Here is a 70,397-nt window from a genome sequence, read left to right as displayed (position 1 = left end):
TAGAAATTACAGGCAATATTTTTAAGGACAGCTAGTATCTGTTAGGAAATAATTTAATATAAGGAAGAAATTAAAGCCTACAAACACAGAAGCCCTTCCTGAGACAAGCACACGTTTTTTTGCACCAAAAAAAAAAAAAAAAAAAAAAAATCACTTTTATAAAATATTTCCCAGTTTGAGCAATGTTATATTTTGACAGTTGTAATTATAATGGCCTGCAACCTTTGACTTTCCCTTCATGGAGCCTTTGCTGTTAATGCAGAACTGATTTAGGGACTGGGGTCCCTAACAGCAGCTGACTCTTATTAGGGCTTGCCTCCAGCAGTGGGAGAGTGAGGTGAACAGCCAGGTAGCCCAAGACAAGACGTAGGAAACTCCTTGACCCATGGCTAGAGCATGAAGGAGGAGGATTACTCAGGGCAGCTTGATGGACATGGGAATGCAGACATTGTCTTGGCTTTCCAAAGTGCAACGGATGCAGGAACCATGGGCGTTAGAAGACAGGCATTAAGGTAGTGGCTTGTGTCCCCCGGCTTTGGAGCCTCCTGAGATCAGTTTGGTCCTTGCTGCTGGGTAAGGTCATGGTCACGAGGGCCCTGCCTCACCCACTTCACTGTTCTCACAGCAACACATGGCAGCAGGGAATGACAGAGAAAACGAGCCTCCTGCAGTACGTAATTTACCTTTCCTCCTCCTTTGTTTTGAGCCCCACTTCTATGGACTGTGAGCTTCCTTAGGGTAGCGTGGGAGTTTCCATGTTGGGCAGAGGAAGGAAGGTGACTGAGTACGGACAGTAGGTGGCTGCCCTCTTTGCAAGTGGGGTTTGTCCTGAGGTATTAACACTGAGCTCTGCCACTGACCATCGCTAGGAGCAGGGGAGCACTCTAGCCTCAGGGTCTGGTTCATGCCCATCCCTACATATAACCTGGATGCTGACATTTTCTCACTGGGGTGCAGAAAAAGGAGGTTTCCGTACCCTCCTGGGCCGAAGCATTTCAGACTTTAATGACTCAAGTCTGTGGAACAGAAGCAATAAAGATGTGGGAGAGAAGGAGGGGAAGCAAACTCTCTCTCAAAGGTACCAAAGTGTGTAACACCTCGTAAAGCAGTGGGAACTGGAGCTCAGAAAGTTATTGGAATCAAGACTTTCATCTCCTGTCAATAAAGCGTTATCAGCACCGAGCCCAATTTTCGGCTCTTAATTCCAGATGTGCGCACTGGAACTTCGTGCCTCTTCTCATGCTGAAACCTGCAGCTAAGTTCAGGCCCCGGGGCAAATGGAAGGCAAACTAGAAAACAGACAAGTTCCTTCCACTTGTGTCCAAATATGGGAGTGTTAGAGTATGCGCAAGATTTAATCCCCATTTTCCTGGGTTCCAGTCAGGAGGAAAGGCTGTGACCTTGCAATGTTCCCTTATTGAGACTGAAGTACACAGATGAAATAATAGGAAAGGCCACAGCTTCTCTGAGGTCTAAAAAAGAGGAGCTATTCAATATCTGGGATAATCTGAAGCCTTTCACTTGGAAAAAATACTCGGACAAAAGTATCTGGCTTCATCTTTTCTCCAAAATGACCATAGTATGGACAGAAATGAAAGCATACAAAAGTATAATATTGTGCCATGATGCAGAAGAGGTGAAGGCAACAACATACAGTCTATATTGCCTTTTATTCATCCCATCATCTGCTAGTGGAAACACAGCCATGCCACCTAGAAGTGTGCCTTTGCTCTTCCCTGCAAATCTCAGCCTTGCTCCTCAGTGCTGAGAAGCCAAATGTCACAAACCTTCACGAGTGAATAGAAACCTTTATACCAGAAGGTGAACATGGTCACCACAGGAATACAGGTGGGGACAGACACAGAGAATGGTCCATTGCTGATCAGTCAGAGTGCTGCAGTTGATATCTGATCCCCATTGCCTATGAAAGCAGGTGATTCACTGAACTTTATTCACCCACATTTGACCATACTGTTCCATGAGAGTGAGCTGAGAGAAGGGCACAGCAGCAAGAAGGGCACCTCACCTGGCTCATGTCCTGCCCTGCTTTAAGGTCTTGAGAGACAATGGAGTAAGCTGGAAGTCACACAATGATAGAGTTCACTGGCGAAAATTAGAATTTGACTCTTGTTTTTTTTTTTTTTTTTTTTTTTTTTTTCATTTTTACAAAATGTCCCCACTGCCTGTGCCTTAGGAGAACTTGGGGCATACTTTGGCTCTCCATTGAGATCTGTGCTTTGAGATCTGTGTTTGAAGTTGCAACAAAAGCAGACAAAATCACAGCAGGCAAGGGATAAGAGTTGCACCAGGCAGTTCTGGCAGCCACTATACACAGTAAAATAATTAAATATGGTGGGTTTTGGTGTAGATGAAAGAGCAGTGCTCTTTTTTTAATCTCATATATATATTTCCCAGGGAACAATCAGAGAACAGGCAGCCCTTTCAGTGGCAGACAGCCACCCTTTTTAGAACCAAGAGTGCAAGGAGCTGAAGATATTCCCATAGAACATCCATGGTAAATTCTTTGGGAATCAGGGAATACAGAAGAAAAGAGGCACAGGGGGAAAGGATAAGGAAAAGGACAGAGAAATCTCTTGTGTGTTGCAGTAAGTCTTCATGTTCAAAGCGAAAGCAATAGAAACACTAAACATTTTATAGTGCAGCTTCATTTGTTTAGGCTTCCCTATTGAGCATTAAATTTTATGGCACTTTAAAGAGCTCTTGATAGTTTTGTAAAGCCCTGCATTAAACGCACACATACACACAGACATGTACACGCGCATGCGCGTGCGCGCACACCGAGCTGTAACAGCCTCCACATCTTGTAGTGGCCCAGTCCATTCCAATTTTACACCGTGAACTTAATTAATGCAAAGCATCAGAAAACACCTTGCTGGGAGAGAAGTGTTTGATGGTGAAAAGGAGAGAGGGGCAGAAGGAGAGGCTTCAGCAGGAGGCAGACGAGGGTGAGGGATCCCACTCCAGCCCTGCCTCCTGGCCAGTCTCAGGGGGGCCAGGTCCCATCAGTGAAGCAGCCAGCCCTGTGCGTGGTGTCCACAGGAGATAACGTTCTCTGCAGATGCCACCATGTGGGATGCAGCCTGTAGTCAGTTCTCCTTACCAGAACAAATGCCTGTGCTGGTTTGCAGGGAGTTGGGCGGAAGGTGCAGTGGCACAAGGTAAGGGGCACATGTAGGGCACCAAGCCAGGAGCATGCTGTGTTGACAGGCTGCCAGATGGATGAGCACATTATCTGGGCACTGAGGAGGCTCCGGGGAGCTGGCCTGGCTTCCCCTGCACGCAGATGTAATTGGATTTGGTGGAAGGTACTGGCACCTTTCCAAAGGCTTCCTTTTCATGTGCCCTGCACCACACACACCCCCATGCCTTCTGCCAAAGCTGAGATGGACATTTCATGTGATGGGACAGAATAATGAGGTAGGCCTTAAGCAGGTCTGAAACGCCAAAAGCTTCAAGGAAATGCTGGAGGCACTGAAGGACTGTGCTTCCTTGGAAACTCCTAATCCCCTTCAGATGAGAATCTTTAACCTCTGTGACCCTGGAGTCATGAATCACCCACTAAAGGCCTGACCCTCAGCGTGCTTCACTGTCGGTTTAGCCATGGCAGGAGGGCTTTCTCTATGGTTTTCACTCAGGCACACTCTGTCTGCTTAGGACTTCAGAGAAAGACCATTTATCAACAATTTTTTCTACCCCAACCTCTCTCTGTGACACCCCAAGCTACTCACAGTAACATGAAGGCGAACGTCAAGCTGTGGATAAGGACAATACCGTGATATCAGACATGGGGTGTTTCTCAAACTCCTGTAGTTCCCCCAGAAGCTCTGGCAGATGGGAAGCTGTTGGTCTCAGCAAGCAGAGCTGCTCTGCTCACACTTGCCGGGCTGCAGCACTGTGTTTGTTGCTAATGCCACAAGAGAGGGCATCTCCATCAGCATCTCGACAAAGACTCAATGGCAGGAGCAAGATCCGAGGGCGTACAAGAGAGCAATTTTGAACTATTTGAGAAAAGAGCACTGAACCACCAACCTGACACCAAGTCTTCCTTTGAGGGGGCATAGGGAGCATTTTGACACCACCAAGGTTGCAGGCACAGCCCTTGTTGAGTCTCTCAGCCTGGCATAGCACTTCTTGAACTACCTGGAGTGCTGGTAGTAGCAGAGTTCTGCTTCCATCCACTTCATTTCAAAGTCCATCTAAAACTCTTCTTTAGTCCATGCCACCTGTACTTGAGCAGCCGAGAAACGCAGCTCTATGTGAAACGGTCTGCAAAAGACAATTTTCAGACTTGTTTTACAGAGCTGAAAATAACTGAGAGAAAATAAATATATTATCCCATCAGGACCTGGATTTTGCTTGCTTTTTTCTTTCTTTCTTTTTGGGTTATTTTAAAAGCAACTCTTTATTAAAATGAGCATCCAAAGGGTATTATTGTGGAGATTCCTGTTACATCCTGAGGGGCTTTGATCTTGCAGACGCAAGAAGTACAATGAAAGAAGACTTCATGCAATTATATCTAGCCAAGGTTTGCAAGCTAAAAAAAGAAAAAGCATGCTGCTCTTACCAGAACTAGCTTCTCTTTCATTGATGGTGATGTTGTGAAAACACTAAATGCCTTTGGGACCTAGTTGGGTTTTCTGTCTTACCTACTGCTGTATATGTTTTTAAAAGGGGGTGCTAGAGCTCACACATGCTGGAGCTGTATGAGACATGCTGCAAACATGCTCCATGTGCTGCATGTTGAAGTCAGGTGCTGTAGGAAAGGACAGAAGAAGGTAAAGATGGTATTTAAAGAGTAGAGAGGATGAGTTTTATTGATGTTGACCAGGCGACCAGGCATGCACTGCATTTTGTAAGCATTTGTTATATTTAGGGAAGATTTTAAACAGCACAGTAGAAGTGCTTAATACCTACATTCTTCCAGTAAGCCAATTACCTTTCATTTTAATTATGTAGATTAAACACCTGTATACCTTAATTTGTCACACAAAAGTTGTGTTTTGAGCATCCTGAGAGGCACAGGTGTCACAGAGGTTCTTCTCTTACGCTGCTGTCACACCGTGAGGGAATGTGTCTCACCAACTTTCCCTGCTAAAGAAAGAAAAGGGCTCGAATGGCACTGGTGGGCTGGCTGGTCCCCAGCCCTGGGGCAGGGCAGACTTTGAAAGCAGGACTAACAAAGCCAGGAGCAAGACTTGCAGTATGAGAGGAGGAAATAAGGAGGACATAAGCCAGGCTAAGGCCCCAGCCCTGGGGCCTAGCCCTGGTGTAGGATGCAGTGTGACTGTAGCCACAGACGTGAATCAGTGCAGCCTTGCCAAGCACATCTCTGTGCTGCAGCACGAAGGGAAAGCACAATATCCTGGTTTGGTACTGGCCCCCACGACGAGTCGGCTGCAACGCCAAGAGCAGAGCCATGACTCAAGAACCCCACTCTGCCACTCTCCTCCCAGACTGCTCCTTTATTGTCTTTGGGAACACACCAGCAGGCAGGCAACAAATTATGCAGATAGGGAAGCTTTCAAAAACATGCTTCCAATTATTTTGTGCCTGGTCAAAAGCCCCACACTTTTACTTGTGGTAAAAATGGCTCATCTTTTTCTTGGGGCCCTCTCCCTTCCTCCTTCCTCTGTTGCTATTTCTTAGTCTTTCTGTCTCTCCTGAAAAAGAGGACTGGCCGTTTAAGCATCATTAAAGCCAACTACTTTTCACAAAATATGTTTGCAGGCATAACCCCATTGCACTGGGGACAAATACATCCTGGTCCCAGAGCCGTCATCGCAACCATATGCTTTGTGCTGTGTCTCTGAATGGATTCGTCCCAAGGTGAATACGGTAATGCTTTAAAGTAGTGTATTTGTTAAGTATTCTGTCAGGAGCATAAATCAGAACGGCGCAGCGTCATTTCTACTGGACAGGCAGGATCTGAGTAGGATCCTAGAGCCACGCGAGCAGCAGTCATGGGGACCAAACCCCACACCACATCCTCGGTGGTGAGGAGAAGCTCAGGGCTGGCTCCTGGGAAGATGTTCCCAAACCAGCACTCAGGAACCCCATCACGGCCATGAATCCAAACAGCGATAGGGGCTGCAATCCCACCAGTGAAGGTAGAAATGAACAAAGGCCCAGGAATCACTACTATAATGTGTTTTCTAGGCGGGTCATTCAAGGCTGCCTCGCACAAATTTAGTCACCCCTCGAAGGACGGCATCTGCTTTCTGTGAGGTTGTGCTTCTTCTGGGAACCGTGACAGCGCAAGCACCCAAATATTTCATGCCTGGCAAAGCCAGTCCGTGCCTACACCTCCCCATACCATTTATAATTTGGGATGTGGCAGCTGGGCATGCACCAGAAAGAAGCAGCCACAGAGCCTGAATGCTCCCCAAGTTTGGGAGTGCTCAGATCCCTGTATTTGCTTCAGTTTCCTCTCTGGCTTGGGCTGGGAATGTTTGTGCCAGCAACCTAGAGAAGAAAATGAAGTCCATTGCATACAGATGCTTGGCCAGCTCTCAGTAATGAAACACGTCTTTATCGTCCACAATTTTTGATTTAAGGAAAGGGGCAAAACTGCCCACAGTTTGCAGAGAAAATAAAATATATAAAAAAAGAAGCGAGCCCCAATGCTTAGGTTGTGAAATGCAGCTTCCTCGGGACAATAAAGACGTGTTTCATTATGGAAAGTGGCCGACCATCTGTGCACATTTGACTCGTATCCCTCAGATCTGGGAAGTAACAAGGCCAGTTTTACACTCACTTTGCTGACTGTAACTGCGCTGACGTGTCTGACTTTGTAAACACTGCCAGCGTTTTTGGAGCGAGGAACACATGCCTCCCGCTCCTCCGGGCACGTTCCTTCCGCAGGGCGTGCGGAGCCATCCCGCTCCCCTCCCGTGGGGCAGAGACCCAGAGCACGCCACAGGGCTGCTCTGCATCACCTCAAAAGGCTGTGTCCTGTGAGACTGGCAGCTGGTGGGACCCTGCACTCGTCCTGTGCATGCTGCTCCTCTCTCTGCTCTGCTTGGACCAATTTTCAAGCAAGAGAGAGGTGCTGGACTGATGCCCCAGGGGATGGGTGCTTCCCAGCAGTATGTAGCACGTGGTACTGATGGTGCCCATACCATCCCTGGTCCTCAGCACTGCCCCTCTGCTGCCTGAAGATGCTCAGATGTTTGGTCCTTGCCTGCCCTGTTGAAGGAGCAGCCCTCGTGCTGAAAAATAGAGAGAAAGGGACATCTGACACAGGCAGAGATGGAAGGAAGGGCTGCAGCCTGACGCTGCATGCTCAGAGCTGCTGCCTCTGGCGGCCAGCCCCTGAGTGACAGTCATCAGGCAGCTTATTGCCAGGGGATGGGCCCTGTCATGGGATGTGGCTGCTGGGAGACACGGCTGTCAGAAGGGTGTCTTGCGTAAAATGCGGGATGGAGCTGAAAGTGAGATGCTCTGAGGCTGGCTCGATCTCAGATGTCAGGTTCTTCGTGACATGGAAGGTCTCACCTCTCATAATTCCTGTTGAAGGCCAAACCTTTACATAGATCTTTGGCTTTTATGTTTTAAACATATCCATTTACATTTGCTGTGCAGCCTATCTGTCCATCTCTCTCTGACACTTCCCATGGACACCCAAGCACCAAGACTGCCACTGGTTAGGAAAAAGACCTCCAATTTCAGGATAGAAGAGAGCTCCGGGAAGAGGCGATACCTACCAACATGATTGAAGATGTACCAAAATCCACTCAGGCTGATCCAAAATCCATCAAAGACAGCATAAAGTCTCCAGCTGTGACCACCAGCCCTTGGATCACGTCCTAAATGAAGCCATGTGAACTATCTGCGGACAGAAGAAACACAGCCCTGAGTGCACGATATTTCCCAAGCAGCGGGAAAACTGATTTTTATTTTAAAAAAGAAAAAAGAAAAGGAAGAAAAAAAACTCAGAGGAGCAGAGAGCAGAGCAGGCTTCCCCCGCGCCTGTTAAGTACAGCTCAGGAAGGGTAGTACACTACCAGGAGCCCTCATTTCTGAACATGACACAAGGAGATGGAATTGGTGTTTACACAGTCATTTTAGGGAAGGAAGAGAGTTTAATTTCAACAGCACCCCATCTACACATGTGCCTGGATATCATTATTGGCAGGTGCATGTAATCACAAAAACACCAATCAAATAATAAAAACATTAAGTTTCAGCTCAGGATCAAAGGAACGAACCAAAACCTCTACCCTGGCTCAGCCCGACGTGTCAGCCACATGCCTCGATATCTGCGGCTTCAAGATCACTCATTCCTCCAAGGCACATGTGTTCAGGTTGCTGAGAAAGCCGAGGAGCTTCTCCTCCTGGGCCCCCACCTGCGAAATCAGCCGGCAGCAGCATTCCTGGGAGTAACGCAATGAAACTGAGCTAAGGGAAATTTCAGGATGGGGAGATCTTGTAAAGCGCCGTAGGCAACAGCCCAAGCTCAGGTAATGGATAGCGGTGAGCAGACATCCAGCCGTGCCTGCTGAGGGTTTGCGTTACCTCTCTGGGGACAGAGGTGGCTGCACAAGCTGGCCAGGGCCAGGTGACAATGCAGCATTATTAAAAGCAGGAGAGGCAGCAGCACAGGACTGGCCAAAAGTAGAAGTCCTTCCTAGTCAGGGGTCATATGCCAATGTTTAGGTCATTTTACGTCTAGATTAGATAAGGAGTCAAAGAAGACATGGCCTGGATCAGTCCTGCACCAAGTCCCCAGGGGAATGCTTGCGATAGGATTTAATAGCTTTCTCCCCAGTTCTAATTTCCATTAAATCAAAGGCTTCATGCCTGCCAAAACCAGAAGGCAAGGGTTTTTTGAAATGCTTGGTTAAACACTCCCTCACTTGCACCACGAGAAGCATGGATTTAATTCCCTGGCTATCACTGGTGCTCACCCAGGGCCTTTGGTGCTGGGGCAGAGTCCTGCCCGACATCCCCTCCCTGGTCCCTGCTCAGGCTCTCGGGGACACGTGCTCATGTCCGTGGGATGCACAAAGCAGCTGCCCCTCACTCTGGGAAGGTCGGCTCCTGTCTCCCGTGGGCTGTGGTGCAATGTGACTATCTTGGGGTTTTGTTATTTCTAAATTAACTAGCTTCTGGCCACTGCACGGTGTTTTCCAGTCACTAAATTGCAGCTGCTTGGCATAGTGTGTCCAGACAAGCGAGTTAAACAAGAAAGAGAGCAAGAGATTTGTGCGCTCAGAGTCCAGGTCAACGGTGGTTTATTAAGTCCCATTAACCATATGGTCACGATTATAATAAAAGTCTGAGTTATGGCCAGTGACATGTGTAACCCCCCCCTCCCCGAAAACCCGATATATATATATGATGGGTGTAGATTCAGTGTGAGCACAGAACTATATCACAGTGATTTTTAACCCTTTCTGATCCCCAGGGAAAAGGCAGAAAGACGCAACCACAACCCAGCTATGTCTGATAACTCTGCAGCTCGGAGAAGCCTCCCTGAAGATTCAGCCTCTCCTGCTGCTGCTGCCCCTTCCTTCAAGGGCTCACTGCGACTGCACGGCTGGGGAGGCTGCTCCTCCACCGCCAGACTGCGGTCACTGGGATTCTTCTCCACCTACCTGATGAAGTCCCCGCGTGGCTCCAGAGGGTTGCCCCAAGCCGCGTGGCTGTAATTCAGAGCAGAGTTTGGCCCTGCCTATATCAGAGTAGACTTGCATGGGCTGGCTGTGAACGGAAACATGTGCAGGCTGACCCCACGGGTGAGAAAACACTCTTGATGCTGTGAAGACATCATATTGCTTTGGTGCCCACCATGGGAAGCGCTCACAGTGCTCTGCTGGCATGTGGGCATTTGACACATGAGATGCAGAGGTTCTCCAGCTATTTCACAGGTCAAAGAGCTGAGGTAAAATGAGCCACAGGCAAACATGGGTGGTGAAGAAGGAAGTAGGTCCCCCCTTAGCCTGCATGCCAGCGTCTCCTCCTCCTACCTCAACATGTGCCCCAGGCAGATCTCCAGGCCTCTGCTGGAGACCTCCCTGAGTTCCAGCAGACGGTCTGTTGGTCCTCAAGCGAAGGCTTTTTCTCTTGACCATAAGCAATGACATTATAAAAGACTACATCTGGGCCTGTTCTCTGCTCAGACCCCTCAAAGCAAACACCACAGCCTAGATGTGCCTCAGCCACGTCCCCATCCAGCCTTTCTTTGGACGCTCCACACATCCAGCCTCAACCCAAAGTCAGCCTAGTGATTTACCCCTTCACCCACTTCTCAAACACCCCACCCGCACACCCCTTCAGCGGCTTCCTAAATCTCCATCCTGAGGAGTGATTTGCCTCGGGGACACCAGATCTGCTGTAGAAAAGGCCTCTGTCAGGAGCTCACCTCGCCTTTCCATCACTAGCAGCCTCAAGGCTTCAGACAGCAAAGCCCAGGACATAAATACAAATTTGGTTGAGACAGCATTGGAAAGTGCCGGACGTGCAAAGAAATGACCTAAAAGGTAAAAGTCAAAGATAAATAAGAACAGTCCGTGTAAACTGTGTGCTCATCTTAACAATAAACAGAGCGGCTGCCGCGGGGAAACTTGAAAGGGCTGCACTCGGCCAAGATGAATGGTTTGCTGAGCCTGCTCCGGGCTCCGTCCGAGGGGCTCGGCATGAGTAATTGGGTGCGAGAAGCGCTTGCTCGCCAGGGCCGGAGCAGGCCCGCGCCGAGGAGGGGGAGCACGTAATGACCGCGCGGGTTATTTATGGCTTCGTTTGCTCATTAGCTTGGCATCACCTTCAGTCTCCAGCCGCAGCACGTGACGGCTTTGAACTGGCGCCCCGGGTGTGGCGGGCGCTGTGACACGCGGTTTTGATGTGTGCCCCGCAGCTCCCGTAGGATTTCCGCTCAGCCCCGCCGTCCGGCTGGGGATAAATCACCCTCCCCTCCCCGCAGCAGCTCCGGGGCTTATTGGCATTATCTATCATTGTAGAGTCCTCGTCAGGACGTGCGCGAGCTTACCGTCTCTCAACAGTGAGGGCAGGGTTTCAGCGTGCCGGGAGAGCTGAAGCACGGCGAGCCGAAGCCTCGTGGGCTTCCCCAGGCCAGCCATCCATCACCGGCAGCGTGTGAGACTGGAGACGGGCCGTGGGATGCAGCACTGGAAGGGCTGGCTCCGCGGGGAGATGGAGCAGTGCCGGCAGCCGGCTGGGCTCGTGCACCTCTGATATCCTCGGTGAGGGGAAATCTCGCTCACAGGAGCTCCCCGGCCTTGGAAGTGCTGGGACAGAGGCGCGGTTGGAAGGCAGGTACCCACTGACAATTAGGGTGAACATCGGGGGAAAGAGAGGCAAATACAGCAGTGCTGTCCAAGCAGGGGCAAAAGCCTGCAGCAGCTCCCCACCGCTTCTTTATGGGATTGCTCCATGCAAGTGACCTAGCCAGCACTGCAGGCCTAGCCAGAGAACAACCACATGGATCCATGTGCTGCAGGATGGTCATACACCTCTTCCTTCCCCTCCTGAGAATACCATTCACACCTAACTGCAACTTCTCAGACCAGGAATAAGGGCTGTGACACAGCCTGTGTCCATCCAGTTCTTCTGAAAACAGGAGCCTGCAGAGAAATTGTGAGTTCAGGGACACCAACATCAGTCCAAACAGCTGCAGAAATGCCAGTCCACTGCCTGCAAAACTAATCTGTAACAGATAACTTTGTCTAAGTAGGCTTTGTCCATGTCCATGCTAATGGCTTCCCAGAGCATACTGATGTGTGTGAGCACTGGGAAAGGAGCTACTGGTAGAAATGCTCACGTCATCAGACCTGTGGATAGGTAGATCAAGTTTCTGATCTCACATATCCTATTGATAAGTGTAAAATAATGGAATGAGAAAATTCCTGTGCTAAGACATGGAAATCTGGAGATCAGAGGTAAGAACCCTTTAGAAGCTGCTAGGTATTGGGAGAGAGCTCATGACTTTAGCCTGGATCCAACACAGAAGATCTAACACATCAACGTAAAACAGCAGTAAAAGATTGATTTGCCAGTGGTGAGGAGGCAGTCCTGGATGGTGGATGTGAGCGGCACTAGAAGATAAGAAGTCATTTTTAAAGCTGCAGACCCATTTGCAAATATCAGGTGAATTTTCTGTGTGTGCCCACCCAGGAAGCATCACCCCAGCTTCTCTGGAGACAGGCAGAACTGCAGTGTTCCCAGGCATTGTTCTGAGCATCCACCCCAGCAGAACTGCCCAGCAAATGCCTCTCAATGGCAGTTTGCATGCTCCAATGCTCCAGATAATGCTGAAGCTTAACCATCTCCTCTAATCTCTCCCTGACTCCCTTCCCACCTCCCCATTGCAGCCCTGCAACACAAGCAGCAGATCTCCCTTCTCAGGGCTGTTTTTCCTTTTTTTTTTTTTTTTTTTTTTTTCTTTCCTGTGATGCTCTGTTCTGGCATATGCCCCACACATGTCCACAGAGCTCGGCTCCTGGGGCTCCTGGGGCTGCAGGCAGGGGGGCGGCTGCATGGCATGGGTGCCATTATTTACTCTTAATAACACATCTCCTCCCCAGACCCCGACACTGGGTGTCTCCAAAATGCTCAGGGGACAGAGGGGCTCTCTGTGGCTTCTCCTGCACTGGCTGGCATGACCATAGGGAAGGGCAAAGCCAGGTTTTCAAAGGCTGCTCCTTTCCCTTCTCTCTAGCCATCAACACACCCAGCATGTCCGTGCCAGAGCTGTGTGGGCAGAGCGCAGATGCAGTGCCCAGGCACCCTGGGACAGGAGGGGGTGAGGAGCCCCTCAAAGCCCGGAGGATCAGAGCCCTCCAGCTGAAAACCCAAGTGCACCTCTGCAATGCTGAATGACAGGCACATTAAAGGCATGTATTTCAGCTCCTTGGAGCCAGATGCCTCCTCCTTCCTCCGCCGGGCAGAGATCCGGCTCAGCATGGAGTATTCTCTCCCATTTCCTAGGGATGTCAGTCAAAGCCAGGCTCTTGGAAGTTCAAGCGTGGCCAAAAGGAAGCAGATTTCAAAACACACCCCTCCCTCCGTTCCCCCCTTCCTAGGCCTTTTGTTTCCAGTTCCCCCTCCTCCCATCAAAGAAAGAAACAAGAAAAGATTCTGGAGTCACCGAGCCATGATCTATCATTCTTTCAGGGGAGTTTCTTCTAATATTAATCAACACAAGCCTCCCTCTCCCTGCCTCCTCTGCCCCAAGGGAGCAGCGGGCTTGGAAAGCTCAAGCGGGTTTCTGATGGGTCTTGCGGCAAAATTCTTCAGTTCTCAGTTGGAGCGAGATGGTGTTGGGGCAGTTGCCAGGCTTTCTGAGATTTTTGGAAGATAAATGAGATTCACTGCCTATTGCCTAGTGCCGTGAATACACAGGACACCCAGAAACTCTGCTGTTTTCTGCAAAGCGACTGGCTTCTCTGTCTAGATAATGAGGGCCAGGGTTCCCGCATCCCTGCCATTGTCCCCAGCAAAGAAGGTGAGGCTCCAGCCGGCAGCTGGTGACACTTTCTGTGTTTTGCTTCTCGTCCCTAGACCAGATTGCAGAAGTGTAAAGATTATCCGAAATACGTCAGCTGCTGACAGGCCTCCAGGGGTGGTCTCCCAGTAACAGAGGGTGAGCGGAGAGTTTCTCAAGCCACTTTTTCCCTTTCAGTTCCCTCCCCTCAGTCTCTAAGGGAGGGCCAGCAGAGCAGGACAGGAGCAAGCTGCTCCCTGCCTGTGCCTGGTGGTGACAGCTTTGGACAAGAGGCAAGTTGGGGCTGTTTGGAGGGTGCAGAGGGACTGAAGCGAGGTGCAGAAGTTGCCTCATCCTTCAGTCTCTCCCCCCAGTGCTGTATGAATGCCCCTGGTGCTAATCCCTGCAGATGAACCAAAGAATGTCCCCTCTGGTTGCCAAGTGGGACACTCCCGTCTCTGCAGTTTCTTGGAGACATTGGTTGGCCTTCCTTCTGGCCAGGGTTCAGGTCCCAAACAGCAAGATCTCCCAGCTCCTCCTTACCAAGAGGTAAAGCAGGTGGCCAGTCAGCATTCAATCTCCAGGGGGAAAAAAAAAGAACACTTCCAGGTTTCCAGATAATCTTAGAAAGGTCTCTTCTCCCCTCTGTATCTGGCTCCCATGCCATGCTCTTCGCTGGGGATGGATTCATTTTTGCTGTGCCTATCAATGCTGATTTGGCTGTTTTGCAGAACGTCCCTTGCAAAACCTCACACTCTTGCTGTTAAAATAATTTGTCTGCTAGTTTTACTCCAGGCCATTAAAACCATGGTGAAGGTGCTTCAGTCTTCCAGGAATCATCACAGGCTCTCCTGATTTCAGGGGCCTTGCCATGCTCTCTCCCAAATACTTGGATTTCTCCAGCACTTGGCACTGGTCTATCCTTTCTTTTGCTGTTTTGTTAGTTTAAGCATCAACAGCCATGAAGGCACTAAGCAATTGTCTTACTAATCCTCCTGGTAGCCTTAAAAGCACAGCAGACAAGAGGGAGAATGAAAAGAAACCTTCCAAAACCCTACACGAGAACCTGGTTGCTGAAGCATAAGTGGACCACACCACCCCTGAGAGATCTCCTTGCAGGATTCAAAGCAAGCCACAACAGGGCTGGTGTCCAGAGAATTTGCTGAAAAAATAATACAACTTTGACCAGTTCTGCTGAGAGCAGCTATTCAGTCTGATGGATAAAAATGGTGACCTGACTCTCCTCCAATGCCAAGAGTTGGGCCTGCCTTTAAACCATATCCATGTTATTGCTCCAACTGGGATGCAGGAGTCATCTTCGTAGGCTTCATAACAAGCCCTTCAATACATGCTATCAACAATAAAGAATCCTGATCGCCAGAATACTCTTGCTGTATTTTATTCAATATTTTCCTCACTCTACAAGGACATGATTTCACATTCCTTGATTTCTCATTTTCACTGACGAGGCTTTGCCCTGAGCCACCAACACAAAGTGAAGTTGTGTTGGCACATGTGAGGAGAGCTCGCTGCAGCTTTGCCAGAGGAAGCCTCACCTCCGTGCTAAATATAAATATTTTAATATATATACGTAGTGAATATACCAGTGTTTATAGTTTGCCTTGTGGTCTCTTTCATGGCTCAGAGTGTATCACTGATACAGAATTAAAAACACAGCCCGTGGCTCGAAGACGTTACAGTCTGGCTGAGACAGACCCAAATGCCTTCGGGCATTTTAAGTTAAGGTCCAACCCTAATCTAAATTTCCATGAATCCTCATCTGTTGAGGCTCATCTGAGAAGATTTTTGATTGGATGTTTGACTTTTCAATAACTTTGGGGGAAAATGTTGAAAATGTATTGATTTTGGTGAAAATTCCCACAGAAAAAAAGTGATATTGAATTTTTCTCCAGTTTTAGAAATCATGATGGAATTTCAGAAGTACTATCTTGATTTGTTTTGGTTAATTTTATTTCATTTTATTGTATCATTTGTATGTTCTTGTTCTTTCCATTATTTCATTGCACATCACTATTGGCAAGGAAGGCACATGGTAGTTAAGGACTCAAAACTAGCATTAAGAAAAAAATAAATAAGCAAATACAATATAAAAAGGAAGGAATTCAAAATGGTATTTTGAAAATTGATGAATTTCCAAAACTGGGAGCAGTTTTTTTTTTTTTTTTTTTTTTCTGAAACAAAAGTGTTTGTAACGTCTGAAATGATAATTCTGCTCCACGAAATATCACAAACATATTAGTCTTCATTTTTGGTTTAGCCAGCTATGCAAATTCATCAACGATGACATCTCCCGTAGAAGCGATACTGGGAGGCCGAAGCATCCCCCGGTCTGCGTGTTTAAGAAGGAGGGATGACAAGATGCTGGCGTGCAGCGGCTGTTAGCATTTCCAAGATGCTTTGTATTATGGCAGGGCAGAAGAGTTGACAGTCTCTTCTCAGTTCTGTGGTTAGCTGGCTACAGGCATGCAGTCATTACTCTATATTAATGTGAGATGTGAACATCGTTTTGCTGGTTATAATTATTCTCCAAGTGGTACAACCTTAAAAATTACAGCTTTGGAGAATCTCTCCCTCTGTAGTTCTTCCTGGGAGTCCCTGCCTGGGATGGTTCCCAATAATGAGATTTTCTAAGGGGGCCGGGAATGTATTGATTGATTTATTTGCTTTTGGATGCTAATTGACTTTGATGTTCTGCAGCCACGCTCCTGGCTGCCATGCCGCATGCCGGGGAGCAGCGGGGCCGGGCCCACGCGGAGGCAGAAGGCCGCAGTGGGGCTCCGGTGGGAGCGAGGCCTTGCCGTGCCTCGCCAGCCAGAAGCCGAGGCCTGTCTGAAGGGCCTCCACAAGAGGAGACAAGATGGACAGCAGCGGGGACGTCCCACACACCAGGCCTTGCTGGAGTGAGACGCCCCGGTGTGGGGCTGCCCTCCAGCAAACCGGGCGGGGAGCTGCCTGAGACCCCCAGGGAGCCGCACCTCCTGGCTAAGGCTGTCCTGGCCCCGGCTTCCCTTCCCTTCTGAACAAAGGAAGGCAAAGACATCTGAAACAACTGCTTAAGCAGTGATGAAAGGGATCAGCCTCCCTTTATCTCCGCACTGTGTCATCAGTCTTTGCACCATATTTCAGCACTATCCTCTCCACTGAGCCTGCCAGCAAGGGGCTGCGCGGCTGTACGAGCAGATGTGGTGATGGGCTCAGTGCTGCTGAGCCTAAGGCTTGGAAGAAAACCAACCTGCTCCTCTCACACAGGCAACAGCCTCCAGCAGCGATGACCTCCAGTAACATGTAGCTCTCAAAAAGATGCCAACCAGCAGCAAAAATCTGTCCTCTCCATCACCAGCGACCCTCAGAACACATTGGAATGAGGTGCTGGAAGCCTAGAAGCCCCCTCAAAAACCCTGCTAGGCCTCCTACCCTCGCACTGCCGTGGCACACCAGGTCTTGGGCCTGCTGAGGGAATTTAGGAAGGAATGTAGGTGGCTAATACCACACACTGACGGTCCCTCCTCAGCCCAAAAGGCAGGTAGCCATTTGCAAACTTTCCAAAAGTGGCTGGTCTTCAGTTACAGGCCATGTGCTTCATGGTCCAGGCGATGCTGCAGCATCCAAACTGCTTGAATGCTGGCAGTGCAAAAACGTACTTCTCTTCATTACTGTCTTCCTCCTTACTCACTCTTTATTTTGTTTTAGTGCACACTAAGGTGAAGTGACATAGGAACAAAGGGATGTACACATTTCTTCTGGTAATGGAGAAGAGAGATGGCCTCTTTAGCAGCGGAAACAACCCTGTGCTTACAGAATGACATTTTAAGCACCCTCACATTAATGTTTACACGATGCTGCATCTACTAGAGCAACACATGTGATACCCACATTTATGGTAGCCACCTCCTCAGCCATCATTTTGCCACACACATCATCAGTCAGCACAACCTCCTGTGTGTTGCTCATGGAGCTCTGGCTGTGTGCCTCTCCTCCAACCAATTTGTAGCATACCCTGAGCATTGCACAGCTTGCCACAGTATGGAGCCAAGCCATAAATCCTGCGTGGGGATTTGTGCTGTAAATGCCCACTTGGAGCTCTGCACCACTGGGATGAAGCAGGCTGACCCCTGAGGCCACCACGAGTGGCCTCTTCCCTGCTCCCAGTCATGGAGTCACCCCCAGCATGGAAAGGGCCAGGTGCCTGCTGCTGCTGTTTAGAGAGGACCCAATGTGTCTCGAGCATGGTGGTGTCTTCAGTAAATGTGGACAATTAATTCCTGAGCAGGATGTAGTCAGCCTCGCTGAACTTACAGTGAGACAATAGCAGCTCTCCTCTACTGGGGTGGACCTAGCATACATGGGTGGTCCAGCAAAGCAAATTCAAATGCTTTTACACTGAAGTAAAAGATGAGAAGGGACAAGAAAAGCTATGGAGATACCCATTCCTGACCACAACATGGAATCAGAAGAGAGCTGGTGCTGCTCCTCAGCAGGATAGATGCAAGTGTCCCTCCAGAAAGTACACAAGTAAAAAGGTGCCATCATTCATTCACAGTTAACCAGATTCTGGGCTCCTGCCTCCTCTCTTCCTAATGCAGGCAATATCCCCCAGGATTATTCAAATATCTAAAGCCTGTTTAAACTTATAATTCCCATTAATGTTAATGAAATGTTCCTAAATAGGAGACAGATGCTTATATCCTTTAGAGGACCTGGGATCCTGGCAGTCACAGATTTCTGTCAATTATCTAATTTTTTCTGCTGATGGAAATAAGAATTTAGCCCATTGCTCTCTGAGCACTCGGTGGGTACATGTGTTGCTGTACCTTCAACAAATAGATATCTCCAAATACTGGGATGGCTACATTTTGTTCTCAGCAGCAGCAATGAACCCTGATTCCTTTCCACAAAAATAATTTCTTTAGAAGTTTCTGATTTTAATTTAATTATCCCTTTTTGAGCATTCACTTTGTGTCTTACATTTAACTGTACTCTCTTTCTTCTTCCTCGCAGTTTCTGTCTTGAGATCAAACTTGGAGTTTATCACTTTGCAAGTCCTTCTCCATCCTGGCAGATCCAGTAGCTCTCTGAAAGAAAACAAGCAAGCCAGTAGAGCAGGACTAAGTTTTATTCTTCCAAGGAAGACCAGTGAAAGCATCAGCCTTTTGTCCTCCTGAACTTTCTGGAGCACTGCAGAGAAGCAAAACACGTTCACTCACAACAGAGTACTCTCCCTTTCTCTGTATCTCCAGTCCCATCCGCTGGATGGATGAGGCATGCGGGATGGATGAATCCATACCTCATGGTATCTGTGGTAAGAGTGCTGAACTGCCTTAATGCCTCTTTGTGCCCAGGACCAGCATGCTGACCCCCAAAGACACGCAGAGAACTCCAGCAACATGACACAAATGTTCAGAATCAAGCCTCGAGTATCATTCACCCTGTCTCCAACACCACCCAGTCTATGTGAGAGACTTTGTGAAGCAGCAGCAGCTGAGTTGGATTTACCAGGGCTCTTTTAGTGGCCATCAATTGCACTCGAAATCCAGATATTGGCCAACAGTCTGAGCTGTCTGCAACAGATGACTGGGATCTTTCTCTGAGGTCTCAGACAGTGAAAGGACTTGTTTTTCCCAAGCTTGCTCACTGACTGCCACTTTTAATGAAGACACATATTGGGACAGTCAGCACCTTAGGTGGTGAGACCATCAGTTGTCTTCTGCAATGAAAGGGGCTCTTTTTTTTCACCCTTCTAGTTACTGGAGATTATTGAGAGAGACTGCAAGAGATGAATTATCCCAGCTGAAAAGTCTGGGCCTGTTAAATCTTGTAGGGTGGCTAGCTGGGCAGCACTGTTGCAACACGGAGATGACTCAGCCACATAGCATCTTTGTTGGCATCCTATTAGCTGCTGCGGAGACGATTATTTCTTTATTGCTAAACAGAGTCTGTCAGTGGCTTGGGGCACTTATGTGAAAAATGTAACAGAGACAGAATAATAATTCAAAACATGCCAGACCAGAAAGCCATGGCTCATCGTATCAAGCTCCTTCTGCCTGAAAATCAGCCAGTCCAGATTGCTCAGGGTGGGAGACCCAATGCCACAGATGTTTGTGACTTCACCAGAAGCAGTGCATCCTTCCAGGAAAGCAGGATCCCCTTCTCAAACAAATGGCCTTACCAATAACAGAAGCAGAAGGGAGCAAAGAAATACTCTGAGTGGAAGCTACATCAGCAGAACTGACTCAGAAGTTTGCCTTTCAAAGATTTCCATGAGGCGTCAGCCGCTCCTGGGTGAAGTGATGCTAGCAGGCAGCGTCCCAGTTACTTTCCCACTGTGGGAACTGAGCCCTTTTAAAGCTGTTTTGACTGTAACCAAGGAATTAGAGAGATGGATGAAGCCAGCCGAAAGTGTGACAATCTCCTAAAGGCGCACAGATGGTGAGCAGACCCTGGAAACTGATTCACTTTGAGCAATCGTTTTCCTGAAGCACATTTTGGACCATTTTCAACCTCTCTGAGGACCTAAGAAAACCCGTAACTTCTCCGAGGCAAAACGGGGGGCATGGGGGAAAAAGGGAAAAAAGCATGATTTTTCCTCGAAACGCACATTCCCATATAGTTATTTATTTACTTGCCCTTTGACATTGAGAGAAGCTCATATCTCAGAGAACGATCACCCGTGGCTCAGTCCAGATGGAGGTGGGATACGAATTTCATTGCCAGTGCTAACCATGAAAAGATTTTCCTGTTTTACCAGAAACCACAATCTCCCATAGTTCCCAGACTGCTCAAGTGATGTATAGCTTGGTAATTGTCCTGAAAGATAAGGGAAAGCCTCCTCTGCGGTTGCATTTGATATTGGCCTGATGTATGGGATCGCTCAGTGCCGGCTTGGTGGAGGGTGTCTCGAGACAGCGTGGAGTATGCCTCTGCCTTCTTCTTCTCGCTAGGGAACCTCTGCTGGTGGCAGGCAGGATCCTGAGGGATGCAAATTGCTTTCCCACATCTAACGTCCCTTTCATAGCAGCCTCAGTCAGTTTTTGGCATGAGGAGGGGAGCTACAGAGTGGTTTATAGCTGGGGACAGGCAGGGGGGGAATGAGGGGTGGGAAGGGGGAAGCCTTGCAAGCAGAGGAGGAAGAAAAGCTTCTGGAGAGAGAAACCTTAACCCATGGAAAGCAGCAGGAACCCCTTTTCCTGGTTCGATGCTAGGGGCACTGGACAAACCCTCCACCCATTACTGGTCGCGGTCAGTCCTGCTAACCATCCACAGCCAGGTACAGAGACCTTCCAGCTCCGTGCTGTTTGGGAACGATAGACCACATGGAATTTTCTGATAAGAAGCCGCTGTGCTTAATTTTCCACTTCCCAGAGACGAACAAGTATCCTGTTAAGAATTTGGGCTAACATAGTCCAAGCCGCGCTTTCGTGCTACGAACATTATAGGGACGAGCAGCCGCTAGATGGCACGTCCATCCTGCTGCAGCCCCGGCATCCCACAGCCACAAAAGTCCAGGACGTGCCTCTCATCCCACGCAGGCACAGTAAAAGGATGAAATGTTATCTCAGCGTCTGCTTTTAGCAAATGCTGGCACGCGCGGCAGTTATTTTGCGTTGGGGATCTGCAATCTGATGAACATTCCTCTGTGATTTTGAAAGGGTTTAAAAATAAGCTACACGCAGATTTTGCAAACTTGCTCTCGCTGGTTTCAGCGGAGATGTACTAGGACTGCAGAGAGCATTTATGTGCAAAACAGCTCGTAAAAGGAAATATACAGTGCTTTGTTCTCCCACAGGAGGGCTAGTGAATTATTTGGGTAGAACCCACATGAAGTAAGAAGTTATTGGTAGATACTATTTTCCAGATCCTCAGCTGCTGTTATGTGGTATACTTCACTCGTTTATACTAGCTGAGAGTCTAGTCTCTAGGTCTCCAGATCAGAATTAAGCAAGACACCAAGAAGGCTTTGGAGAAAGGAGCTTTTATTTGAGGGGACTGCCAAGCACATTAGATCTGGACCACTTTCTCTCAGAGATTTAATCTCAGGAGAGCTGGCAAAACAGAAAAGGTCCAGAAATGGGAGTGAATCAGGCGCATTAAGGCATTTATGCTGCAAGCTACAGCGTTTTCCATGTGCAGCAGCAAGTATCTAAAGAGTTTCACAGCAAAGAGTTTCAGTGTAGTTTTTGTCATTGAAAAGCTGGCTTGCACTTCATAGCAACTGAAAAGGAAGCCAAGCTTATGGATTTCCATGTCAAGGCAGTCTAATGTACCATAAAGAGATTGGGTTCTGGTGCAAAAAGGTTTAAATCACCTTCCCTCCAACCCCCACCCCCATTTTTTTCCACTGCAACATGTAGAAGAATTAGAAGCATTGTGCAGTGCTTTTAAATTCTTCCCCATGTCCTATGTGTGCGCCAAGGACAAAGACAGCATTTTAATGTGACATTATTTTGAATTCATCCCTTTAAAAAATGCAATTTTGTGAGTTCAGTGAAATAATGCTTTGTGTTTCACTTGCACGCCTGTAAGCTCTAGCACTGGTGAGAGGGTGAGGCAAATCAGCCCTAGCCTTCTGTGTTATGGATAAGACCAAGCTGCACACACACACAAAAAAAAAAAACAACTGTTCTTTCCATGAAAAACAAAAACGCACACAAAAATAAGTATTTGAATTTTCTGAACACATTTAAAAGGGATGGGGAGAGTGCAGCAACGCTATACTGCTTGGGAGAGAGGGAGAGAGAGTCTGATGTTTTGATGGTTTCGTACACTGCTGATCCCTACGGAGCTGTGCTGTCAAACCTAAACTTTGGGGTACTTCTAAAATGCACGCAACAAGTAATAGTCCCCCAAGAGAGCAATACTGGAGATCCAGCCCCAGATTTGAGACTAAAGAGAGACACCAAGTGGAAGAAAGGCACATGGGCAGTTGCAAGTCATCCGCAGGCCTCGAGGTTGTAATTTCTACCAGTGGTTCACTGCAGCTGTACGTGCATTAGTAGGTGACCAGGGAGGCATTTTGGCACTCCGCTGCCCATGTGGGCATTGAAACATATATCTGTGTGAGAAGGAGCAGGGAGGCAAAGGTGGAAAAGAGACTTCTTTCAATGCAAGGTTTAAAATTGGCTCTGCATAGAGAAGTACTTGGATGCCTTCATAAATGAAATTGAAGGGAATTAAGTCTCTAAATACTCCAGTGGATCTGAGCTTACGTGAGAAGTATTAGTGTCATAGGATTGCTTGTTCTGCTCGCGTTGCTCCTCCAGGTAAATCATGCCAGTGTTGCACACATTTCACTGAGAAAATATTCAGCCTGCCAATGTCAGCTCCCGAGAGTTTTCATTTCCTTTGGCAGACTTTAAACAGGGTTCTCCTTCCCGAGGTTTTCTCAAGTGTTTATGTTAGCTGGACTGAAAGGGACAACTTCTCACCAGTCTCTGGGGCCGTGGGGTGTGGAATTAATACTGCCTGAGCAACGGCATCCATCCCAGCTCATCCCCAACGCAGACCAGCGAGGAAACATCTCCTTATTTCTGGGTAACATTTCTCCTCTCAAGCCTAGATGCTTACTTCGGTTCAGGTGCTCATCCATGCAAAGCGTGCAAAGATAATTGTAAAATTAGGCTAAGTCCTACCTCCACCAAGGCCCACAGAGTCACACCATGACTGTTGTTAGCCCGGGCACTAACCAGAGCTCAGCAGCATCAGCAAGGGCTCTTTAAGTGACTGTGATAATTTCTGAAGCTCACCTGGCGTTTTCTGACATATCTGCCTCAAATCAGCAAGCCCATGAAAATAATGATGGGCTCTTCTCAATCCAGAGGTGTCTGTGACCTGCTCACACTCCATGGAAGACCTTTTGAGATTTGTTTGTATGACTATTTTTTCATTTAATTTTATTTTTATTTTTAAAGGAGAAATTCTGGAAAGCACAGGATGGTAAATCTTGATGATACACCTTGTTCCAGCAAGTTTCCCATCCCAAGAGTTAGATAAATACCCACCTCACAGGGGCACATGCTCTCATACTTCCCAGTGCTCAATGGATCACAAAAGCTCAAATCACATAGTGCCTAGGAAGATGCGTCCGTGTGCTACATTTATTTCCCACTGCCCATAGAGGGGGCAGCAATGTTCGTTTGCAAAATACTGAGTATGGGTGTGCTGCCCCTCCTGTAGCAGTCAGATCTGAGGCAATCCCACCCCGGTCCCAGACTAACAACCTACAGAAGCTGCTGCCCAGTCCTGGGATGTCCCGGGGCAACAGTCTGACTCCCTTTGCCTTGCCCAGGCTTCACTTCTGCTGAATTTCAGTTGCCTGCATTTCTCACTCCAGCCAGGGGAGGGCAACTGGTCATCAGGAAAATTATTTCAATTTACTACAGCTCACCCGTTTTCTCAGAAGCCATAAAACTCAGAATTGTTAGGAATAATTAGTCCTGAAATAGAACAGGGTACTTTAAAATCGTACCTTTTGGTAAACATGTTTTTCCCTAAGGTGAGCTAAAATAGTCTCCACTTGCCTCAAGTGCCAGCAACCACTGCACTTTTGTTGCTGCTCACTCTAATCATTATTTTGTTTTTGCATATAATTAATCCACATCCTAGTTTTGCTAATAAAAGCACAGCTTTGGGCAAATAAAAGGGGTGGATTCCACTTACGGTGCCACGAAAGCACTTCTGCCAACATTAGGCTTGACAAAAGCTATAATCTTCAACCATGCTTTGCAGTCCAGCTCTTATTTTACCCTGTGCTATTAAACAGACACTAACTGTGGATTGTAGGTTGTTTGGTCTTTTTTTTTTTTCTTTTTCTTTTTGTACAGTGCACATCACTGTATCTGCCTAGTCTCTCAGTATTTTGACCCTGTTGGCACAGAAATCCTTCCCCTCTGAGATCAACAGTAATATGAGGCCAATTCAAAGACTTTTTTTAAAAGGAAATAAATCTGGAAACATTATGGATTCGCATATGTGTTCCTCTGCTCTCCTTAATGCCACGTATTTGTCTGGGGCTGCCTAACAGTGGCTGCAGCGTAAGGACAGCTGGTTCAGCAACTGCTGCAACGGTGAAGGCACAAACCCAGGGCTCGTTTCCTGCTCTGGTGTCTGTCACGTCGGGCAGCAACCTGTGCCAGCTGAGCCTCGGCCCCCTTCTTCTCAGACAGCCTCTGACAGCAGAGAACAGCCACTTGAGCTCCTCTGCGCTGAGCTTGCTGCAGGACACCAGCCCTGAGACCTCCCATTCCCGCTGCACAGGGAGCTGCCGAGCATGGCCTGTGTGTGCACTGCTGGGGACTTGCTTGCTTGCAGCCCACTGTCCCAGCATCGTTCCTTCCCAGCCAGGCATGGTTCTACCAGCAAAGAAGGGTCTGTAGCTCCCTCAGCACCGTACACAGGCACCTGTGCAGGGCCTGTGTTTTACATTGCAAAGCAGAAGGGCTCTGAGGGCTGAGCAGCTCCTCACAACACACAGCAAGGCTGCAGCCAGCTCTAAAGGTGCAGCGAAGCCAGCTGTGTGGGGCATTGGTAATGTTCTGTGCGGGCATTAGGATTCCCCTGTGTGAAGGCACCTCCTGTACGAATGAAACAGGCTGCATCCCAGGGACCTGGGCTGAGCAAAGCCTTCCCCTGCTTACTCGCAGAATAGGCCATCGCTTCATTGGATAAAGAGATTAATTCATTCAAAAAAAGAAAGGATTCATCTGACAGGGAATGGTTGTTTGGTTTGAAATGAAAATGACCCAAGGGAAAAGCAGATTGCTTGGCTGAGTGACCTCTGGGCTGGTGTCTAGCTGCCTTCGAAATGGCATTCGGTCTTCGGCATTACACACCACATAATGGTGGGTTTCTCCATTCCGTGTGTTTTCTTACAAGCACTTTGGTCTAATCACTAGCTGAGACTCCAGCCTACTGTGTATATTGTAAAAGATGCTGTTTATACTTGGGCTTTTAGTTTGCCATCTGTGCACAGCTCAGCTGCAACATCTCTGCAGAGCTGTTTCTGCACCGTTGCCAACTCCCTGTTGCAAACCCTCAGAAGAGCATGATTCACATCGGACTTCCCAGCAAAATTCAAGCTCTTTGCGAGCTATCTTTTAAAAAATCCATCCCCTCTTCTCAGAAAACTCAGTGATACACACTTAACGCTTTTCTACAGCCTCACTGGTTCATATCTGAGCAGCACTGAAGCATAACCAGCTATACATGCAGTCACTGATGCATACATACCTCCACGCTGCTGTTCCTAACATGTATCCTATTCTCAAAGCCATTGACACAAATTCATTTGGGCACTGGAGCTGCTGGCACACAAGCAATCCATTTGCGCTGCGCCTTGTAATCTCTTTTTATTTTAAAATCAACGCCTTTTAAAAGAAAAGCCTTTCCGCTAATCCTCAGGGGCAATACTGTGAGCCTAGACTCCCTTCCTCAAAGTAGGACGCTCACAAGAAACAAGCTACATGCTCAGAATGCACAGGCTTGGATACTTGGATCAGACACCTGAGAAAGGCTACATACAAGGACACACAGATGGATGCAGCTTCACTTGCTCCCACAGACCCCCCCACACCTTTATACGTAAGCTTACGACTAGCATGAGCCTGACCAGGTGCTTAAATTAAGGACAAAGCCTATTAAAGAGAGAGAGGGGAGAAAAAGCCCCCTCAATGTGCTGTTTGAGCATAGGGGTAGTTTTACTCAAGGTTAACTCTGCTCAGGAGATGCTGGGATGCTGCCACCTTCCAGAAGGAGAGGTAGGAATGCAGCCCCAAGGACTGGCTCTAAATGCGCTTCCAGATACCGCCCTAACAATTCTGACACAAAATGCACCCTCAGCTTAGGCTAACAACTGTCCTTACAACTCTCCTTAGTGAGAGAAAGGAGCCTGAGCAAGGCCAGGTTTATGAGACGCTTTGCAGGCCAGGACTAGCCTGGTATTGCTGAGGACAGCTGCAGAAATGGGGGTGCCGAGACCGCGTGAACCTCCAAAACCCCAGTGCGGTGTGAGTCACCCCTTTCACTTCCACCTCGTCCTCTCCCTTCTGCTCCAGCACCTGCACACCGAGCACCTTCCCTGGCCAGCCCACAACACAGCTGCAGCCCTCAGTTTCGCTCTGCTGGCCCGCGGTGCCCCACTGCTGGCACAGAGGTGGCACGGCGGCGGTGGGCGCCCCTGCAAGGTGCGTGAAGGAGACAAGGGGCCTGTGTTTGCCCGTTGCGTGGCCACAGCTTCAGGTGCTGCTCCTCGGAAGGGTGACGGACTTCCCAACCTTCCCTTGCCGTAGGTTTGGCATGGCTGGTGTGGTTTTACTGCCTTTTGGATGAGGATTTAAAGAGGACCGTGGTATTATTGCTGCTAGATGGCCACGTCACTGTGATTTTTATTTGTTGGGCTGAGGCAGGATCGCGGTGGGCTAGTTATTCCGACACCACGAACAAAGACCCCGTGCTGTGAGCTCGGCGCCTGCCGCACAGAAGCGGTAAGCCGGGGAAACAACGCAGCGACAGCGGGCAGCAGAGCCAAGAGCCACCCCAGCACCTCCCCGTCCCGGCTGGGGCAAGAAGCAGGCTGACAGGGGCTGAGTGCGGCTTGGACGGGGAACGACGCGGCCCTGTTGGTGTTTACAGGGCTCGCCAGGGCAGCAAAATGCCCCGTCGTTAGCGGGTTGTGGGGCTCGCACCCACTCGGTGAAGGGCCTCGGCCTTCGCCTGGCACATGGGCGGGCAGGAGCCCGGGGGGCGGCGGGCAGGGGGGGCCCGCCCCGGGGCCGGCTGAGCGCAGCCGCCGGCTCCGCCCCGCGGGGCAGGGAGCCCGGCCGGGGACACGGCGCTGGAGGGAGGCAGAGAAGGAAGGGAGGAAGGAGGCAGCGCAGCGCCCAGCACAGCACCGCCGAGCCCGGCAGGTAGGTGCGCGGGGCGGCCCGGCCCGGCGGGGGGCGAGGGCTGCGGCCCCTCCGCGGGGCTCCGTGCCCGGCCGAGCCCCCCCCGTCCCCCGGGGGCTTTCCTCGGGGCAGGGCCGGGCACGGGCTTCCCGGGGCTTCCCGAGCTGGGCCTGGCCGGGAGCGGTGTGGCCGGGGGTAGCCGCGAGGGGCCGTGTGTGCTGCGGAGCGTGGCAGCCCCGCTGGGTGTGCTTTCACTAAAATGGAGCTCTCGGTACAAAAAAAAACCTGCCCTGGAACCGAAATGTTGGCTTCTGCCTTCCTGAACTGTGAGAGCTCGCTCGGGGTGAAGCGCTCCCGGGTCTTGGACCGGCTCTGGTGTTTCCATCTCCTGCGTGAGCTCAGAGCTTGAAACTTGTGCTGGAGAAAACCCTGCTGGGCTCTGGTGCTCGCTGGCTGTCCGGGAAGCGTGGAGCAGGGGCGTGTGGCCAGGGTCCCGCAGTCTGAACGCCTGTCCCAGTGCCACAAATCCTGCTCCGAATGCCCAGACCCACAGAGGGACACCCGGTGCGAGGAGCCGTCCCAGCTGCTTACCTGCGTGCGACACACATTAAGTGTGTGTGTCGGGGGGGTCATATGAAATTCATCTGGCTCTAGCTAAGGAAAGGTTTTACCTTGCTCCTTTACCCTGTCCTTGTCTCACAGCACAAAGGTCCCCTGGGGCCCTCTGGGGCTGCAAGCATCCATCAAGCAGAAGTTTGATTTGGAAAGGCACCTGTGGAAGTTTTTCAGACCTGGTAACCCCATGCTCCGTGGTGCTTTCCAACCCAAGCCATAGCTCTGGTCTTCGGTGTCTGGTGGGACGGTAGGAAGCACCCAGCGGGGGTAAAGGCTGCTGCAAGGACCTCAGGCACTGATGGTCCGGGACCTGTTACAGGAAATCCAAAGTGATAGCGTGAGGTGGAGCATGTCCTGTGCTATACGAGGTAGTCAGTATTGCTCTGCTTGAGTGGTGCCTGAGGCATGGCAGCTGCTGCAGTCGTTACCTCAGAAGCTCTGTCTTCTCCTGGCTTGGATGTTGACCCAAAGAGAGTCTAAAACGAAGGAATGGTGAAGAATTACAGGCCGTTTCTTGGCATGGAAGAAAAATAACCCTGGAAGCGAGGCCAGCAGTTCCTGGATGAGCAGCGAGCTGTGGCAGAGCCCGTTTGCTGCCCAGCTCCATGCTCTGCTGAAAGTTCCCTGGATTATCAGGGCTGAGAAATGCCGAGGTGGTTAATGGCTGACTCGCACCTCGGCGGGGTGATAAGTGAAGCGCCGGGAACTGCCTGCTGGAGATTGCTTAAATCATTGCTCGCACGCGCTGACAGATTCAGAGCTAGCGAATTTCCTGGAAGACGGATGAGGCATTGCTGTGGGCAGCTCTGCAGGAGGGACTGGTCTGCGGGTGATAGCAGAGGAAGGGAATAAAACCCAAGCTTGTTGAGAGGGATGGGGACCAGGGCCATGCTCCGGTGGGGTCTTGTCTCTGTAATTGAGCATGCACACAGCAGAGCCAGGGAAGCTGGGCTGCTCAGTGCTCATTAAGGTAAATACAGGGGAAAGGAGGGAAGGAAACTAAGCCAAAGGCAGGCTTTCTCCTGTGGGAAGAGGGACGCGCGTGGGCTGTCTGGTTCTAGTTCTTTTCTCTCCTTGGTGGGGCTCCAGAACTGGGACACCACCAATTAAAAGGGAGTCAAATCAAAGCGTGGTGCGTGTACTCGATTTCTGACACTGCTGCGGAGGTAAGTGGCCTGCCTGTCTTTAAGGAGCTCAGCAGCTCTGCTGTGCCATCGGGAGTGTTGTGAAGAGCAAATACCACTAGTCCTTTGCCTAAGGACACTGCTGGGCTGCTGTTTTAGCTTCCCTGCTGCGCAGCCTTGAGCAAACAGGTGCGTAACAAAGGGCCTTTTACTCATTACTGCAAAGTTGTTGCCCAGCTGCAACAGACTGCTGATCTCTTACAGTACGATGATAATCCCGTGGCCACATGTACCGGAGAAATGCTGAGCTGGAAAGAGCTATACACGTTAGGACATCCAGCAGCCCAGAGATTTGAAGTTATATAATGCAGAGTTCGCCTCCTGGGCAAAAATAATCCCACTGAAGTCAGGGGGAAGGGTCTCCTGAGCAAGCAAAGGGAAGGTTGAGACTTGAGGGGAGCAGCTGTGCACCTTCCTGCAGCTTGCATACATCCTCCTTGTCCCTGTGGCTGCCCAGTAGTGGCCCTGGAGGTGATTTGGGAAAGGGGAGGGAGAGCAGTAGTGCACTGTAAGGTAGTCCTGCCTGCTGGGAGCAAAGGAGCCTGTTTCTCAGGCTTGCCCTAAAGAAGGGGTTTGTGGTCACTGGATACGGCTGTGTCCTCTCCCAGCACAAAGGCTGCTGCTGTCGTCCCATAATATAAGCATATGTAAATCCCGAGCACCCGGAGCCAACCTGTCTCCTGTGATGGATGAGTAGCAATTTGGTTGGAAGTCAGTTGTGAAGCCTAACTTAACGGAGGAGCTCTCCTGCTGCATAAAATGGCTGAATGCTGCCTTTCAGACACTCACGTTAGTCCTTTCCAGGACATTCCTGTAGCTTTTATAGCATTTCAGTTTCTGGGTTGCTAGGTACTCTAGTCTTAGGCAAAAATATCCACGTTAGGAATGTTTTATCCCCTACCTCATTTATTTATTTTTTTCTGATTTCTCCCTGGTCCAGCAACTGACTTAGCATTGCTTGGAACACGAGGGCTCTGCAACGTGTGAGCAGAAATTGAATGTGGAGGGGATTTTCTGTTCTCAGTGATGTCAGTATCGAGTATGTACGGGGACTTTGGTCCCTGGAGCTGATATGCCTGCGTTTGAAGCAGGTCACGGGATCTGCTCTGCTCATCTCCGTCCCGCTTGTGATCAAGCAATCTGTAGGCTCCTCTCCGCGTCAGAGGGTGCTGTGCTGGCAGGACGCCGTCCCTAATGCTGTGGTTAGAGCTTCCCATTGTGTCTGAGGCTCCTTTCGTGCTGGCAGGGTGGCGCAACCGGGGCACCCTGAGTGCCGTGGAGCTGGTCATGTGTCGGCGTGGACTGGGTCGCAGGCTGTGAATCAGTCATGAGTGGCTGTGCTGGAGCAGCCTCAGCTTCCCAGCGTGATTTACTGAGCAGGCTGTCTCTTGTCCTCTCTTCTGCTGGCTTTGATCGCTGAGCTGGGCCCCTCTTTGTACAGGAGCATGGATCCAGAATGCTGACAGGCTGAGGAACGGGGCAGGTCAGCACGGCTCGGTTCCTCCCTGCTGTTGCCTTGAGTTTTGCACTGACCAAGCAGAGCCAGCAACTGCTTTACAGCATTCACACCATGCTCAAAGGGCAGGCAGTAATTTTGATTGTGCTCATTTCTGAAGTCTCTCTGGGAAAAACCAACCAGACAGAAAGGGACTGCCTTGAGGTACCTTCCCAACACCTGAAGAAGCCGCTGAGCTCTTTGCATTCAGGCTCCTTTCTAATGCAGGCTTTGCAGAGATACTGCATGTGGAATAACTAAAGAGCCCTCCGAGCTGTGCAGTAAATCTGTGTATTCCCTCAGGAAGCTCTTTTAATTAGAGAAGATTTCTGCTCAAAGGCTGTTGTGCAGAACAGCTCGCCGAACCAGCAGCTGCCTGCAGACCGTGGTGCTGAGGAGAAGCCCTGGTGGTGGAGCACGTGAAGCAAGGTGATGATGGCACAGCCTTCCTCCTCCTGCTCCTGCGAGGCTCTGCTGCTCCTCTCCAGGAGCTGGGGCTTCCCGGAGCCACTGAGAAGAGGAAGAGGGGGGGTCTGCTCCTGCCTGCCCTAGGGACCCGGCACGTCAGAGCTTCCTCTTGCCCACTCCTCCCTGGGGCGAGGTGCTTTGACTCACAGCTTCCTGGAGTGGAGCTTCGGGGACTGAAACACTGCTGCCGAAAGTACCTGGGGATTTCTGTGTGTTGAAAGTGGCATCAAACTGGCTGCTGCCTTGGCACAAGAGGCTATTTCAAGGGAGGGCTATTTCGAGGAACAGCAAGCGGCTTTAATGCCCGAGACCTCACAAGCTCCTTTGATACCCCGGTTCTGTTTGTGGTTTCAGAGGCTGGTCGTTGCTACGTTCATTCCCAGCTGGTCGTGTCGCAGCTTTGGAGCCTCCAGGGGAGGCTAGCCTGGGTTGTCACAGCAGTGGTTTGCACTCGATCGTGTTGTAAAGCGATCAGCCTAAATCAGAACTGCTTCATGTCAGGTCCAGATAGATGGGAAGCCTCCCATCCAGCCCAGCTGGCGGCTACGAGCAAGACCTCACGGACTGTATGCAACTAGATGCTGTGCACCCGGTGTTGCCCATGGGAACCTGAACAGTTGTTCCATGTTTGCTCAGAAAAGAGAGGACTTTTGCCATGGGGTGTTTGCTGTCAGGAGAAACAGCCTGCAGAGAGGTGACCGTGTGCTTGCCCAGCATCTTGCTGGAGAGCTCCAGCTGCCTGGGCTGCGGTCCTGCAGTGGGGTCATTCCCCTCCTGGCTAAGGAGGGGACCACTTGTTGTGACTTGGTGTTGTTACTAAGTTTGGCTTGATAAATATCGCAGAATTAACGTGAAGTGGAGATGTTTGCCTTCAGGGAGTGAGCTGTGGGGGAAAGAATGCGAAATGATGGGACAGAAAAAATAAATAACTGTCTTCAGTTCTATTAAAAAGTAATGTTGACCTGAATCATAGTTTAATGATTAAAGACAAAAAAGAGCCTTGATTTTATTTATTTTTTTTTCCCTCCCCTCAAAAGTGGGATCGTTTATCTTTGAGACTGAGTTGATACTTGTGAATTCACTGGTTATTCTGGATGAAAGTTCGTTCATTTTTTTTTTTTTTTAATAATATTTCCAAACTGTTATTTTCCATCTCTTCTAGCTCTGTTCCATCAAATAGTCTTCCAAAATATCTGTGCTCTGAATTTAGAAAAGGAGACCCTTTCTAGCAAGCCCCAGAGGCCACCCAGCCTCCCCTGGTTCTGGTTCAGCCAGCCCGTGTTGCAGGCTGCTGCCAGCAGAGCACCGTGCGTAAATCCCCCAGGACAGCAGGGAGGCCCCTCCTTTTCCCAGAACAGACCCAGCTCTCGGAGCCTTGCTGTCTATTTTAACTGCCAAATTCCTGGGGAACTTATCCCATATGTCTGCTCCTCTTGGCTAGAGGCAGCCCTGTCCATAGCCTATGCGTGCAATGCTTTGGAGAGTGGATTATTTTTTTTTTAATCTTTTTTAATCTTGGTGTTTGGTGGAGGAGTGATCCTAACTGCAGGTGGCAGGTCTGAAACTGAGTAATGTTCTCACGTGGCTCCAGATAAGCCTGCCGTGACCGCCTGCCTGGTAACCCAGCGCCAAGCCAGGGAGCAAAACACCTGTGTGCACCTTTGCGTGCAGTGCCCTCTGCCTCTGCTTCCAGGCCCACCTCCGTCAGAGTGAAACTGAAAGCCTTGGAGCCTCTCTTCTAGCTGGTCGAGCCTCGTCCAGAGGCAGTCTGTGTCTGCCGCTACTCCTTGTTGTGGCATTTCACTCCATGAAAGGCTCAGGCTAGGAATGAAGCTGCTGCGCTGCATCCTCTGTAATGGCTTGTGCTGTTATTCCTGCTGCTTTCAGTGCTGCCCTTTGCTGTGAAATGCTTCTTTCTGTTCCAGCTTGGAGCGAGGAGACAAATCGGCAAAGGTGGAGGGGAAAAGCGCTAGACAGCGCTGCAGTACGTCCTGGAGACTGCAGGAGCTCCTGCTGGGACCAGCAAGGAGCTGCTTCCCAGCAGCATCCTCAGAGCAGCCGGATCAGCGAGCGGTTTGGCTGTTGTGGCCGGGTGCTGCCAGTTATGAATCTGAAACAGGGATCTTGGAAGGAGGGGGGGGGGGAATGTGGTTGCAGGTGGATATTTTTTATTAGAAGGGAACAACTCAAAACATCTGTGCTCTAAACTCTCGCACTTCGGGGCTTTTCTTGCCCTTTGCCCTCTCTGAACCCTTGTTTTGGAAGGAAGGTCTGCTTGAGACAAGAAGGGTCTCTCCAGCTTGAGCTTTTTTTAATAGCACTGCCTTTCCCTTTTCATTCATGCCCGCTGGTAGAGTCAAGCAGTGTCTGCGGCCTGAAACTCAGGATGTTGCAAAATGTTTGTCCTCCAGCTGTGACAGCACTGCTCCGTGGGGTGTAGGTCAGGGTCTGTCGATGTGGCTTTGGGGCAGCCTGACAGGGATGCCAGGGCATCTGGCGGGCAGCCCCGGCCATTTTCAGCCCCTGCTGAGGACGAATGGTTGTTACAGATGTCCAGCTATGGTCTTCTGCGCTGCGTTCGTGCGCAACAGTGCCAATGTCCCCAGTATCCCAGCATGAGTGCAGGGAGGTTGAGCAGCTGTAGGCATACAGGCAGCTGGTATACGAGGAAGGTGCCGCAATTAGCAGATGGTGTATTTGTCAAAAACAAGGTTCCTGAGATCACAAATAGCAAGGAGCTGTTTTTCTGGGAACAAACCAGAAGATGCATCCCTTTGTGGGCTGAGGCACTGCTGTGCCTGTGGGACTTGTGCCACTTGGCAGCCGTGCTGGACCTGCCGTAGTCCTGCAGCTCTGCGTGGTCTGCGGGGCTGAAGGGTTAACGCTGCGGGTTCTTGGGATCAGCGCCTTGTTGTCAGCAGAGGATCTGATGCAAAGCATGTGATATGATTAGACTAATAGCCTGTCTCATCCATGTCGGAGAAAGCTGACTGAAGTCTAAAGCTCCACAAATCATTCAGAGTAACAAGCCAGAGGGAGGACTCTCCTGTTGGCTCTGCGGTGGTTTACTTGTTGTTGTTCTTCCTTTCTGCCGCTGCGAGATCACGTGGATGGGCCCTAGGGGGGGACTCCTGGTGCCAGGAGGTGTGCAGCCCCCTGGGGAGCTGGCTGTGCCCAGCATCGTGGGACCTGCACGCTCTGGAGAGCGCTCAGTTAACCTGGCAGGGCATCCGTGTTCCTCCCGAGGCTCTGGCCCGGGAAGCACGAGGGAGTGCTCGTCCTCCTACGCTCCCCTGGGCAGGAGATGTCTGGTGCTTGGCTTCCAGCAGCCTCTGGCTCCAGCTGAGAACTGAACTCTTGGAAACCCTGCTATTCCTGGGAAGGGCGGTGGACGAGCACAGCTGGGGTTAGCTTCCTTCCCGCTGGGGTGCCGGTGCCCTGGTTCCGCTCTGCCCCCTCCGCCAGTCTGTGGGGATGGATGCAGCTGGTGGGGAAGGGTTTTGTCTTCCCTTCTAGACAAGCTGTGAAGCTGGCAAAAGCTTCCCATCTCTAAAGTAAGGCCTCTCCCTCCACACCTTTACTACATCCTTGCTAATTCCTGGAAGGAACCCTGGAGAATAGGAAACCCTAATTTCCCGGTTGAGGCAGATGCCTGTAGCTTTTCAGAAATATGTTTGGCACGGGTGTGCTGAATTTAAACACCCTCTAGTTATCTGCCCTAACATCTGAGAAAATGGAAGTGACTGAGAACCAGTTTGTTTAGAAGGAGAACTTTACAGTAGAAAGTCCTTGACTTTGACCTCTTGCATCTTATGGTAGGAGGAGGCAAAGATAAAAATCAGTTTTACTACCTGGCTCCTAACCACAGACTCAGGGAATCTGTCTCTTAAGCTGGAGAAAAGCTCACATGAAGGCTTTCTCCTCACCCACAGAAGTGCTTGTGCCACGGAGCCTCAGTGATCTGAGCTGGCAGGAAAGGCTGCTGGGTCTCAGGAAGGTATCTCCAAGCCAAGTGGCCTTGGGATGCGTTGTGCAGCGTCTCAGGTGAGTCCTGCTGACCTCTGAGGAGCTGCTTGCATGAGGAGAGAGGCTTGGGAGCCTGTCCCATGTCCATACTTATAAGGGGGTTTCCAGGTATGATACCAACAGCAGGTGCCTGGTGGTCCTGGGGCCCGCTGGCCATGCTGGTGGACTTGTGGGCTTCGTTCCTCCATGGGGAGGCCGTGGGGCATGTCAGTGCTGGGGGTGCTGCCTGTGGCATCTGCTGCAGAGGTCGAGTTTACAGCATAACAGCTCCCAGTGAGAGAACAAAGCTGAACTGGCTTCACTTTTGGAGCCATGAAAAACCCGGCATGGTCGAGTGACAGAGCTGCCCGACCAGTTTCCTGAAATGCCTGTTTTTTCACTGTGCTGGTTGTAGTCACTGAGGAGACCTCCTCCTGGCCTCTACCTGCAGTGCTTGCTGTACAAATAACAATCTGGTACGTGGTAATCAGGAAGAAAAAAAAAATCCACTGAACTGCTCTTGGCTTTTTCTGCTGTCTGCTATTTCTGGTAAGTTTTTGTGTTTTTTTTTTTTTTTTTGAGGGGGGGGTTGGCAGGGGAAGAACCAAAGGAGTTCTGGGATAGGTTGTGTGTTTTTTCCCCTTTGTTTTTGGCAGCCCAGTATCTTTGGTCTTGCTGAATGGAAAGATTTGCTTAAAGTGGAGAAATGGAGCGTCCTGCAAATATTGTCATGCTGCGCAAGCATGACTGTATAGACTGAAAATAGCAAGGAACTTTCCCCATTTCCAAGTTGTAGGGGCTGAAGACATGCTTAAATGTGGGCTTTCAAACGGAAGTGTGAAGTCCAGATGTCCTTAAAATCTGACTGCATCCCTCGCAAACGTGCAGATACCAAAATGCGTGTTGGTTTCTTTTTAGTGTGTGACAGTGGTTTATAAATATCTAATCACTTCCTCTCATGCATCAGAAACGTATTTCTAAAATACGTATTTCCGTTTTCCAAAATGCACAATGCGTTTGCTGTTGCAAAACGTGCTGAAAGACCTTTGTGATTATTGACAGCCCTGAGGGTGCTTTCTAATCTAGGATCTCACAGGATGATATTGGCAGATTATTGAACGTAAGAGTGTAGTAACTCCAGAAATGAAGCAGAAGAAGCTTCATGTCTTATCTGGTGCACTGGGGAAAAAATCTAGTTTAGCAGTGTAAGTTGATAAAAGTCAGTTCCTGAGAAATCTGGTCTTTGAGTGACATTGCCAACTCTTCTTGCTCCGGTCTGCCCCCCTCTTACTCCGGGGATAGCAAGCATGCAAGGTCTGCATGCATGCCTCAGCCTCTGACGATGTGCAAAGGCAGGTACAGTGACACCCTGCTTGGCGAGCACTAGCGAGATCAAAGTGCTGGCTGCAGCAGTTACAGGCTGATAGAGCTACGCTGCTACCTCCCCGTGCTGAGCCCACATCACAATTTCCTTCAGCTTTAAAGGCAATGGTTTCCACTTCAGAAGCAACTAGCTCAAGAGTAGATGTAATGACAGAGTTTCTTCTGCGTAACTTTTCCCCCCCTCCTGTTTCCAAAGCTTGTATTACTCAGAAATGCAGGTTTTTTGCTTTGTCCTGATGCTTTTATTAGAAACTGTAGCTGACACAGTGACATTACCGCATGCACAGATCTGCACCCACAGAAGTGGCCTGTTGGAGCTGGCAACCTTAATTAGCAGCCATAATTTTTAGAGTCCGGCTTCTCCCTCAAATCCTTCTGCTGAAACTCAAGAAGAGATGCAGGTTGGAAAATCTGCGCCGTGAACATGATCATGTTTACGCTTTCAAGGTCACTACACTGCTGGTATTATCTCAGTGAGCCTGAAGAAAAGTTCATTGAATTCAGACCCGGATATTTTATTGGCTCAGCAGTTATTTGCTCACGGGAGACAAGCTGTACTTCCCAGGTGTGCTAAAAGTCCAAGACCTTTGAATTTCAATATCAACAAGATGAACTCCATTGTATATTCTTTGTATGTTACCGGAACTGTGCCCTCAGGGCGATGTTGTCCCTGGTTACTGAGAGGCTTAGCAACTCATTGTTCATTAACCCGTGCCTTTGTGTGAAGCTCTCGGGGCTCTCCTGCCAGTGACCAGGAGCCCTTCTGACTGCTAAGAGCTCGTTCCTTGCCTTTGCGGGTAGATAAACGTTTCCAGCAGCTGGGGTCACTGGGGAGAGGGCTTGAAATCCAGCAGTGGGTGGGCTGTCTCCTCCCCTGCCGTGGCAGATCGTGGCCCTCAGGGGCATCCCTCCCCAGGTCCCCTGGGAGCAGTGGTGGCTGTGCTGTGAGCAGCTCCTGATCCCGGCCGGCTTCTGTCCCCTGGTAGGTCACTGAGCTGGTTTCTGGGGTAGGGAATCCTGCAAAAAGACTTTGACCTCCTCCTAACCTGGTAAAAAGCAGGTAGCAGCATATCCTGTGGGGCCTGCCTTTGTTTTATGTCCCCTGGGGTGGTTAGAGCCCTACAGGTGGTAGCGGGGGGAGCAGCTAAATGAAGTGCAAAGAAACAACCTGCAGCTTCTTTGGGGTCATTCCCTTCTCTTAAGGGAGAGATTCGAGGGGAGAGGGACCAGCACCTTCCAGGCCAGGCATGTGCATTCAAACGTGAACCCTCTTCTGCCCAGCTTGGCGTGTCGGGGCTGACTGTGCTCTCTGTGAGTCTGCGGGGACTTTGGACTTGCACATGTACTGAGGTGATTTCCACAGGCTCATCTGCTCTGGCTGGCGTTAGGGTTGTTCCCGCTTGTCTCCTTCTCTTTGGCTACTCTGGTAAATGAGCCCCGTGTTTGTGCTGCACATTAACTTGGCAGCCGAGGTGCCAGAACCCGTCAGGAAGCGACCGGCGCTAAGGAGCGAGGGCAGGGAGCACACGGGAGCTGTGCTCTCACGGCAGGGCCGCATGGCGCAGGCACGTACCGCGCTGGCCCCAGCCAAGTGTCGCGGACTTCAGCCAGCACCACGCATGCGGCACCGGCTAGGTGGAGGCTGCACCAGATCTAGATCACGACAGCAGAACTGCGGTTGGAGTAGCTCAGCCTCTCTGCGCCTCGACTGATGTGGTCGTAACATCCGCATGGTCGTGGGTGCTGCTCGCCATGGCTGCTTCCTGAGAGAAAGGGGCTGGGGGCACTGCTCTGGGGGCTCCTCTCACAGAAGGAGCTGCTCCCCGAGCCCTGGTGGCACGCCTGTGCAGCTCCTGGCAAAGCCGGAGCCTGCCTGCCCCTCCTCACACACACATCCTGGATTTCGTGCTCCACGTCCCAGCTTCGCTGTCGTCGCTCTCGCTGGGAGGGTGACATGCCTGAGAGCTGGAGGTGGCAGGATGCCATCTCTCGGTGCTGCTTAGCCTGTTCGGGCTCGTCTTGTGCCTCGCCTGTGGGAAACCCCAGGGCTCTGAGCCCCCTAATGCCTCCCAGCTGCTGTCAGCCCTCCCTCCAGGTCCTGGGGCTGGAGCCTGGCTAAGACAGACCTAGGATTCGGTGACACCAAAGCGAACCAGGCCATGACAGCAACCAAGATATTACTGCAGTAGTGCCTCAAAATGATGAGCTGCTGGACGGGCATAAGCAGTCCTGAATACCTTTACAGGATGGGACACGAGACGCTGGGAGAAGCGCCACTGTGTAAGTTGACCCTATGGTCTCTTCTGAAATCCTCTGCAGAGCTGCCATCAATCCAGAGAATGACATGGAAAGCTGGAGGCGTGTCAGCAGGATTGTTGAAAAGCCTGGGTGGGACCGCTTAGTAAAGAAAGGATGTAGTGAAAGCATGTTCAAATTTAAGTGGTTAAAGCAGTTGGGGTGGAGAGGAAAAGAAGGAAACAAACAATCGTGGACAAACAATTGAATTAGAAAGTTGCAGACATTGTGTATTAAACCTTTGCACGCCTTTCTGCAGGATGTTAAGGCTCCAAAGTTATCCAACTTCAAAAGGTGAATGGTCAGCTCTGACTGCCGTAGTGCACAGACAGCATTTTTTTAGGCAGATTTTTAAGGATAACAGAAGAATTGGAAAATGGAATTTTTCAGTATATGGAACCCTGAGGTATGCTGAAAGCTCAGAAAAAAACTAGAAACGTGTTTTGCTTCAGGCTTGAACTGTCATTTGAATTATTTCTTTATGACCAGAAGCTATGAAAGAGGTATATCTCCCTGTGGCGAGTGGTGCATAATGCTGCAATGCACAGTTGGTTTTTGGGTTTTTAATGAAATATTAAAGCTAGCGTGCCTTACACAAATAGCTGGGAGTAGATGAGCCTTGAAAGCAAATCTTTTACTCTGTCACGTCAGGCACAGCTTCTTCCCCTGCAGCTCTTTTCAACTAGTATGACAATGTAATTATCTTAGATAACTATTGTAATGATCTTAATAGTTCTGGAAATCTGTTTTCCTGACTAATCAGAATAGCACAGGGCCAAGTAAGAAACAGCACGTGGCTACTCAGTTCTAGGAAGCAAATATACAACTGCTGGGAATTGCTCCTCAAGCTTGGAAATAAGGATTGTACCTGGGATGGGACATCTTACAGAAAGAAGGCCGATGGCTTGCTCAGGGGCCATCTAGCTTATTTTGTGGCTGCGTTGAAGAGACGAAAAACTCTTGCATCCCCTACAATAGACATTAATCATCGCCTGGGGACCTGGCTGCCTAAATGTTCTGGTTGGATTGCCAGGCTCCGCTTTGACATACTATTAAGAGGAGAAGTGTTCATGATGAAGCCAGAAAATAAGCCAGCTGGAAGGGGAAACTTGCCTTGCATATCCTCTCCAACTACAGCCTCAAATGTTGGTGCCTGCCAGGATTCATGGCCTGAGAAACCATTCCTCCTGCAGAGGGAAGGAGGCGAACAGAGGCAGGAGGAAGCAATGTTCGTGCTTTCCCTGCTCAAATATTTGCTCTTTCCTGAGATACCTTCAAAGGGCATTGCATTCTTTGGGTTATGGCTGTTGTCTGATGGTAAGCTGGCAGGTTATTTGTGGCAGGAGGGTGTGCTAACTTAAGTGAGGCTTATTTAATAAACTTGCGGCCATTAACCAAGGGTGAAAATCTACTAATAGAGTGTCATTACTCACTTTTCAGAGGTTGGTAGTGGTGCAACTGCAGTACAGTTCATCTCATGCTGGAACAGAACCAGCAGATGGGATTGCAGCATTCTGCCCTGAGGAGGTAATGGAATAGAAGGTGATGGAGATGGTGCTAACCAGGTTGTGCAGCTGGGGCTCCTTTCACGTGACAATCGCTATATAGATGGGATTTTTTTAAAAAGATCAACCTGTGACACAGCTGGCTGAAATTGAGGTGGGAAAATGACCCAAAAATGCAGTAGCATCTTGTGAAGTGCTGTGCAGCTATGGGCTTAGTGCAGCTTCTAGCTGTGGCATCCCTTCAAGTCGGAGCAGCAGAGTTGTCTCTGAGCACAGAGCTCTGGCTCTGACTCCCTCCTGGTAGTTGGAGGGTGACCATTGCTTGGTGGGAACACTAGCCAGTTGCAGCAAGGCCTGCATATCAGTTTAGCTCCAGAATTAACCTAAATTTTTAATAAGATTAAGCAAAAGCCTTTGATTGAAACAAAAGAACATGTGGTGCTCCAGTGACCCTCAGTACACCCTGCTGGTGGCAGGAAGCCCTGCTGACCTTGCTTTCCACAGGACTGGTTCCTCCCAGACCAGGCTGGTGCCCCCAGCCTAGTCCTGCTCTGCCTCTGGGTGTTGCTTCTTAAGGCAGCGTGGGCTGTGTGAGACAAGGAGCTTGACAGAGCACATTTTAAGGAACTCCATTCCCTGCCCAGGGAACTGGGCATGGGGGAGGAAGGAGAAGCAGGAAGGCTGACCCTGGGGACGTTCCCCTGCCTGTCCCCGTGTGTCAGCTGTGCTGCTTCCCCACGGGGAGGCCAGCATCCCATCTCAGCAGAGCTCTTGTACTGCCTCGCACTTGTGAGGCTGGATTTGGAAACAGGGACCTGTTGAAATTTTGCCTGTCTGGATCTTGCAGCAGAAGTGGCAGTATGCAACTGTGGAGCAAGCTTGCTGGTCCTCTCCCTCAAAGGTTGCTAAGCCGTCAGGCGTTGAGTTGCCTGCACAAACCTGGATTTTAATGCTTTTAAATTGACCCTGTGGCCTCACTCTTCACTGTTCCCCCAGCTGTTCAGGGGTCACGAAGAGATAAGCTTTTTGTGGGGACAGAGCTGGTCACGTCAGCTGCTTCTTCATATAAGTGCATCACTTTTCTCCATCAGGACTGGTGGCTATGGTTGGTTGATGCTGTTACCGAGAAGTCCATCCAAAGTACTGATGGAATTAGTATATTTGTGATCAAGTCCCTTCTGGAACTTCTGATAGCTCTCTGTCACTCTAGGAGATTTTGGCAACAGCAGCTGTTTGTATTTGTAATGACCATGTTGTCTGTTGTGCTGCCCTGAAAAGGCAACTCAGGTGGTCTTCTGTCGAGCGCACACTTCTTGTACACTTGTTGCAAGGCCCACCGAGAGATCCCGAGCTCTGCCTGGGGTGAAGTGTTGTTCATACTGCCTGGGGGACTTGACACTAACAGCTGGGTGTCTTTCTGCTTTCCCTTTAGATCCTGTAAGTGAAAGAAGATGGGGTCCGGCTGCCTGAAAGTCACCAAGTACTTCCTCTTTCTCTTCAACCTCCTGTTCCTTGTAAGTATTGTGGGTGTCTGCAGAGGAGGTGGAAAGGCCTGAGCTAAAATTAGCTGGAAAGGTGTTTTTTCTGGATGTTTGCCCAGTGTTGGCTAAATAACGGAGCCAGAGTTTTTAGAAGAAGGGAGGAAACCCCTGAAGCTGAAGGACATCAGAGCTGCTGGGCGACTCTGAGGCATGTTGAGTAGCTCTGCGCCCAGTACCCACCTGCTGTCACCAGTGCACGCAGCTCCCTTCCTGCAACGGAAAACCAGAGCTGCTGGCTTTTTCTGGAAGGAGAGTAGTTGTAACTTCTTTATCTGCCACATCTGGAGCAGCAGCTGAGCTGCCCCTGAGCAGCAAAGCTACAAAACCTGCTGTGTAACAGCAGTGCCCTCCTAAATAGGCCAGACAGGGCTTCAAAGAGCAACTCTAATTTTGTTCGAGTCCCAAAGGCCGGTTCTGATTTTTAACAAGGTGAATTAGTCCAAGTCCCCTGTTTGAAATGGAACTGGGTGGTAGGGGAGATGGGGCAGGCATGGCTGGAGAAACACAGCAGCCCACTGCATGCGGTTATTCTCAGGTGTGAGGCTCAGCAAAAGGTGATCCAGTCTGAGCTCCTTTTTGGATCAGATTGGGTCTAGGAAGGCACACGTTCTCACGTGCATCCTATTGTGAAGTTTAGGTACTCTGTGTGTCATGTGAACAGTGAATCTGTGTGGGGCCAGTGGTGGCTCTGCTGATGCTGCCCTCCCGAAGTGCAGGGGTGTTCTGGGGAAGAGCATGGCTTCAGCTTTCCACATACCAGCAAGAAAACAGCCTGTCTGATGTTTTACCCTCTGCATAGCACCTAAGGGGAAGGAAGGGCTGGGCAGGGAGGTAAGTCAAGCGTGGTAAGGTGAGCACTGCTTTCTGTTCTGTCCCTGCACACAGCCTCACTCACCCTTCCTGCACGCCTGTGCTGTGCTACAGGCGCTGGAGCATGGGCTGAAGGCACATCTGGATCTGGTTTCTCTTGGCTTTCTCTGCTGGCTTCTTCCTCTTGCGTGCTGCTTCCATTTTACGAGAAGCTACCTACTGAGGGCTGATGGTCTGGGTGCTCAGAGCAGTGATGGGGAGGTGGGGAGGGGAAAAGGCGTAGAGTGACACTAAATCTTTCAGATGATTTGGCCTGCCTTGTGAAGTGACAGGCACAGTACCAGGACTCAGATGGCTCATAGACTAGCCACAATCTTTCCTCAAAGTACCGTCCTTTACTTCCTCCGTAGTGGAAGCTTGTGTTCTGTTATCTGCTGCCAACTTGTGTTGGAGGGGAGGCAGTAGGGAAAAAGAGCTCAGCCTGCTGTGCAGCATGGCCACGGTCTTCCCATCAGACTGCTCTGGGGAAAGGAGGTATTTGCAGCTGCTCTGTTCTGGTGGGGAACTTGATGCTTCTCTAGAGCAAAGATTTTGAGTATGTGCCTGTTTCAGCTGACGGCAGGCTTTCTGCAGATGCCAGATATTGAGGAAAGCGGTTATCTCTTACTCTATTGCTGTCATAGGAAGTAGGGGACATGAGAAGCTTTTTCCTGTTAGAGTTGTTCAGGGTCTGAGAGGGGGTGCTCAAGCTTATATATACACGGTGGGTGCTTCTGGATCAGTGTTACTCTAGTGGAGAAACTCCCGGGGAGCTGTGCCTCTGTGATCACACCCCGTGTGGACCAGCCCTCTGTCAGGGTGTTCTCCAGCCTGACGTGGAGCTGATGAATTCAACCTTTAGAGAAACCAGTGACTCTTCTAGGAGCTAGTCATTGAAATAGCATTTCTCTACAGCTCGAGGACTGTGAGAAGGTCCTTTGCTGTAGCTGAAGTAGTTCAGGGACTTAGTGGCACTTTGCAGCCTTGGAGTCTTATTTCAGGGGAAGGTTTGACCTGCTTTGATTAAAGGGAAGAAGTTTATTTGGACTGCTTACCTACTTGCCTCAGAAGATGCCTAAAACATAACTTTAGGGTATAAACTTAGCTTCTCTAGTCAAATCTTTACACATCTCTTCCTTCTTGGGTAGCAGACGTGGGACACAGCAGATGCTTCCCCTTAAAGGGAAAACACTTCTCTCAAGTTCAGCTTCTGGAAACTGTTTGTTTAGAATATATAACCATCTGTCCTACTTCTAACACCCCTGTAAGTGGAGCAGAAGGCTGCTACCTGAATCAAGGCATTGAGTTTAAGAGCTCTGCTGTCGGCCTCTGTGCCAAGCTTGAGGCCACTTCTCGCCCTCCGGGCTGAAGGAGGGCAGCGTGAGGAGAGGACAGCCAGAGACCCACCGCTGCTGTTTCCAGATGTCGGCTCCATCAGTGGCTTCTGCTGCAGCCATGTTGATGGTGATACTTCTCTAGGCCTTGGGCTCAGCTGGGCCTGAAGTCCAGTAACAGCATGGTTCTTCTGTACCCCTCCTCACTGGGCTGTGCTGTGGGAAACTGCTCGCCCTGCCTGCCTTGAGGGAGCTGCCTCCTGGTTTGGGTTTGGGTGGGGATCTTGCCGAAGTCTGGGGTGACAGCTGCACACCCTGAGGTGAAGGGGAGACCTCCACACACCGCCTCAGGAGTGTAAAGCAGTGGAGCAGAGGAATTCAGCTCTAGGGACAGCAGATGTGATTTCCCTGTGGAGGGTATGAAGCCAAGCCGATGGCAGAAGCAGCCTCATGCTATGGAAAATGCTGCAGAGACTGAGCACAGATACTATCCTGCTAGGAGGTAACAATCCCATTGCAAATGAAAGCACATGGAGAAAACACTGCTCCTTTTCTTACTGCCTTCCCCTTTTAGTGTTTTCAACAGCAGCTCCTGGCAAATGCACAAGCTGTGGACTAGAACGAAGATCAGAGTGAAAACAGGCCTTGGGAAGTCGGCGTACCTCCTAACAAATAACTTCCCGGGAACCCGGGCCGGCAGGAGCTCTGTGTTCTGTCAGCAACAGCAAAACTTAGGTGGCATCTCGGGGTCAGCGAGCCAAGAGAGATGTCACATAAAGGCGGGTTTGCATCTTTGTTCAAGACAAATATTTTATTATGACCGGTTTAAATGTGAGACTGCCTCAGACTGTCAATTCAGCAGTTCCTGTGAATACAAAGTTTGAGAGGAATCTTTTTTAGGAGCCTCCAGCTGTTGTATGTACAAGGGGCCTTTCTGGTTTGATCAGCAGATGCGGTGCTGCTGTGCAGCATGTCAGGACATGAAGCAAGAGGGGATTCTTGTTACTGTCATCTTGTCGAGATTTTTATTTTTTCTTCCTGGGAGACAACAGCAGCATGCTTTCTGCTGCTGAGTCAGTTGGCTTCATCGCTCTTTAAAGCATTCAGAACTTGCTTGGTGACTTTCTAATCCTGCCACCAGAGCTACCTTTGTGTTATGCCCTCTGCCAAGCCAGGAAAGCTTGCAAGCAACTTATTTCAGCGTTGCTGTGTCTTTGCTCTGAAAAGCATCTTTGTATGAGGAGCTGAAGTATAATGTAAGCTTTCCAAACGCAGAGACAATGCCTGGCCATATAGCTGTCTCTGCTAGCCTGCTTCAGCTGGTGGTTTGACATTTTCCTTGTCTCCCAAATGTCTGAATGCTCTCTGATGAAGCACAGGATTGCCATCTCTTCAGACCTGTTAATTTATTTAGTGTTTTGCTTCACCCTATTCTGAAATCCTGCTGGTGTAAGAACTACTGCCTGCAGCTCGTGTCCTTTGGAAGCACCTCACTTACTCTCCTTGTCTTCCCCCTGTTTATTCAGTGTGTTTTAGATCTTTGTGCACGTGGCTTCCAATACTTCACAAGTTTTAGTTGTCTGAATGGCCCAAGTCTTGGCTTCTTATCAAACCTACAGACTTAAAGACTTCCCAGCATAATGACTTTATTGTGGTTCAATGGTGTTCTGCTCCTGATGGGGGAGCTGGGGTGACCTGCACGTACAGTGATACCTAGAAGCTGAAACAGCATGTTCCCCCACCCACACACCCTCCTTCAAAACGAGATGCAAAAGCTCATCTCTGGCCTTCTCAATTCAGTGTCTGGATTCAGCAGAGTACTCAGCGGGGCATATTGCTCTACTAATCCTTCCCCTAGATAAAGCTGGGGAGTGAGGCAGAGACTGTGGCTGATGTTTCACAACAGTGGAGTCTCTGTTGGTGGGAAGATGTGTTGGCTGGAGTACTTGAGGGGCTTAGGTACTCTGGCATAAAGTCAGGTCACTAGCCAAAATGCCTAAGCCTGGCTTTGGAAGAGGAAAAGCCCTTCGCTCATGGGAACCTGTATGCAAAGTGAATGCTACTGTTTTTGTGCATTTTTGTGGGCTGGAGCTATAACATCATAACAGAGCCTGACAAGCCCAAGATTTCCTTCCTGGGAAGGTTCCAGCTACCAGATATCTAATCCTTCGGCAGCTGGCTTCCAGCCTGGTCCCATACGGTCAAGGATTTCTTTATGCAGAACATGTTTTAAATCACATGATAGATGTTCTTGACCTTCTTCAGTTCTTCAGAGAAGCCATGCGCTTACCCTGTGCAAAGTTCTAACAGCATCTTCTCATCAGGCTGTTTTGAACCTTCCACCTATGCATCACGTACTACTTAAATACGGTGTGAAGGTCTGCCAAACAGAACCTGGGGTTCCTGTGTAGTTGGCTGAAGCTCTCTTCCTGGAGTCATGCTGATCCTGTTTTTGCTGGGAGGAGTACCACGGGGGAGATGGGTGGGAACAGCAGAAGAATGGTTGTTTTTCCTCTGGAAAAAAGAAGAATGGTGACTGCTGCTGCTTATACCTGGCTTATTAATTTAGACAAATACTTTTTTCTTTCTCTTTCAGATCCTGGGCGCTGTGATCCTGGGTTTTGGAATATGGATTTTGGCTGACAAAACCAGTTTCATTGCGGTTCTACGTAAGACCACATTTCTTTATCATCTTTCTTCTTTTGAATTGATTCTAGTCCAGGGTTCTGCATGACCACTGTTTAGCTTGGGGCTGGCAATGCTTTTATGCAGGTTTTGTGACCTGAGTAGTAACATGGTATTATAGCAAGAAGAGACCCTAGCAAGGACAGGGTGAAAGGGAGCAAGCCGGGAGACACAGTGTTTCTCCTAGCCTTGTGTATTGCAACAGCAGGATGAGACTGAGACCTCCTCACCCATTGCCTTTTCACCCAACAATCCATATACTTCATCTTAAACCTAAGGACTAGTATTGCGTCCTATTTTCACTGCACACTGTATTTTCATAACAGCTCTGGTTGTCACCAAATTAGTAGTTCAGCTCTGTCTTCAACAAACTCTGCTTCCTCTGTGGCTTTCCCTAGATAGGGCTTCATACAAGTTTAGTTACTCACAGCTAGTACCTCCAGAATTGCCACTGCTGTCAGATGCTGCAGGACGGCTGCGAGCGTGCTGCTTGCAGCCACAAATCTTTTGCCCAAGGAACAAACAGTAATGGCATTAGTAGTTCTCTTCCCAGCTACACCGATCCTGCAAAAGGCTTTATCTCCCAGCTCCTGCTGAATGCTATGGCCTGCTTTTGGAAGGTGCTGGGTGGAGAGAATGCCTGCGCTAATGCCAGTACACCCGGGCACTGCTGTGTGCTCTGTTGTGCTGTGGCATCTGGCAGCATTAAAAGGGCAAGAAGCACAGTTACCAGCATGGGTGGCAGTTAGTGAAGTGCAGGTATGAGCAGAAATGTACTTAATGCGGAAGCATACTTAAATGTATACTTGAGATGCATTCTGTACCAGTGGTCCAGCAGCTGTTTGCCCAGCCCGATGGGTGCCACCGCTGTTTGTGCAGGCGCAGAGCAGAATCCCTGGCTTTGGCTCCATTTCTTCCCGTTTTACCTAGAATCTCTGCTAACAGAGCATTTGAGGACTTAGCTTCCTTCCTGGCAATTTCCAGCCTCAGCTCTTTCTCCCTGCCCCCTCGCTTCCTTTCCCATGCCTGCCTCTCCTTCCCTGTGCTTTAGCATTTAGCACCCGTGTGGTGTCGGAGGCAGCTCTGCAGCAGGGCCCTCCAGCCTGCTGCCAAAGGGGCCGCCTGTGCTCCTTGGCGGCCGGCCCAGCGCAGGGGAAAACACGGAGCCACAGCAAGCAGGGCAGGAGCTGTCTTGCCAGCAGAGCTGCCTGGTGCAAGATAGGATGGCTCACAGATGAGAAGTGTGAGCATGGCCTCTGTCCCCCTGCCGCTCTGGTTTCTCTGAAGGGCTATGCCTTTTTTTTTTTTTTCTTATAATGAGAAGGTGATAAAGCAACTGCTTTTTAGCAGCCTAGGCACCTGAACGCTTGTGTGACGGCCAAGCAGATCTGGGGTGAGGGGGTAGTGTAGGCTCCTGAAGGCCACTAAATCCAGAGGAATGCACCTGCAAGGCTGCTTCTGTAAATGCTTTGCAGCACCACCACCAAACCCACACAGCGAGAGTCCCAGGGCTGGCGAGGAGGGGAGCAACATCCTGGTTCCTGTGGCGTATGCCCAGGCTTGGAGAGTCCGGCCTGGAAGTGAATCGGGGCTGAAGTGTTTGGTTTGACCTGTGCAGCAAACAGATCTGGTTCTGTTCTTTGATAATTGCTTTCTCTCTTTCCTCTGTTCAGCGTGTTGTAGGGAAAAAGTTTTGAAGCTGGTCACTTTCGGTATATGTCAGAAGTGTGGGAAGGTGTTTTTCGGGGGGAGGGGGGACAGGATGGGATAACAGAATTAGTCTGGATTATGTTATTGTCTTGTTTCAACCTATTTCTGGAGAAGCTCAGATGAAGCTTGTCTCTTAGGACTTCTTTCCAGGAAACTAAATGCTCTAGGAACATTATTTTTATTAATCACTGTCTGTTCCCCTGCACTGTGCAACTCACAGGTTTAAGAATGTCTGATGATAAATGAGGTTTCTAGTTACTATTTCCAGACAGTATCTCTGACTTTTATGCCATAATGCCTTGCTTCCTCTTATCCTATTGTGCAAGAAAAAATTATCTGACCAACCCACATGTAAAAGCTTTTTTCTCTTGTTTCTTGCAGTACCAAATGCTGGTACTGTCAGTCTTCTCCTCTCGACATATATGAAATAACATTTTATCAGCTAAGTCTAGGTAATATTTTGCATGAGAGTGCAGTCATTCCAGACAATAGCAGGAGACAGCTAGAAGGATGTGCAAAAGTAGAGAATTTGGGTGTGATCCTTGTTTAGATCCTAGAATTAACATCTCTTTGCAGGGGTCATTCACAGGTTATGCAACAGCCTGCAATGAGTGCGCTTATTTGGAGTTACCTTGAGTCCTCCAGGATATAAGAAAACGGAGACTTGCACGTTGGCTTTGAAAGTCTTCCCTCAACAAAAGACGCACAGAAGCTGCCTTCTGTCTGAATGTCCAACATGCCTCCGTGCAGCATCTTTGTAGATGACAGACTATTACGTGGATATAGAGACAATTCTCTAGATGACAGCAGATGTTATATTTGTCAGTAGTTAATTTTTTTCCCTGTCCTGGCCCTTACAGAGACCTCGTCTCCCTCCCTGAAGAGTGGTGCATACATCCTCATTGGTGTTGGGGCTCTCACCATGCTGATGGGCTTCCTGGGCTGTCTTGGAGCCGTCAATGAAATCCGATGTCTCTTGGCTCTGGTGAGAATTCATGCTGTCTTTTAGATACTCCTTTTTAGATCACCCTTTGAAGTCTGTCCAGCATATCTGTTGGATTGTAGTCTGGGGCTCAGGTCTCCTTGGGGACAGTACTTCTGCCAGGTCAACTCAGAGGCGATTATTTTTCTGTGTACGTTAAATTCTTGACAGTCAACCCTCTGCAGCAGTTCTGCTTCTGTGGAAAGTGCAGGAGTTGAGAGAGGCTTAACTGGGAATGTCCTGTGTGTCACGACCTTTCTCCAAATGCTTCATCTATACAAAATCTTCTGTCTGTGAGGGAAGAGGTGAAACTAGCTTCATAACCCTCAGCCTGCTAATTGACTCCTGCTTATTCGGAGCACGTACACCTATGAAGCTTGGTATGGCCACGCCGTGTGTCCTGGCGTTGGGAATGTCTCAGTGTTCAGTGGTTGTGGAGGCCTGGGGGGTGGCATTTCTGACAGCAGAGCTTGTCTGAAGGCAAAAACGTCGGCTAGTTGTAACCTTCAGTGAGATCTCATAGATGGAAAAAGTTAGGTTGTTACGTGCAAACTTTCTAAAGGCTGATTGATAATGGTCCTCTCTTCTCTTTTTGTTTCCAGTACTTCACCTGCCTCATGGTGATCCTCATAACTCAGGTGGCTGCTGGGCTGGTTATCTACTTCCAGAAAGAAATGGTGAGTGTTTCTTACCGTGTGTGTTTTCCTTGGTCTTAGTCTGAGGGGAAAAACAGACACCTGGAAATTCTCTCTTCCAACCTCAAATGTCCTGTTAGCAGGCACAACTGGATTCTCCTTTCTTCCAGCCTGCCTTAGCAGCTTTGCTGTACCCTTTGCTTTCCTGCATCTGCTAGGCCCAGTAGCGCTACTTTATCAAGAATTAGGAAGCTGTTTGGTATGCTGGCTTTATTTTTGAGTAGTGGGAACAGTTCTAATAAACAAAAATAAAAATTATGAAAGGCTTTTGAGCACATCTCTTGATCCTGTTGCAAGCTGCTGTTTGGGTATGTAGTAGCAGTAATTACCATGTTGTCATCACAACTGCCTTGATGGGCCTCCCCTCCAGCTCCCCCAGTTTCATTGTTCACATAACGCCATGTGGTGTGGGACATCCCTTCAGTCAGTGTGGGCCAACTGTCCAGGTTCTGTCCCCTCCCAGATCCTAGTGCACCCGAGCCTCCTTGCTGGCAGGGCAGCATGAGAAACTGAGAAGTCCTTGGCCCTGTGTGAGCACTGCTCTGCTCAGAAACAGCAGCGTGTTAGCAGCAGTGTTCTCATCCTCAATCCAAAACACAGATTTCTTCCTAGTAGCTGTTATAGCGCTAACTCTATCCCAGCTGAAACCAGGACATTCCCCAAGAGCAATCCCTTGTATCTGACAGTTTCTGTGCTACAATTTGAGCTTAAAGCCAAGTGGTTTAACAACATGAAGTGAATCTCAGTCAGGAATGCATTGAGAGACACATTCACGCAGTGGGAGCATGTTAAAAGTGTGGTGCCCCTGCTGGCTTCTGTCCCGGTATGCAGGTTTCTGGTACCAGTTCTGGGTGACGCTGTCCTTTGCCCTGTGACTGTGTATCCAGCAATGCTGAGCTTTCTTCTCCCAAACCAACCTCTCTGCTGGTGTTTACGTGAAGTAGGTGGCAGAGGAAGTTACAGATGGGGCCGGGAGGTGGAAGGTGCTGGTCCCCGTGTAGCTGATGTGAGCTTTGTGCAAGCGGCTGCGGTAGCTGTGAGCAGCTGTTGGCTGGGCTCCTTGCCGAGCGGGGTGCGAATATAGCTCGCTCTTTGGGCTGGCTGGAGCTGGAGGAGAAACTGAAACGTTGGCTATCTGCTGCGGAAAGTTCAGCTTCAAAGAAGCTGCTGACTTGCAACAGCTCTGACTAATGTAGAGGAGGAGGCGTGGGGATGGGCATTCCCCTGCCACTGGGGAAATGTGACTTCCCAGACTATGATGTTCTGTACCTTCCTCAGTATTTCTCCTCCAGCTGTTACTTTACTCTAGGAAATTCCATTTTTTCAGCTGTAACTCTTCATTTGTACCTCACTCAGACCAGGGAGAGAATGAAACCACTGAGGGTTGTTGTGCCCAGCCCTTAGACCAGCGTGGCTGAGACCATTGCTTGTCCGGATCCAGCAGAATGGCAGGGAGAACTGGGCTTTGATCAGACGCACCCATTCAGTCTTCAGTGAACACAATTTATGGAAAAGCTCTTCTAGAGCCCTTCTGTTTCAGGGATCCTCTGACGTACCTGCCCGAAACACTAAGAAAAACTGTTTCAGGAAGGTCTCGGCTGAAACCTCTCACATTGGTTTGTGGCTGCGCTTCAGTGATGCTATGCATATTGCTCTGCTTCACTTGTTACATGTCATCCCAGGGCCGCACAGAGCACCCTGAAGTAGACTGAAAACTGCTCAGGATCTAATCCCTAGGTGTCCATTGTGTTCTTCATGTTTATTTCTTCGTTCTGACTTCAGGAAGTTGGTTAGATAGAAAGAAAACAAGGAATAGTAAGAGTTGAGGAAATAATCCTGGATCCAGACTGTAGCGAGGTGATGATACTCCTCTCCTTGTTGCTGAAGTCTTTATTTCTCTTACTAGAGGGGAGGAGAAGACTGTTGCTTACTCCTCCCTACCTGTTTTCTTCTTGATTAATAGCTACTTGCACAGATTCACTTCCTTGCCTATCTCCCTGGATTTACAACAGGGTTGATGTTGTTGTTGAAAATCTGTTTACTTTCAGCATGAAAATCCTTCCCCACCCCTGACATAGGAAAATACGTTGGAATAGAGGTAGTGTAACTGTAAAAGGCTGAGTGTCTGACAGAAGGCTGCTGTTGGGCCTCCCTTTGGGGCATGGCTGTAGGAATGCCCCATCAGACTGGAATTGCCCAGTACTTGCCCGTGCTGGGAGGAGGTTGAAGGAACATTCATTTCCCTGCATCACTTAGCTACTGAAACTTTGTGGTGGGGTGGGTTTTTTTCAGGGTCAACATGATAGCAATGTCACAAGTTTTACCATGGCGTGGCATTCCCTGAGGATCACACCCCTCTAGACCTGTGAGAGCCTGGGCAAGATCCCTCTGGCCTAGTTCATGCAGTTCTCTGCAGTGTGGCTCTGAATGCTTTGAGCAAAAGAGAGCAGGGGCGGCCTTTGGGGAATTGCCCTACTTGCTAGCTATTGTTTGTAGCAAACAGCCTTGCCGGGGGCTGCAGAGTATGCATTAGTTTCAGGATCTGAAGGGACTGGGGGTGAGGGCCCCCTCCTGGTTTTTGAGCCTTTTTTTACTTTCGGGCTAGATTCTAATGAAAGTGCTGGGGGAAGGATCTAGTTTGAGTCTCAGAGGGATGGGATAGATGATCGATGGTGTCTGACAGTGGAAGAAGCATGCATGATTCATCTTGTGATGAAGGCTGGAAGCAAAGACCTATACTCTTGCCTCTGGCACTCAGTTTTTCTCCCTCTCCAGTCAGCCCGTGGGAAAAGGAGGCTGACAGCCCTGCTGCTTTCTGAATTTCCATGGCTTTGGTGTCCAGGCTTTGGACTCCCCGCAGTGTGGTGGTAGGGTTATTCCTTCTGACTCTGGGCACAGGTAGCAATTTTTTGGAGCAGTCATGCTCGATGCAGCGCTGTGTCCTGGGAGACCCTTAATGGGTGAAGATGGGATAGGCGTTGAAAACCTGCCCAAGTTCAGCATGCCTTTCTAGCCTGCTGTGTTTTGTTTCCCTGTGCTGAGTGCAGAAGGGCTTTCAGCTGCAGGTGCCTGCTTCCCCCTTGGGCTGCTGTGCCAGTTAAACCCACCAACAAGCTGTCTTCATGTGTGCTCTCCAGACCTGTGCCGTTGTTGGCGTAATAATCCCCCGTTCTCCAATTACTTGATAAAGCACCTAAGAATCCCTGTCTGTCTTTCATTTAAATACCTCAATTTTTGAAGCCAGAGCTGTTTATAAGACTCCTTGCCTATGCTTGTGTAAGAACATAGGAAGAGCAGAGATGTAGCTTCCTACACAGCTGCACTTGGGGATGTCTAACTCGGGCCCCGTGTCTCCTTGTGGCACGGCCCTGGGATGGAGGACAGAGGCTCTGCTTGGGATCCTGGCAGAAGCGACCCTTGGCTCCGTCTGGCCTAGCAGCAAACGGGCCAGTGGGCTGTAGGACGACATCCCCATCTCTCCTTGCCTCCCTCCCTGCGTGCCGAGCAGAGGTGAGGGTAGGAACGCAGAATTCAGTAGCTGATGAGGCTTATGGCAGCAGCCGAGGCCAATCTCATTAGTAGGAACCAGGTCAGGCTGCCTTGATTTGAAGGGAAGGAAAAGGGGAAGCTAAGTAATTAAAAGAGGAAGAGTCAGACATCATGGGAAGGAAGGTCACGCAGCTCCCATCTGTCTGGCCTGACGTAGCTGATCCCCGTGAGCTGTGCTCAAGTCTTCAAGGAAGAACTGCTGGTGTAGCAAGTGAATGAGCCACAGCCTGAAGCTTCCCTCTAACCGCAGGCACTGCTTTCTGTTGCCGTAGTCTTTTGCAGTGCTTAACAGCAGGATGAAAGATGAAAACCTTTTACACTGACCTGAAGTATAATGAAGTGCTACAGATAAAACGGTAACACACAGGGGTGGGAGCAGCCCAGTGCTTGGGCTGATCTGTGTCCCATCCCTCAAGACATCTAATGATGCTTCTCTCCAGTCGTTTGTGATCTGGGTCTGTCCTTAACAGGGGCAGCTGTGTTAGCTGTCCCCTGTGTACAGGGTGGCTGAGAAGAGCTCCAGAGTGAGGTGGGAAGACAAGGGTTGAGGAGCCTGCTGGGTGATAGCTTGCACCTCTCATCAAACTGAGGGGTGCTGTAAATCTCTCTGGATAAGGGATGGGGGTGAAAGGGTCATTTTGTGATAAGACTGTTAGTGGGCAGTTTAGACAGATGTAGTACTTGCTGTCTCAGTACAGAAGCAGCAGCTGTAGGAGTTTGGGGAGAGGTAGATCAATACCTTGTGAAAAGGGAAATTTCCACCAGCTGTATGTCAAAAAACCCAGATGCATACATACAGCAGCTGAGTGACTCAGACCTCCCCTGAGAGGCAGCAAAGGGCCTCAGCTGTACGGGAGACAAACTGCAGTGGCTGAGATCCTAGATCAGGCTCATTTGCAGCACAAGGTTAGAAACACATTGCCCGTGAGTCCACAAGGCAGCGTTGTCCTTCACCTTGCACTGATCCTTCCCCTCTGTCTCACCCGTGGCAGGCAGGAGTTGTTCATCCTGTCCTACCAGGATAACCATACTTTGTTCTGTTTCCCTATTGCTCATCGGGTTCGTAGCCCTTCTCCGTGCCTGCATGACAACTTAGCAAAGCTGCTGTCTTAGCGTCCCTTCAGGACTGAGACTGTGCACATATATCCCCTTATTTGTACCTGTGACTCTGTAGCAGCTGTGTTTTGTTTTGTTTTGTTTTTTTTGACTCAAGCTGCATATAACATTTCTGAAGAAATGCAGTTTGTGCTTTGTATACTTGTTCTTCTGTTTTCCTCTCTCTCTTATGGAAGGATTTTCCTGATGCATACTAGACCACCTGTTTCTGTTCTCTGTATCACTGAAGCCTGTAGGTTGGGATTTTTGTTCACCTTTTTTGTGGTCACCATGAATCCCAAGTGTTTTTTTTTCTTTTTTGTGAGAGATCTTCAGTTGTCTCCCATACGCTGTAGCATTTATTTGCCAATGACTTCATGGCTTTCCTTTCCAGTGAGTGAAACTTACTTCCCTTTCTATTCTGGTTTTAAGGGGTTATCTGATTGCTCAGTCTGATGCCTGGACTTCTCTGTGCATCAGAAGTGCTTCTTAACAGCACTGTGACAAACGTAATGCGTTAGTCAGAACAGGAAGGAATTTATTCCAAGCTTCAGCTTCTGAGGAACCAGAGTAGCAGTCTCTCAATAAACCTGAAGTAACTGATTGGTGGAGGAAATGGGACTTTGTATTAACTCACTTTCTCCAGAACAACTTGCTGCTCTTACGCAGCAGCAAGGCCATACATCACTGAATGCTGGGGTGGATTTGTTGTGTTTACTTCTGCCTGGAAAAAAAAAAATCTCAGCATGAAATGCCATCTGGTCACCATAGTGGGATTTTTATCTTGGTAAACCCATTTTGTATTTCATCTTGTTGATCATATTTATCACCTGTCCTCAAAAGCGTAGACAAGGCTGCAGAGCAAGATATTTCAAGGTCAATCTGGGGGATTTTCCACTGTCTGGTCGCTTTTCTCCTTATTATGTGCCAACTGCAAACAGCAATAAAATTATTGGGAAATAAGTATCTGTCTTTTTGCTGCAACTTAAAAATGGCTGTATTGTGGAAGGGTGGTAGTCTGAGCACCTATTACTGTCTCCTTCAGATCCTTTGGAAAAGGGCTAAGCAGAAGCTACTGCTCATTCCACTTTTTTCTTTTTTAGTGCTTATAATCTCCATCTGCAGTTTGTGTCTTTGCTCTAACCTCATTCACTGGAGTCTATAGCAAAGCGTTTCAACACCCATGACTGTGGTGAGCCCATGTTCCTTGCTATGGGAGAGGCAGACTCACAGTAGGACTAACACAGCTGATAAGGGATGTCATGTACCCAACCCCCCAGAAAAAGAGACTACAAGGAATTGACTAATCTAACTCTCCTGCCTTTTTTTTTCTTTCCCAGCTGAAAGACGAGTTGTCCAAAATAGTCGAACAGCTGATTGTAGATTATGACCCTTCGAATGGTGATAAGAACTTACAAGACGCATGGGACTATGTGCAGAATCAGGTGAGACAAGTTGCAGCAAGAAACGGTAACGTGCTATTCTGCCAGTGCAGCAAATGGCCTTTAAAACTAGGCTGAAGACAGGGAAGCAGGTATTGCAAGAGGCCCAACAGTGATTCTCAATCCTTTGTCATATTTGTTATATCTTTCCAGTTCTATATGTTTAGGTAACTGGTGCTCACATCCATTCCTCGATGTTAACAACCTCCAAAGGCTCCCCCGAAGCCCACAGTCTATCCGTCTCCTGTATCTCTTGTCTTAAGTGCGCAAGCCTCTTTGATATGCACCCATTAGATGTCTTTAAAAGCTACATTTCTAGCATACTTGACTGCTGGATAGCACTGTAGCACACTTGATTTGTCTGATCTACGAAGTTGCCTGTGGTATCTGGTGTCTGCATACCAGAAAACTGTCCTGCTTGTTAGTGCTAGGTAAGACCCTGAACCACTCCTGCGTGCTGGTTGTTAGGACTAGCAGTATGGGCTGCAAAGCCCAATGTGTCTGGTGTAGCAAACAGTACACCAACACTTCCGCTCTTCATCTGCGGTGTCTCCAGAATGCCTTAGTCTGTGTGAAAGTCACAGTGCATGCTATTTCTGTAGCAAGTAAAATCCCTGGCTTACTGCTAGGCAAGTCAACAGCACTGGCTGCCTTACTACTTGGTGTGGGTCGCCGTTTACTGTGACAGCTCCATTGCAAGTGCCGGCGTTCTTGGGAGCCATCCAACTGCCCATGATTCCTGCTTTAGCATCAGGGTCAGTGCTTGAGCAACTAGGTCAGTGTTGAGCCACGCTGGAGTCATGATAGCTGCTTACTGCCAAACCACAAGCTTGAGAGCTGGCTGGCTGTTGTGGTTAAATACATGACCAGCGTGGGACTGATGTGTAATGAGTACAAATAATAGCATTTTTCTTCTGTTCCTTACTGCAAAACACTGATCTACAATACTCTTCCTCCTTGGAGAAAGATTTGTTCATGTTTTATCACTGTAGTTGCAGCTTCATGTAGAGGAATCAAGAGAAGGCTGAGCTTACTACAGAGAAAGGATCCTACATTTTTTTATGTAGGAGCAGAAGAAAAAAAAAAGTGTTTTGGAGGAGTGGAGTGTTAGGAAGCCAGTTCCCCTCATACACTAGAGTTTGCATTTGAAAGGGGCTGGGGAGAGTTGTTCTGTCAACCAGTGATGGGCATTAAAGTCCAAATCTCTGTGAGGCGGAGGCAGTTCCTTCTGGAGGCTGGGTTTTCAATGCTTGTTTGGAAACCAGTTGCTAATCCTGGTGTGGATGTTCAGCTGTTAGTACCTCCACTCTCCTGTATGTTATGTGAGACAGAAACATTACACTTCCCTTCTGAGCAGAGGGATTTTTCCATAACTTCCACCTCAAGTTTGATAGCCACTGCTCTGGATCCCCGTGCTTGCGTGGTGGTACGTGGCTACAGATAAGATCGCAGCCTTTGCTGGACTTCCTGATGTGCTTTCCCCTGCAGCACTGCAGTTCTATCACGTGGGGGTATAGGAATGTAAACGTCTCTTCGGATGGAAAACTTTCCTCATCTCGACTTCCAGCCAGTCCCGAACTGCAGCCAGGCGGGTGCAAGCTCCCTGTAACTCGCTGGGGCTTGGCAGCATGTCCACGCCACCGTGTGGTGGCCGGCTGCTGGTGTGTCATGGGGGCCAAAGCTAACCAGGATGGTACCTTGAATCTAGGAACCGGATGCTGAAAAGTTCTTGCTCTGTGTTTGCCTGCCCCTGCTTCCTGTTTGTTTTCGCATGCAGGGTGTTACCAGTGTGAACTGTATGACCACAGTGCTCTCTTTGCTTATTAGATCTCCTGCTGTGGCTGGAATGGAGCAAAGGACTGGGAAAATAATAAGATTCTTAAAAACGAAAGCATGCTTCTGTATCCATGCTCCTGCAGCGCTGAGGATGCCAAACCTGAAAATACAGGCTTCTGTAACCTGGATGGCCAATTGAACAGCACTGCACCATATGTCTGGCCTGTTCACGAGCAGGTGAGTGAATGTCTGGTGCGCGTGAAGCTTTTGCTGAAGTCGCCTTGTCCTTACTTCTCTGGAAATTATTTCGGAGAATGTTTTTCACTCTAGTGAATAGGGTGAAACCAGACAAATTTCTATTGTGAGATTTGGTATAGCATGTAACTGGGATAATCTCTGCATGCATGAGAAGAGATGTGTTGCAGATCTTTAATCCTGAAATGCTTACATTTCTGCTTCTTTCCCCTGTGACCATGTTTTCTCCGTAGGGTTGCATGGATGGGGTACAGAAGTGGTTGAAGGACAACCTTGGTATCATTCTTGGGGTCTGCACAGGTGTTGCTGTTATAGAGGTAAGTCACTCCTCGATACATGATCATACCCTGTCCTCCCATGCATGTTCTTTCGAAGGCAAAGCTATTGTGTATTTTTTTTAGTAGTATACACCTTGTTTAACACAGATAAAACTTCTGTTTTTAATAATAGACACCTCGCTTGATGGCAGTGCAGTTCTAGCTCTTGATGTTGTCTACCTGGAGCTTTGAATTGTTCCCTGCCTTGACTGAATTAAGCCCTGTCCGCTTGTGGTTCCTGCTGCTTTGTTTGGCACTTTTCTAATTCTTCCTGGCTATGCGTGCAGTGAACTGACAAGCAACATCCCGCTGGTGAAATCCCACCTTTTGCCTTAAAAAGCCCATAACATAGATTCCAGATAAAGGCGTGTAATTTTGCAGTAAAATTATTTTTGTCATCCTGATTATTGAATTTTCCTTGTATGCTGGGTCAACTCTGTTCACCTGAGTGGTGCCATTCAAAGGAAACCCCTGTGTTCTGCTCCCCTGTACCGCCCTTTCTTCCCACCTTGTTGTCTTTGGTTGCTGACTGACTTACCATTTTTTATTACTCATTCCAGCTGCTGGGGATGATACTGTCCATTTCACTCTGCAAGAACATCCACAGTGAAGACTACACCAAAGTGCCCAAGTCTTGAGTTTGCTGACTCCAGAGCTACGGCACCACAGAGAAAGGAACAAACAGAACATTCCTGCCTCGCACCCAGACTGTCCAACCATTGACCATTATTCCTGTGACATCCTATTTCTGATACCACTCTGCTAAGAACTATTAGAGTTGCAATACAGCCTGATCTTCTGGCAATAGAGCCCTTGGGCTACCTGCATCCTGCCTCTGGATTATTTCTACTTCACGAAGCAGAACTTAACTGTCTCGCATCACATGAGACACCTGATTAACCTGAGGGGACAATGCTTTTGCTGCCTGCTCCATGTTAAATATCCTATTCATATCTCAATTCTACAATCCACTTGGCCTAACATACAATAACTATTCCTCCTTCCTATTCTCCCAGTCTTTCCCTTCTCCCCCAGAAGAAATGCTTTCCTTTTGTCCCGTGAGTCAGAATTGCTGTTGAAATTCCAGTGCTTTGGTATCTTTACCTGCTTCACTGATGTGGTGGTGGTAACTAGTTGTGCTTTACAGGCCTTGTTCCTTGTGATTAACCTGATTCTGCTTCTACTGTGCATCTTCCAACCTAGACTCTCATCTCAGCTATTGAGCACTACCCTCATAATCACTTCTCCTGCGTCTGGAGCCCGCCAAGCCTTGCCTTCAGTGGAACTCTTCCCTTTGAGTGTGACGAGCCACTGGGAGAGAGCCAAGCCAACCTGTTCCTAGTGTGGCCTGGCAGATTGTGGTGGTGGTGCTCAGCTGCTTTTGGAATGGGTCCCTTGGGTTCTGGGTCTGGTGCTTACAGTCTCTCCCATCTGCCTCTCTTTTTCTCCCTCCACTTCTAGCACTGCTTTTCTGGCTCCTGTCAGCCTGGAGGCACTTCGGAGACTGCTGCATGGTGTAGGCTCAGCCCAAGGCTGGCTCTGCTAGTTGCATTCTTGGGTTGCCAACTTTTGTAGAGGTTATGGTTAACTGGATTCTTCCCCCCCACCCCTGTTATGAACATTAAATGTTAACTGTTTTGTAATAATGAGTATGGAGGGATCTGACTGGATTGCAGGCATTGTGTATTGGAGATATCACTGCTACCAGTGCCCAGGTTAGGTTCTGTAGTTTGGATGCAAGGATAAACTGCTTTTATTTTCAGTTGTCCAGTCTTCTGACCCCACTGTGGTCTGGAGCTATGAATGCTAGTGGCTGGCCTTGAGCGTAAACGCTGCAGCAAAGAACTGGTTTTACATTCATGCAGGCTGGGTGGTTTGTGTACTTCACAGCTGGGCTGTTCACTCCTTTCTGCCAGTGGCCAGCAGCAGGGAGTGGTGTAGAGCACAAGAAAGTTAAGAAATGTGCATGGAAAAACTGCCCCGGCTTCTTAAATAAGGGAGCTGGGCAGAAATCCTCAGTCCTTGAGGTGGCTTGGGCACAATAGATCTCCTGCAGTTGCATATGCATGCAATAAATACCTTGGCAGCAGGAAGCTTCAAGGGAGAGAAGTGGATGGTTCTTGCCTAAGGTGTGATGCAGGGTATGTGGTGAAAAGAGCCTTTGCCTTACAGAAATGGTCCCAGGACAGTCAGTACAGTCAGTCCTGTTCTTGTCAGGGCTGGGGTTGGTAGGAATAGCCCTAGTTCAAGGCATGGCTTCCCTACCCACTCAACTTCCCTTCTGGCAAGAAAGGCCCGTGCAGGGGAACAGAGCCCCAGCAGTGAGTCCCTGCCGTGTCCTTATGTCTGGACTCAGTGGTGACTGGGAAGAGTAGATATGACTGGGCAACTGATTTTTTTATTTTTTTTTTTGGAGGTCTGATAAGGCTTTGCTATTCTGAGACCCCTGCCCTCTTGCACAGACCCTTCTAGCTGACCTTTGCTATAGCAGAAGGCACCTTTCATAGCAGTAAAGCTTGCTAGCTTCCATAGTATGAAGTCTATTCTCTAACGTGTTCTTATTTGTAAGATTCTTGTTAAGTTACAGATGCCAACGCTGAGCAGCAAGTAAAAAGAAGCCCATGCTGGGTTTCCTTTTTTTTTTTTTTTGTCAGTTTTTAGCAACACCTTCCGACTGGAAGAAATGCATGTACAGATGTAAAAGTCTAGAGGGTGAATATTTCTGTAATAAAGACTTTGCTAAAAAAAAAAAAAAAAAAAAACTACTCTGGCTAAGCCTTGTGCATTGTAGTGGTTTCTCCTTGCTTCCTCCCCATCCCCTTCTGCTTTACATGCAAATCACTGGCACCTTGTTTGTTCAAAGTAGCAAAGGCCCTGTCAAAAAGCAAGGAAGCATGTGCCATTATGCTCTGAGGTCTTCAGCAGTTCTTCTGCAGTCTGTGGGTGAGATTAGTGTGGGCTATGAAAATACTGCCCCTCAGAGGGAGGTGACAATTTTCCTAGCTGTGTTCTAGGGTAAACTTTGCCTTGTTTTATGAAGTATGTCTGTATGAAGTATGTCTGTCTTAGGGTGAGCTAAGTGGTAGTTCCTTTGAATTACCTGCAGCTCCTAGGCTAAGCGATCTCCATATTTGAAGAGTGGAATTCAACCAGACTTGTGGAGTCTTGTGCTGTTGCTTTAGAAAACAACTAAATGTGATGCAAGTCCTCAATGCTCAAAAAAACAGAGTGAAGTTTGCAGAGAATGAAGTGCTGGGGTGCTCCCAGTAAGCACTAGTGGCAACTGGTCTGAAGTCGAGACTCGGGTTATCCTGATCAGCCAAAATGGAGCAAGAGCTGCTGGAACGGATCCTGGACTCAAGCAGGATGCACTGAGCTGTCTGATCTGGGAGCAGAACTTGCTCCTTCAGACTGTGCTGGGCTCCCGCCTGCCTGAGCTCTGTGGAAACCACTTGCCTTTGGCCACTGGAGGGAGGTGTTCCACCAAGAAAGCTGAAGCCCAAGTGCTGTCGTATCACCGGCCTTGACTGGTCCCTTGGGGGGTGAGATGATGACACTGATCGCTTCCTTCTGCTCCTAGTTACTCCTGGCAGCAGGGTAGCTAAAATAACTTGTAATTACAAATGTATTCTCATAAACGATTTGTGCTGCCTGCTTGGCATTTTAGGGATAATTTTCCCTTCCATCTCTTGGAGCAGCACACAGTTGGATATCTTGCTGCATGTCTTCTACATATGGGTTGTGCTTATTTCTGGGGCTTCTGCCTGAAGTAGCTCTGGAAGTTGAAGATAACACAAGGAGCCTCTCCTGCTGCTTTTTTTCTTGTCCCCATCTTTTTCTTGTTTCCCTTCACCTTCAGTTCCTTTGGAGGGTAGGTTGGGAGGAGGCTAGGAGGGGATATGATACTTATAAATGTGTCCTAAAAAGCACTCTAGGGAAAAACAAAAAGTCCCTCAGACCATCAGAGAGCAAAAACCCTACTGCTGCTCCTGAGGTGTACTTGAAGCTTGGGCCAGGCTCCTGGCTTATCTCCGAAGGTAAAGGTTTGCTGCTGGAACTAGAAATCAGAGCAGCACACAGACTTCTTAGGAGCTGCAGTGTTTGCCTAGCAAAGCCCAGAGTACCAGCATCTGCAGTAGCTCAGCACATGGAAGTATTTTGTGTGTAACGAACAAGCTGCTATATAGCTGTCCCAGGCCAATAATTAATATTGTATGAGCATAGTTGTGACCTCCCCGTGGCCTGAAGTAAGGCCCCTGGTAATGAACTGGTGACATTCTTCGTTCTGCACAATCACAAGGAACTCAGAAGCTGCTATAACTCTTCCCGTGAGGCACTTTTCCTTCTGGAAAGAGAAGAGGAATTGCATTAGAGTTAGTATGGGTAAGCCTATAGGTCACAATGCATCTTGTTCTTTGTCATGGTTTCTGCATGGCACGTACTCGAATGTAATGTGTGGCAGCTGTTCTCGTCTCTGCAGCTCTCCCACATGTGGTGGTGCGGCTGGTCCTGGCCAGCTTGGCTCAGGAATTGAAGATGAGTTTGATAGTAGGCTGAATTCAGATTGCTGATGGACAAGCTGCAAATGGTGGTGTCAGACTGCCTTGGCTGGGAAAGGTGAGGAACAACAGCTATTGGGGCTCATTGCTGGAAAGCCCAAGGATCACGGAATTCCCACAAATGCATTTTCACAGCCAGTTGCTGCCACTAAATGCCATAAATGGAGAACACACCCTCAATTATTCATGGTCTGGCTCTAACCCATTAGCCTCTGAGACTCTTGGCTCTAGCCCTGGCCTTTTATTACAAAGAATAAACCTCAGATGGCAGCCAGGATTTCTGAATGAGATCTTAAGCCAGGTTGATGCTAAAAACTTGTCAGTGCAAAATCTGCTACCTGGAAGTTCTCAAATATTTGTAAGCTTGCAAAACATTCCTAGCAAGAGCTACGCTGTCAGTGAACCTAAGCTATCAGTAAAATGGTGCTAGTAAAGCTAGCAAGCATGGTTTGGTCGTTGTAAACCATTTCTAGGAGTGGTGTGCTGGTAGAGCACATGCAAATTCTTGCCATGTGGTAAGAATCTCTTCTGCCAAACGGGAAACACTTTTGCCTAGGTAGATTGTATAACCCTAGCCGTACATTCTTCTCATACATAAGAATTTTCTGGTTTCTCCCTTCTAAGCTCCTAATAACATAACTGGCAGGGATGTGTGCGCTGTTTGGCTTTTGTGGAGAGGGATGAAGGAAATAGTGGATACTCTGGATCTGGAGAAAAGGTATTCTCACTTCTGCAGCCAAAATATTACCCCTATTTAACATAGGGATTTAAGAGAAGGATAAGGCTCAAAGTTGTATGTGGATGCTTCTAAGAAGCATGGAATCTGGGGGGGGGAAATCCTGCTTTAGACCCCAAGGATGGTATTTGCTTCAATTTAACTTATCTTTGGTGTCTTTCCTTTATGTCCTTACAGCATCATGGGGTGACTTGCATGCCCAGAGTTAAGCTGAAAATCTAGAAACCTACTTCTGTAACTACAACAGGTCCCACCTCTAGAAAACTAGAGAGTGTTTCCATCTCATCCCACAGGCTCCAGGTGATATTAACTCCCATTTCTTCACAATGTTGGTTTGAGCAATGGCAGCAGCTCAGAGGTTATCTTGATACTCCTTTTTGTTCTGTGAGTGGTGTTGAAATGGTCACCAGGTTAGGAACTACTGTCTCGCGCCCATATGAGGCCATCGTACTGCTGCTCCAGACCTGGCTCAGATCTAGACCTGCCCTAGGACCCCAGATCCTCACTGTGTGACCACTGTTGCAGACCTTGCCCATGATATGACTCCTGTCAGCACTACCTGCTGTTCATAACCCTAGGCCTTGTCCATGTTGTCTCTTCTTGCCCAAGCAGTTTCCCTGGCTCTGTCTGTAGTTCTTTCTGGATCTGACACCAAGTAACTAACCCCAAAACAACACTTGTGACAGTCTGGCGCATGTTCCTCTGATCTCCAGCACTAACTTCTTCTTCTTTTGGCCTGCTTAGAGTTGCAGACTGGACATATGGAAGTTCTTCAGAGACAGCGAGAATCCCAGAGCATGTGTTCGTAGGAATTGCTTACCCAGCATGCTTCCTGGGTATTTTCTACACAGCACTTCTGGAAACTATTTAGGATTTACTAGGGTGGAAATGTGAGGTCCTGTCAAGACCATGTTATAGTACAGGCATGTGCTTTGGGCAATGCACTTGCAAAATGATGTCAGAGTAGCGTAACTCATGCAGAGATGTCTGCAGACAGCCTGGAACAATAACCCAGCAGAGAGCAGACCTTTAATTTTGGCAGAGGCTGTTTCACGATGCTCTTAAGTATTTCAAAATAAGTTGTCCTTTTAATACCACGTTGTAATTAACTCTGGTTAACAGTGGTTGGAAATTCTTTTGGCAGAAGAGTGTTTCGCTGGAGGGCGTAGGTTCGTTTAAAACAAAGTGGGTTTTGTTTTGTTGTTGTTTTTGTTCTTCTGCTTAAACAGGACTGAAAAAAGTTTGATAACTTATGGAGAGGTTTCTCCTGCTTCCTTAGTGGGTGCTTCGAGGTAAATATTTTGTAAAAGAGCTGGAATTGGACAAAACAGAGTTGTAAAACCATATTCTAAATATATGACCTAACAACAGGATGTATTGGTTTCGAGAGCATAGACTGGGTTAGAAGGGTAAGTTCTCTCCCATGTGAATAGTGAAGAGTGTTGGCTGCATCTGAGAGAAAGGGGTAAGTTTTTGCTTTTAAATATGCGTTTCTTAAGATCCAGGGGTTGAAAGGGGAAAAAAAGAAAAGGAACTATCCAAATTACTACTGTTACACATAGGCTGGGTGGAATTAGAGATTGGGAGCATCTGCTGCTTCCCATTCAAGTAAAGGCACCTGCAACAAATCTGTGGGACAGGCCAACTTTGACTTTTCACTTCCATAGAAGAAGCAGGCTGAAAACCTGCTCTGTGTTTTGGAGCAACTTCTCTAGACCTCTGTAGGCCATTCTTCTGACCTGGCGAGGCTCAAGCAGTGCAGAGCAGCATCTGGTGGCTGCTGCGTGGGGTCTGAGAGAAGCTGCTGGGAGCAGCCAGTGGGGGCCCTTTCCTTAAAACTCATGTACTTGATATAGTCACCTGGAAACAGCAAAGTGTTTGCAGGACCTATAGGAAGCACAGGTAGGAAGTACACGTTACCCTCTGTTAAAGCTTCTCTTTGAATGTGAGAGTATGAAGCTGTGCAGGGTGGCTTGGGCTAGCCAAGCAGGAAGCTGCTGTGCCTTTCTGATAGAAAAGTCTTAAATCTCTCAATGCCCAAGCAGTATTTTAAATCATCTCTGTGTCCTGTGAAGAATTTCACCTGTACTGGTGTGTGATGTAGATTCATCTCTGGGAAAGAAGGAACATGAGATCCTGGAAACCCAGTGAGGAAGGGGCAGAGGACCATCCTCAGGAATTTGTTATGAATGTTTGTCCTTGGAGGTTTATCATGGACTGACTTGCAGGGGTGCTTTGTTCTGCCTAACAATAAATAATCTGATTTTATTTTTAAAACAGAATGCCACAAGTCTGATGCATGAAGTTTGCAAGAAAGCAGTGTTATGGTTTAAAACCATGCAAATAGCTAGGAAATCCCAATATGAAATGAAATCCTGACCTGAAATGAAATCCCATCTGAGGTAAACCCAGCTGTATGCTGCATTGTGGCACTGTTTAACTGAACGTCACGTGTTGTTCCTGACGCAAACGTTAATTAGATGTTTACTCAACCAGGGGAGGAAAGGGATTTCTGTTATGAAATCAAACTTAAAATATGATACTTCAATATTATGACAGAAATTTAAATGCATAAAAATCATGGGCTCCTGCTGCCTCTGTTGGTTTTTTAACATCCCTTTCTGCAACTGCTCCAAGCAGTGTGTAAAATTAGGAAATGGTACAAACCTATTATAAGCAAATGATGCGATTAATTCAGCAACTCTGAAGAGCAATATCCCAGGAGTTTGTATGTCTGACATGCTGAAAACAGCAGGTTGACATATATATATAGTGCATATATACGACATGTATATTATATGTATAATATTTTTTTCTTAAGTGGGAGCACCCTGTTGCCACACCTGTCAGGGCAGGGGGACATGAGGCGGTGAGGCGGTGAGGCGGTGCTTTTGATCTCAGCAGCAAAATGTTGTGTAGTTCTGTGCTTGCACAGGGCCTGCTACTTCCCAAATTAGGAAAAAATGATTAAAGTCCTCAAGAAACATGTTGATCTTGAACTCCCTAGTGGCCCTAGGGCAAACCTGTGCTCACAGCCACATAAAATGGGCAGCCGCAGGAAGCGTGGAAGGCTCTGGAAGCCTCTGGCAATGGCAGGACGGCCTGCGGGCATGGGCAGGAGGGGCACCCAGTGGTGAGTACCCTCTGTGGAGGCCAGAGAGGTGGCCAAGGCTGCCATGGGGTTCGCCCCGATAAGCAGGAGCATGGCTTGGAGCTGCTCATCGTAAGGGTGAGTGTGGTGGCACCAAGCTTTGCCCTTCTGCGAGGCACTGAGGACATGGCAGGCAGCAGGGACAGGTCCCGCTTGCAAGGAGATGTGCCCAGAGGTGCCTCAGGGACGGACCGGACCCTCACAGCAGCGGCCAGAAGGGATGCAGTCAGTAGCCCCGTCTGCTGAAGGCCAGTGGGACAAACAGCTTCCAGCCAAAGTGAGTGTGACCATGTCAGGCCACCCCAAGGTTACCGAGAGGGACCAGCACTGTGCCTGGGCAGGAGCACTGCGGTGCGGACAGTGTCATGCAAGGCGTCAGCAGGGAATGAAGAAACCACAGCACCTTTATCCTTCAGCATCTCTGCTGCCTTTCCCATTCGTTTCAGGATCAGTCTGAAACCAGTTGTTTATAAAACATTCTACTAGATTGCCTGCGTTGCCTTTTTAGTACGTCCAGGTGTTGGCACTCTATTACTTTACACGATCTCACCGCAGCCTTTATGAAAACAGTCTTCTGCCTCCCGTAACACCCTGGCTTGAATGCTCTTTCTCACAGTTGCTGGCTATTCCTGAAGTCCCCAGCAACTTCTGCTTTGGTTAGGAAAGTGCCCCAACTTGATGAAGATGTTTGGCTGCAGAAAGCTGTGGGCTGTAAGCTCTTGGTAGAGTCAGTTTGTTCCCTTGATTGCAGAGATTCTCCTTAGGCTGATGAGCAAAGGTTGGAAGACATCCACACAGGCCCATGGCTGCAGACCTGAGCTGTGTCTAAGAGTTGGGAACCCTCTCTTATTTCCTCTTAACTTTTTCTCAGTATCACGGTGGTCGTTAAAATGAGCCTGCACTGTGTCAGAGTAGTGAAGAAGCTGGTTACACCAGCTTTTATGTGATGAGAAGAGGCAGAGAGCACATTGCTGATCAGATGACTATCATAAAATTGGCAATTTCATGCCTGGCTGTAGTGGAAGCTAATTAGCTCAAGGCCATCTCTCATCTGAGCAAGGCAACAGCAGGATTACATTGTATTCCTATTAGGCAATAGCCTTGCCTGACATAAAATGAGATGTCTGGCGATTCTCATAATTGCATACAGCTATTTATTTTTACCACAGCTAGATTGTCTCACTCTTTAATAGGCAGCAAAATGGTAATGAGATCTTTTCGCCTTTCTTCTTGAATTCATTGCAGGCCATGCTGAAGGCTGCTGTGCTCCAATAGCAAAGAGGAGGGTAAAGCAGAAGTAGAGGAGAGTGCAATCTTTTAGTCTACCTTGAAACCAGCTTGGTAGGAAAGGGTAGTCTGCTAGTTCCTCTCTTAACAGTGAAATCTGTAGAGCAACTGCTTCCCGCTCCCAAACTGACAGAACTTTTGTTGCTTGCTTCTGTTGGTGCCACCAGGACCCTGTAGGAACTTTGCAGTGCTGCCAACAATTCAATGCCATGTAAACACAGTTCCAACCCTGTCCTTAATGTGGCAGCCTCTACCGCCCTCTCCTACTGTGTGTGTGGTCATGCTAGAATTCAGCATTAAAACTGGCTAACTGTTGTCTGCGGGGAAAGGACTTCAGCTGAAGAATGTAGTTGGTTTATAATACGCAGACATGTTTCACACAGAGATAAGAACCAAGGGCCAGAAGGGTTGTGAGAGTGGCATATTTCAGGATCTTTGACAGCTTGCAATGCTTAGGGCTGGTGCTGTCAGATTCCTGTAACAGGATCCATCAGTAAAGCAAGCATAGCTTACTGGAGAGGAAAGATTGTGGTCAGGATCCAGGCAAGGAAAAATAAAAACTTGTTAATACTGTAAAATTCACCTGTTTATAATGGACTATCTGGTGACAGAAACAGAATGTCTTGATAGTCTATTTAGGGGGTGGGGGCAGGCTGTATTTGTGTCATCAAGCCTAAGCCTAACTGGTAACACTGCTGCTGTGAGACATGCTAGGGGGAGCAGCCCAACGTGCTGTGTCACTTTCAGGGTTATCCAGAATTAGGGCAGGGAAGTGCTCAATATGCAGTAATGAATGAAAAGCGTTGATGCGGAATCCAACAGCCAACATTTCTTTTTGGAGTTTGTTGCAACTAAGAGCTACTAAGCAGACTGGAGCAAGAAACATTGGATCTGGGATTTGCCAAGTCCTCAGGAATGGATGAAAGCTGGTGTTGATAGGATTCAGTGGCTTCGGTAAGTTTTTCTTCATGAGAATTAAATGAGCCATGAGTTAGCAGTGAAGGATGAAAACCAGTGTGAGGAGGTTCCAGTTTAAGAAAACTTATGCTACTGGAAATTAGGGTTAATCTGTGGATAAATTTAAGATTAACTTTGTGCTTTGGGATGGGATAGATTGAAGAACACCTCTTACTGTTGAATTCTTAAAAGAAAAAAAAAAAATCCATGTCACTGGAAAGAGAAAGGTCAACTTCTTGATTGGCTTAGGTCTAGGCAGTAAATATAAAACATTCTAGAGTCAAGTGAGTCCAAGGTTTTATTCATTTTTTCCAAAAGTGTATAGCTGGCCTGCAAATAACATATTTGGACTTGGGACCAAAAGGGATGGAACATTATCTCTTACAGAAATAACTACAGTGTTTGGATTTCACTTGTGCAATTCAATTACTTCTAAACAGCTAAAATGTATGACCAGATCTCCACTGATGAGAACAGACACTTAAAAGCTACCTTTAAGTGTTTTGGTGTCGCTAGTAGTAATTTGGTGCAATTTTAATTGCACCAAAATGTGTACTTTTAAATTTTTTTTCTAAAGTCCTAGTATGACCTTTGACCGAGGTCTGCTTCAGGCCTGTGCCCAGAATAATGAGCAGCTGGGGGCAACCAGTGCTTGGCTGGGCAGGGAAGAACAAAGTTCAGTCTGATCCTTCCCAGGCCCAGCCTTTGTCACAGCATGGCTGTCAGGGAAGCAGCTGCAAGCTGTGGCTTCCTATTGCAAGCAGCTCTTTATCTGTGGGAGTCTTTTATATGTAAAAACAACACACGTTCTCCTTGCTTTCTGCAAACCCTGACACGTCATCATAACTGCTGAAACTCCGCATCTAAATAACACCCCTGAATGCTGCTGTTTTCTTGTTCAACCTTGAGAAGCCTTGAGGACATAACAACTGGCCATGTTCTTTACTTCTCCAAAAGCCCCTAATGCACCTCCAGTGTTTAAGACAGTTTGTTGCTGCAGGCTTAACCACAAACAAAGCACGAGCTCAGGAGCCCTAGTGCAACAGTTCTCTACCCTCTTCTGCAAATTTCTGGGATTCATCAACAAAAGGAGCTCCCAGCTAGTTCCTATCCATAATCCTAACTTTAATCAAAGGCTGCTGAAGCTCTGTGTCCCTGAAAGTAATC

General features: G+C 48.7%; 1 protein-coding gene across 4 annotated transcripts; it reads left to right on the top strand.

The window, feature by feature from the left end:
- The first annotated feature begins 26,152 nt into the window (after positions 1-26,152).
- On the top strand, positions 26,153-61,309 carry CD82 (CD82 molecule). Of its 4 annotated transcripts, none has more exons than XM_035328144.1 (9): positions 26,153-26,232; positions 41,743-41,824; positions 46,631-46,703; positions 49,290-49,414; positions 50,014-50,088; positions 56,091-56,195; positions 58,020-58,205; positions 58,457-58,540; positions 59,101-61,309. In XM_035328144.1, exons 2-9 carry the CDS (start codon positions 41,762-41,764, stop codon positions 59,176-59,178), a joined length of 789 nt encoding a protein of 262 aa, XP_035184035.1. In that variant the 5' UTR covers positions 26,153-26,232; positions 41,743-41,761; the 3' UTR covers positions 59,179-61,309. The 4 variants fall into 4 exon arrangements, with proteins under 4 accessions (XP_035184035.1, XP_035184034.1, XP_035184037.1 ...); XM_035328143.1 differs by lacking the exon at positions 26,153-26,232 and adding an exon at positions 27,249-27,381; XM_035328146.1 differs by lacking the exon at positions 26,153-26,232 and adding an exon at positions 35,071-35,166.
- The last annotated feature ends 9,088 nt before the right edge of the window (positions 61,310-70,397 follow it).

The sequence above is a fragment of the Oxyura jamaicensis genome, chromosome 5 (assembly GCF_011077185.1).
Source record: "Oxyura jamaicensis isolate SHBP4307 breed ruddy duck chromosome 5, BPBGC_Ojam_1.0, whole genome shotgun sequence".
NCBI lineage: Eukaryota > Metazoa > Chordata > Aves > Anseriformes > Anatidae > Oxyura > Oxyura jamaicensis.
The sequence above is the reverse complement of the archived record's forward strand: the minus strand, read 5'-3'. Positions and strand labels throughout refer to the sequence as shown.

Coding starts and splice junctions, on each gene's coding strand:
- CD82 (XM_035328144.1), top strand. CDS start 41,762: ATGGGGTCCGGCTGCCTGAAAGTCACCAAGTACTTCCTCTTTCTCTTC. Junction 58,206..58,456: donor TCTGGCCTGTTCACGAGCAG/GTGAGTGAATGT, acceptor TTTTCTCCGTAG/GGTTGCATGGATGGGGTACA. Junction 58,541..59,100: donor CAGGTGTTGCTGTTATAGAG/GTAAGTCACTCC, acceptor TACTCATTCCAG/CTGCTGGGGATGATACTGTC.